Below are 70,481 nucleotides of genomic sequence, written 5' to 3'. Positions count from 1 at the left end.
TTCCAATGCAAACCCTGTGTGAAGGCTTCAGGACACAGTCTCCAACCAGACTCAGAGCTACCCAAGCCCCTACTCCGAAGCACAGACAGCCTTTCTCTTCTGACCTCCCACCTCCTCTACCCCATACCACAGCCTTAAACCTGCTGGAAATTTGCACAAACCACATCAAAGACATCTTCAGCTATGAGTATTCAGGTTCCCCTGGGAGAGTACACACACATATACACATGCCCACATGCAGATGCACACACACAAATGCTCACACTCATGCATATACACAGACACATACCCTTAAAATACACACATATACATACCCATACATCACAAACATTCTCATATGTATGTAACACAAAGACACACAATCACAAACTCATACATTTACATAGGCATGCACACACAAATGTATACACTGTTATACACTCATCACACTGCACACATACAAACCATTCTATTCCTTCTTCTAAGAATCCAGAGCCCAGCCCTCTAGATTCTAGAGATATAGAATGTCTAGGAAAAGCTTGGGGACCCACAGGAAACCTGTTTCCAGTTTCCTGGGCCACACTGGAACTCCTTTGCTATATTCCCATTCCTGCCACAGAGTTTCTAGGACTCTGGCCCATACCATGAATGGTGAACCTGCACAGATAATTCATTCGTTCATATAAGAAACATTTTAGAACACCTCCCACCTCATCTCCCACTCCCAGACAGGTCTGAACCTTAGGCAGACACATAAAAGAGTAAGACTCTCTGCCCAGTGCTGTGGTGGAAAGAAAAAGAGCTCAGGACCCAAGGACCTGAGTTCAAATCCTGTCTTTGCCTCTTAATATGATGTGTTATCTTGGACACTTGACATAGCCTCTCTGAACCTCAGTTTTCATCACCTGTAATGTGGTATTAATAAAATTTACCTAATAATTCCATGAGGATTAAAAGACAGTTAAACCTTCCATTAGCAATATGTCCACCTGTCGAAAGCAACCCCATTTCAGTCCCCAGTACCCATGGTGAGCATCTCCCCAATACCTTTGCAGTCCTGCTATCCCTGACACAGAAACCTAGTCTCCTTCAGCCTCAGACCTTCAGTTGAATACGCTTAGGGAAACTTGATCTCTGACTTGGCAGGCTGCCCCAACCCTGCCTTTCCTGCCTCTTCTGGTTCATCATGCCTCTCGCCCATTTGCAGGTTGATTCTTCCATATTAACCTTTAATACTGCTGACCATCGACCACATGTTCACAATGGAGCACTGATCTCATGCATCAAAAGGACACAAAATGCTTATCACCCCTAAGGGAGCTGTCCCAGGGAAAACTGACCTCCTAGTCTTTAAGATTTAGCAAGCACCCTGAGCCACATAATTCATCAACTAACCCTTCTTTGTATACCTATAGATCATGCATCCTTTCCAAGAAAAGAAACAGAGTCCCTTGCTGCACATCATTGAAACAGAAACCAGACCCCCTTGGTGGGCACAACCTCTTGCCACTGAGATGAGATAACATCTGTTTCTCTGGCACCACACCAAGTCTGCAGGTAATCAAGAAATATTAGGGACTACTATACTGCCTTTACTGATTGACTGCCCTCAGATCTTTCTATAAACCCTGGGCAGGCAGAGTCCTTACAGAGTTGGCCTTTGGACAAGAGTCCCCCTTTTCCCCAGTTGGCTGGTATCCTGAATAAAACTCATATTCCTTTTGAATCAAAATTCTTCTCTTAAATATTGGCTTTTGGAACAATGGACAGGTGAATTTGAGTTTTGGTAACAAATTTTGGCAAGTCAGCCAAAAACCAAATCCCTTGCAGCATCCAGTTCCCTCGGCATCCCAAAGTAGAGCAGTTGGCCAGTAGCTGGCCAGGGCTCCCTCCTTTGTTTCCAACGCTAGTAGGTTGGACTGCCTCAGTACATTAGCTGTTCCAAGTTAGTTGGTCTCGGGGATGGAATCTGATGGATCTGTCTTTGTAGCTGCCTAGGCTACTTTGTCTTCGGGAACCTCACTCCCGATTCCAGACCCAAGCTGGCTGCCAATAAAGATGAGAGTACTCCTTCTGTTCCCAAAGAAAGTCCAAGAGGACACCTTTATTTTTTTTTAATTTTATTTAAATCCAAGTTAGTTAACATGTAGTATAATAATAGTTTCATGACTAGAATTTAGTGATTCATAACTTACATATAACACCCAGTGCTCATCCCAACAGTGGTCCTCCTTCAGGACCATCACCTGTTTAGCCCATCCCTCCACCCAACACCCCTCTAGCAATGCTCAGTTTGTTCTCTGTATTTAAGAATCTCTTATAGTTTGCCTCCCTCTCTGTTCTTATTTTCTTTTTCTTTTCCTTCCCCTATATTCATGTGTTTTGTTTCTTGTTTTCCACATATGACTGAAATCATATGATATTTATCTTTCTCTGACTGAAATATTTCACTTACCATAATAAACTCTACTTCTATCCACATTTTTGGCAATGGTAAGATTTCATTCTTTTTGACTGATGAGTAGTATCCCTTTGTATATATACATATACCACATCTTCTTTATCCATTTATCAGTCGATGGACGCTTGGGCTCTTTCCATAATTTGGCTATTGTTGATAGTGCTGCTATAAACATTGGGGTTCATGTGCCCCTTAGAATCAGCATTTTTGTATCCTTTGGATAAATACCTGCTGTGCAATTGCTGGGTGGTAGGGTAGCTCTATTTTTAATTTCTCAAGGAACTCCCATGCTGTTTTCCAGAGTTGCTACACCAGTTTGCATTCCTACCAGCAGTGCGAAAGGGTTCCTGTTTCTCTACATCCTTACCAGCATCTGTTGTTTCCTGAGTTGTTAATTTTAGCCATTCTGACAGGTGTGAGGTGGTAACTCATTATGGTTTTGATTTGTATTTCCCTAACGATGAGTGATGTTGAACATCAGAGAATTTGCCACAGTGGCTCATGTATAGGCAATATTCATCCTTGTTATTGTGTGAAAATAAAAACAGGACCTTATAGACTTACTTAACTTAAACAACATAACAATAAGATATATTATATAACTCAATAATAGGATGAAATTATATAATTCAACTATCACCTTAAAGGAGTTCTATGTGGCTTGGATAACAAAATTTTTCCATAAAAGCCCAAACGTACCCCTCTCCATGGGGTTAACTGTGAACATGTGGAAGCAGTACATGGGCCCACTTTCCTTATTACTGGATAGAAGATACACTTTGGGATGCCCATATCTCCAGACAAATCTTCTCCCACTTCCAGTGATTCTTCATAATTATAATATTGTTAAGACTAGACATCAGGCAAAGAGGGCTTCTTGGCCCCTTAATCTAACTATTTTTTAAAGTCTCTGTCATGTGTACATAAGCCCCATTATCAGGGAAGATGGATCAGGAGGCACTTAGGCCACTTTGTCAGTGACTATCAGATTCTTCCTGATGTCTGACTACCATGCCTCTTGCTGTGTTCAAAGTCCACTCCCTCAGGGCACTTGGGTGACTCAGTTGAATAAGCTTCCAACTTTGGCTTAGGTCATGATCTCACAGTTTGTGGGTTTCAGCCCCGTGTCACACTTTTTGCTGACAGCTGAGAGACTGGAAGCATGCTTTGGATTCTGTGTATCTTTCTCTCTCTGCCCTTCTCCCACTCACGTTCTGTCTCTCTCTCCCTCTCTCAAAAATAAATAAACATTTTTTAAAAAGCCCACTCCCTCACGAATGGTGCCCTTAAAACTCATTTTCCCATCTCTTCAAAGTTGGAATCATAGATGAAGGTTGAGAGGAAACATAAGTGAAATGATCCAGAAAGAAGGCAGGAAGAACTGACCTGTCAGGGGGAGGAGAGTAGTGACAAGGATGGGAGGGGGGAGGGAGAGATTGCAGGGGGAGAATCAAAAGACTGAAGAAGCAAGAGTACAGGGAGTGAAATGTATAAGGCATTATCTCCAACTCTACCAAGGATGTCATGGCTTTTGTGAGAAGGGGAAAATTTACTCTTGAGCTACCAACCAAAGCATGTTATATCAACAGGAAACGGGGCTCAGTGAAAGTGTGAAAGCTCCAGGTACCAGTCTCAGATTTCTCTTATCCACTCTCAAGCCTTTCCTAATGTGACTACTGCCCTGCAAGAGACAGAAACTAATGCTACTAACCTGTGCTGGCAGGAAGGTGGCAGGCAAGTAGTCAAAAGAAGACCCTGGTGTTGAGGCTGCCGGGAGGTCAGCTGACTGTCTGCTCCACAGAGGCTTGGTTGTCTTCAACCTTGGACAGGAATCCAGGAATGACTGCAAGGGTGGAGGGAGTTATCTCTAAGACACTCAGGGGATGTCTTTCTCTTCCCCCAAAGCCCACAAGCCCTGACCAACTCCCCCAAGGAGTACAGAGCCCAGAACACACTGAGACTGAGGTGGGGGGTGAAAGGGAGTCTCTGTGACAGCGGTCTGCCTCTCTGTTTGTGTATCTCTGTCTCCATCTCTTCCCTAGATTCTCACATCCTTGGGCATTATTTCAGAGGTCTCTACCTTGATCTGTCTCCAGGTCTCTAGTAAGATCAGAGCTCTTAACACCTGTTTTGCTTGCCAACTCCTAGTCTAGAGAAGAGAGGGCAGGGTCCATCCTGAGGCAAGGGGAGGGTCCTGACTTCCCCTCTGCCAAAGGCAGGGGAAAGGTTGGGAAGATAGACCAAAGATGGAACTAATCCTAAGGTTAGTTTGACAAACACGCCCCCTCCGCCCCCCCCCCCCCATTAGCAAGGTCGTTCTTCTCATTCTGTTATTGGTTTTATTATTATTGCCCTTCAAATAGGAAATTGAATTAACTCATAATGATAGGATGATAAATATATGACCATGACCATAAAAGCCTTTTCTAACTTCCATATCTAATGAAAACTCCCTTTTATTCATTATCAATAGACTCAATTTATTTCCTTCAGGTGTTTATCACACTGCAATTATTTAAGTGTTTTCTTATTGTTTATTTCCCACTAAGAAAAGCTCTACATTTGAGTGAGAGAAAGAATGAATGGTGAATAAATATATGGGAGTAAATACACTGGTGGGGTAAAAATTTACTTATAATATGACCTATTCCTGAGTGTATCATGTCCACACCTATATTAACAATAATATCCTTAATGAATACTGATAATGCCCCTACTTCTACATCTCTACCCATGGCCTCTTCCTCTGCAACTGTATGCCACACATGAAAGTTATTTAACAATTCCTTAGGTCTATGTTAAGGACCATGGAGAGAATATAAAAATATATGGGGCACAGTGTCTCCACTCCAGAAGCTTACAGTTGAGTGAGAGAGAAAGGGAAGATACAGGGTAACTAGAACTGAAAATGGTGTGTGGAGAGACAGCTATGGTAAGACTGACAGAAAAGAGTAGAGGAAGTTAAAGGAAATAAATTGCTTCTGGTGCAGAAAATCCAGGAAGGCGTGGGCAGGAGGTACCAACTGGACTATGATGACTGTGTAGATTTTAACTAGTCAGAGATTGGGAGGACAGAATTCCAAGGAAAAGACATGGCTATCTGGAAAGATTTCCTGACTTTGGTCATCATTTGATTTTGAACTTCTGTTCATCATGAAAGAGTAAAATGCAAGGACCAGGATATTCAAGGTAAAACTGCAGAAGCTGGAGGCTTTGAATACAGAATACAGGAGCCAGTGCCTAGATTTCTGCTCCCAGCTTTCACTTATCTGCACTTCTCTTGCACCTGATCTTCTTGAAGGGGTGTAAGGTTCATATGGGACAGGGTACCCATTATGCCTCCATCTAATTGTCTCTCATCTCTTCTCTCCCCTTTCCACTGAGGTCTTTATTAACAATGATAGGATTTCTTAATCTCATTACTTAGAAGACCACAAAGCACAGAAAAACATATACTACACAAATTAAGTCAGGTCATTTGCATACCTGGGAAAGGAAGAACCCCCTTCTCTTTCCATCTCCCTAGTCAATTTTCCTCCATATTCTGACACTATATGTCAATAAATATCTGTAATCCCTCCTTCTCTGGACAAGGGGTGCTGTAAAATGTCAGATATAAAGTTTGTTATAAAAATCCCTCATAAAAAAGTCTCCCAAGTACTGGTGAGCTGGGAAAGGGTTACATTAGGAAGCAAGAAATAAGGGACCCTCAAAGAGGCAGGCTGCAGCTGAAAGTGGGACGGTGAAGAAGCTGTGGGGGTTGGGAAAAGAAAACAAAAACAAAAACAAAAAAGATGAACGTATTTCAGACTTGCCTGATCTAGGTGCCACGCGTGGAGTCTCAAAAACTTTCTGATAACGTCCCAATAAAAAGTGAGACACAAAAACCTAAGCGGCTATGCAGTCAGGACCCCTCTCACTCTTGAGAGTTTTATGCTTTCCCTCAATAAACTCTGTTGCTTTGCTCACTCTCTGTTGTCTTCGAGATTCATTCTTCAACTCCATGACACAAGGACCAGTGTCTCTCCCACGCTCCTGAAACAAATTATTTTGGTGCCAAAACTTGGTAATCATCAGAGGGTAACAGCAGACTCTTTCCTTTCCCTTTTTGAGCAGAGGATCTCCTTACCAAAACTCTCAAAACCAGACACGTGTGAGCCAGTTAAAAGCGGGTAGCACAGCTGCAGGTCTTAAGTTTCAGGTGACAAGTTGCAGGGTAAAGGTTTAGTCAATCCCCCCTTGTGAAAGGCGAACGTTGGCCTAATGCCAACCAGTTCCATTTTCTGCTGTTGCTTATTCTTTCTTCACCTATCCTTCTTAAATGGCTTTTAAAACCTTTCCAAGTCCTGATGATCAATATGCTCCAGCAATTAGGGACTTGTTTGGTGAGATATGTTTTTCGGTCAGACACAACTCAGGCTTAAATGTGGCCAGGATTCTAGGCTTCAAATATCAGCAGATTCATCCCTCTGTATCCCCTGGGTTTTGGACATTAAAAACGGGAACACAGATCTACCACCAGTGCCTTTGTGCACAATAGCAGTGGGAACCTTAATAATTGGGATCTGTTGGCTGATGGGACATCAGGCATCCAAGAAGGAAAGATGCTTGGGGGTGAGGTGAAGAAATAATTGAGTTATGGACTAGATTCCATGGGTTGGGGGTGTGAGCAAATTAGTACAACCAAGAAATGAGGGCTCGATCAAAGGAGCTCCAAAGAATGAGGTCATCAGGGGCCTCCTTGGTTACATGAAAGGTTCATCTGGGGGACGCATATAAGGACTGGCAATGCAAGTGTTCTGCACCTGCCCTATGGTTTCCACTGGACACCTGAGATGTAAAAGAATGAAGACCAGCCCTGGGGGCCATGGCCCAGGGAAGCCTCCTTCATAGTCACCCCAGGTTTGCTTGCACCCATAATCTTTATATATAAATAACAAACCTTGATTCACTAACCTTACCAAACTCCTTAAGATTTAAGAGATTTAGGGGCACCTGAGTGGCTTAGTTGGTTAAGCCTCTGAATTCAGCTCAGGTCATGATCTCACAGTTTGTGGGTTTGAGCCCCATGTCGGGCTTGGTGGTGACAGCTCAGAGCCTGGAGACTGCTTCTGATTCTGTCTTTCCCTGTCTCTCTGCTTGACCCCCTGCTTGCAGTCTGCCCCCCACCAAACATTAAAAAAAATTTTTTTTTAAAGATTTAAGAGATTTAGAAGGATCCAGAGGAGAGAAGAAGGGTTGTGTATGGGCTGAAGCAGTGGGTCACAATGGCTACTTCCACTGGCCCAATCCTTCTTCAACCCAAGGTGTCAGGCCATTCTCTCACCCTGGGGAAGGCAGATCAAGGGATGTCTTGATTCTAAAGGGGAGAGCTAATATGTTGGGATGCCTTCATAGTCACTTCTCTAATATAACAGGTACAGAGGTTCTTGAGGTTCTTGACTCCTACCTGCATCACAAGATGGGAAACAAACCATTCTCTGTGGGTACTCCTCTGAAACATGTTCTGAGAAATTGGAAATGATTTGATATACAAATGATCAAAAAGAAGTGCATGAAGGTTTTTTTTTTTTTTTTTTTTTTTTTTTGTTTTTGTCTCCCAGGCTTGGCCTCAGTATCTTCTGGAGGATGAAGAATCCTGGCCTCCAGAGAGGGAGACACAGAATCAGAAACAAGCTCCAGGATCTGAGTTGTCAGCACAGAGCCCGATGTGGGGCTCGAACTCACGGACGGCGAAATCATGACCTGAGCTGAAGTCGGACCCTTAACCGACTGAGCCACCCAGGTGCCCCGAGAATCCTGGCCTCTTGAGGGAAGTATTCAGTACAGTACTATCTTACAGTTAGATCTATATTGTAGAAGAGACGGTAAATGGTCAGAAGTTCCCTATGTACAGGTCTTCTTTGCTTTACAGGACCAGACAGACTTATGTAAGACTTATAAGACAGATGCCAACCTCCCAGCCTCTTCAAGAGATACAGAAGAGCGAGTACTTACAGTCTTGCCTCCTGAGGCCTCTCCTCAGGAAAGGCCACCTGTTAAACCCTCATGTCCTCCTTATCCAGGATTTCTAAGGGAGAAGAAATCTTTCCTCTGAAAGGAAGGCACATTCAATGTATCCATTGACTGAAATGTGAATTTGGCCCCACGAAGGTCCATGTTCCATTTTCCCTGCAAGATTCTAAGCAAATAAAAAGGACCTGGGCAAAGTTGCAGACAACCCTGATCAACACACAGAAATGTTCCAAAACCTAATCTAGGTTGCTGAAGAAAACACAGGCCATCCCTAATGAAGGGGACTCTAATACTCTCACTGTTTCTCCTAGTACACTCTGGTTAATCTAGTTGTATGTGGGGGCTTCTCCCTCATTCATCCCCTGGGTTAATGATTATGATGATTAGAGCCAACTGTCTCTGGTTAGTCTGCCTCAGGCCAGGGACTTTAAGGAATATTCCCAAGCAGACACGGAAACTCCTTTTGCTTCAGGGAACTTCCCTGTCTTCTCTGGCCTGACATGGACTGCCTAATTCCACTTGTTGGCTCATCTGTCCTAGCTGACAAGCTTTAAGACCAGGAGAACTCTTTCTCTTCCATCAGGACTTTTATCTGCCCCCGCTTCTTGATGGCACCTCACCTCTACTGCTTTCCCTTCCCTTCTCCTGTTTCTGCACCACCATGGGTGCAGCCTCCATAACTGACTCCTATACTATCTGGATGCCTCCAGCACCATGGGCTCCTCCTCCTCCCCTCACTGTCAAGGAGCAAAGAACACGACCTTAGTTTACACCTCCCACTTTAGATTTCTTCACTGGTGCCCTAGGTAAAAATTAACAATGGTGAGCAAGTTGATTGACTTTTCGTTGGACACAGGTGGAACGTATTCTGAATTTAGACTAATTAACATTTGTTGGTTTAATTAAGATAGACATGTCTTTAGAGTTATCAGCATTAAATATATAAAACTTTTTCTACCTAGGCTTATGAAGGTCAAATAAGCTCATGAATATCTCTGTTAACAATTTGTCAACAAAAAGTGACTCAAAATAATGGTAATTTTGTCTGTCTCAAAGTTTTCATGAGTAATTGTTAACATAGCTTTCAGGGTCTTTGGTAACCTGAAACTTTAACATTTTGCTTGGATGATAAACTGTATTGAATTTATTGGACATTTAGGCCTTTTCTAAATCAAATGGAATGCTGAAGCATTGCTTACTAAACACAGGTTTGTGGTTTTGGTTTATGGCAGAAAAAGTAAGGATACTTAAATCTGTTGAAAGATGTGCTTTATGCTTAATTGATTTATAAGTTTGCCATCTAAAAAATATATGATGTAACAGACAGTTCATAATTGGTTACTACTTAGTTTTCACTGGAGGCTAAGGTTTCTAAGTTAAAATTCTGCTAATTGTAATTAAGACTGATGGAAATTAGGAAAGTAACTGTATGTGGAAAAGTGGGAGATATGTAAGAAAAATAAAAGGAATGGGAATACATTTTTGTCAAAGGTTAAAAAAAAGTAATTTTGTCCTAAATTAGACTGGTTGTGTGTAGAAAAGGGGCTTAGGTCAAAATCTGAAAGTAAAGGAAAGTTATAGATGGTTTGTGAAGGGAAATCTTTGTAAAGGAATTTTATGTGTGATCAGAACTAAGGTTAAAATAAATGGATTTAAAAGACACTGCTATAAGATTAAAATTCTGCTTTACTCTTAAAAAGACAAAGTTTTCTTGGATTGTTGGCCTGTTTTTGATAAAAAAAAAAAAGAGGTAAACAAAGGTTTTTTTTTTCTCTTTTGTCTGTCCTAAAAGATGGAAAGAACTATGATTTTAACCAAAGGGGCAGGACAGCAAACCCTTTTGAGTTGTTTTGCTCAAGCCTTGGTTGAAATTGCCCCTCGTTTGATCTGAAGACTGGGAGATCATGGCAATGTCCTTGCTGCAGACCTCCAAATACTCCACATTTGTGGTGTTTTTGCTTAGCAAAGGAATGGGTGCCTGTGCCATATGAGGAATGGATAGCATATGAAGAAGGGCTTTTACTGGGATACATGGGAGCCATTTTGCTACACTTAGCCCAGGGTATGCCTATTTGTAACAAACTAGATATTCTAAAATGGATATCCACATGGGCTGGAACATATTTATGTGGGTATTGCTGAAAAAGGCAGAAGAATAAACCTCAATTTTGGCCCTTTTTGTACCCCTCAGTGGCAGATTTTTCCTTGCAAAACATGGTTTTTGCCAGCCTTTTGAAATATATTTGTGAAGAGAATTACTGTTGGGGCAAAATAAAATTAGTGCATCCTTCTACAAGTGGGGGAGTCTTGCTTGGTCACAGTGAATACCCTCAAAGTCCTGCAGGTGGGAAACAGAGGGGTAGGAGAAATTGGAAAAGACTGGTCAGCTCTTGAAGGTAGGATCAAGCCTGGGTAAGAGTGACTACTCCCAGCACCTCACAAGACTGACAGGGCTTTTGGCTGACAGTAACATAGCCAGCCAAAATGTGGGACCAGGAGATGAGGCTTCTCCTGGCCAGCTATAAGAGTTAAATATAAGACACCTTTTCCTCCTTTTTCCTATAGAAGGGCAAGTCCCCAACCAAGGCCAATACTCCTTTGGGGTACATTCTGAAAAACTGGGAAGATTTTGATCCACAAACCCTGAAGAAACAGCAACTCTTTTTCTTTTGCACTGAGGCTTGGCCCCAGTACAAACTGCCTGCTAGAGGGAAGTATCAATCATAATACTATCCTACAAATGGACTTGTTTTGTAAACATGAGGGGGAAATGGGGAAAAGTCCCCTACGTTCAGTGTTTTTGGACCTGAAGAAAAAAATCGAGGTAGGTATGAGCAATGTAAGGTCAATCCTGACTTAATGGCAACTCTCCAAAGTCCAGCAGTCAGGAGGGGAAACAATTAAGGGCCCTTTGCCTGTACCAAAGCAGACTTAGAGAAGAAGGAAGGTCATCTTTCACCTCCACCTCCTTCCCCTTGGGTCCTCGGTCTATATATCCAGACTTAAAAATGTGCACATCTGCTCCCTGCTGCCCACCTTATCCAGGCCCTTCCCATAATGTAACAGGCATGTTTCCCTTACAAGAAGATGGAATGCCCGAAGGAGGGACACAAAGAGGTACCACTATGATAAGATTACCAGTACCTTTTTCATTACACAATTTAAGACAGATAAAAGGAGATCTAGGCAAATTTTATGATGATCCCAATAAGTATATAGAGACTTTTCAAAATATTACATATGCTTTTGTGTTCACCTGGAAAGATATAATGTTTTTGTTAAAACAGACTCTTAATGAGATAGAGAAGCAAGGGGTTCTGGCAGCAGCTGGAAGATAGGGGGATGAGCAACTCATTAATTATCATGGGACTGGAGGTCCTATAGGGAATTTCCAGTTCCCTACTGGGGCCCAGGTAGTTCCATCTCAAGATCCTAATTGGGATTATGACCATCCCATTGAGGAATGGTATTGTCACCACTTCCAATTCGTGTTTTGGAGAAATTAAGGAGGTCTAAGGTTAAACCTTAAATTATGCCAAATTAGCCAGTATTTTACAAACAGAGAATGAGAGTCCAATGGCCTTCCTGGAGAAGTTGAAGGAGGTTCTCATTAAGGACAAAGGGTGTCTATCTCCCCTGACACCCCTGAGACTGAGACAATTTTAAAGGACAAATTTGTCACTCAATCAGCTCTAAATATTCAGAGGAAGATACAAAAATTGACATTTGCCTGGAAGGACTCTGGAATATTACAATTTAAGAATAAATCAGAGACCTTAGTCACAGCCTTATGTACTATGTCAGACGAGACTCCCTGAGGTCCTGACACCAAATGCCATTTATGTGGCCATTCAGGGTATTGGAAAGAAAAATGTCCTCAGAAGAGACAACGGAAGTCAAAGCCCCACAAGCAATGCCCCTATCTGTATACAGTCACTTTAAGTTTGCCCTTGGGGCCCTCTATCTTTGAGGCTTCAGATAACCAGTGTCCCTGAAAGGGGATGATGGGGTCTGGGGCTCTTCATGGTGGTTCCCCTAAACCAACTGTCCATTGGAAACCCAGAGCCTTGGGTAACTCTGGATGTAGAAGAAAAACCAGTTGATTTACTTCCTAATACTGGAGACACCTTTTCTGTCCTCCTTTCCACTCCAGGCCAACTATCCAAATGCAGCATAACAATTAGAGACATCTCCAGAAAACTTATGACTAAATTTTTCTCTCAGCCTCTGGGATGTATATGGGGAAACCTAACTTTTTCTCATTCTTTCTTGATAATGCCAGAGAGCCACACTCCCTTGCTAGGAAGGGACATTATAACTGAATTAGAGACTATAGCATTACTAGCCTGAGGACAGATGAACAATTGTGTGGAGTTTTAGAATTAAGGTATATTGTAGGCTGTGGATACCAGGGTTCAGGAAAATATCTCGCCCGCTATATCAATTAGAGGACTCAATCCCACCTACTCTCCTAAGGAAATGAACTGGGGTCTGACACATGGACACTGTCTTCAGCCCTCAGGATAGTTACAAACAGAGCAGGGTAATTATTATTACCTAGCTCACAGAGCTAGATGATCATTAAGCACTACATCCAGCCTTTCATTTAGGGAGGGATAAAACTTATCAAATGGCCCAAAGGATGTTTACTGGGAAAATTTTGTTAATTTTCAACAAGAAGTTTGTTAATGTTCAATAAGAAGTATCAGCCTGTGAAGTTTGTGTTAGAAACAATCCTCTCAACCACAAACTTGCTCTCCTAGGTAATCAAGGAATTGGAACCTATCCAGAGGAAGACTGACAATTAGATTTCACTCATATGCAAAGGTCAAAGGGGTTCCAACATCTGTTGGTATGAGTTGATATTTTTACTAATTGGGTACGGGTCTTCACCTGCAAAACAAAAAAGGCACAAAAAGTAATGAAAGCTCTGTTTTATAAAATAATACCCAGGTTTGTCTTACCTAAAAATTTGCAAAGTAATAATGGTAATCAACTGCGTTGGCTCTTTCTCTGGTATGACTCCTGGCCCTTGGAAATAAAGCAAACTGTCTGCTTACTCAGCAGAACTCTAAATGACACCTCACAAACATTAAATTGTTTAAATCAAAAAATTAAGTGAATTTAGGGAAAGACTCTTGGATAATTGAGCTCCATTGATTACTTACTGATCTTCCATCACCTGTGTTGTGAGAGATTCCCTCACATGTGTTGTTTCAATATAACCAATAATTCCCATAAAGTCTCACAACTGATAGATGACATTTGGGCACAACTGGACAAAGTCAGAGTCTCTCCTGGATTGTTTAACTGGTTTGGAAACTGAGGACAGTATCTTAAAGATGGCATCTTATTGGTCAATATAATCTTCTTGTCTTTCTCTTTGTGTCTGCCAATGTTTGTGCCACCTTATGCCTGCCAACCTTCCTGTGGAACCATCCTGTGGACCACTCGACCAACCCTTGGGTAGACTCTGACTACCATACCCCCACACAGTCCCTTGTCAGTTTGAAGAAGCCAGAGTGGTCATCATCCCTGTTCCTGACAGCAGTCAGGGGCCCTATTCCAGAGGGAGGAATGAGTGGGGAAAGGGTTAACATTAGGCAGGGAGAGATAAGGGATCCTCAGGGAGGCAGGCTGCAGCTGCAAGTGGGAAGCTGAAGAAGCCATGGGATTTGGACAAAAAAAAACCAAAAAACAAAAAAACAAAAACAAAAACAAAAAACAAAAAGGATAAACGTATTCCAGACCTGCCTGGGCTAGGTGCCATGTGTGGAGTCTCACAAACTTTCTGATAATGTCCCAATAAAAAGTCAGAGACAGAAATCCTTGGCGGCTACCCAGTCGGAACACTTCTCACTCTTGAGAACTTTATACTTTCCCTCAATAAACTCTATCACTTTACTCACTCTTTTTCAACCACGAGATGCATTCTTTGACTCCGTGAGACAAGGACCAGCATCTTTCCCACCCACTTGGGAGAGGGGGTTCCTGTGCTGTCTCTGCCTTCACACCATGTGTAGATCATCCTGCCTTCTGCTTCCAGGAGCTTTGCTGCAGGTTTTCTAAAGAAGTAAACAGAGACACTCAACTTCTCTTATCAACCTTGCTTTTGTCAAAGCTCATTGCTTTCTATGAAGTTAGTTCCACAAATAACCAGTTTCTCACAATCTCAACTCTAGAATCCTTAATTAGTATAATTTTTAATTCTGCTCTTTCTGGGATGGCTTAAATGGAAAGTCCCACTTGGTAACAAAGAAGTAAATAAAATGTCTTCTCTTAGTACTTTCCATGAGGGGTTCTAGGAGACAGGAGCTGGTTACATGAGTGGTGTACATACAAGGGCAGCTGTGTATTAGGCTAGAAAGTAAAAGACAGGAGGGGATTGCATTGTGGAGGCTGTTTCTCTTTTTCTTTTTTCTTTTTTCTTTTCTCTTCTTTCAAACCACTACTAATTATAGATTTATAGGGGCTCCAAAGCAGCCCACCATCTTTGCCATAAACTTCCCAGAATGAAAACTCATTGAGGTTCTCTTGAAAGGGGATGAAAAGTAAATATCGGGTTAGGTACAAACACACAAAGCAGGGCCAGGGAAAGAAGGCAGCTAGTTCTTTATAGCTGGATGAAGTCCTTCAGCATTTGTGTACACACAAACACACGTGCTTGCATGCATGAACATACTCATGCACATATCATACCCAAATATTCTAACAAATATGGTCATGTTTATAGACCTATCCCAGTCCTTGGTGAATATTTCCACTCAAATTCAATATCATATGTCCATATAAGCAGCATACACGACTTTCAATGTGGTGCTTTATGAGTATAATACACCCAACCTCTCCCCTTTTCCAACTCTTGACTACAGGATGGGGCACACTAAAGGTGAATGAGAGAATGTGTGACTATAAGCTTGCATGTGACATAAAGTGTCTCTCTAACTACAGGCCACAAAGAAAATAGAAATTGCTTTTTCATCATTCACTGTTTGGAACTATCCACTGTCTTTCAATTATCTCTATGCCATCAAGTTTCAGTGATCACGTATCTCTTTTTGAGCTGCTACTCAGTGCAGAGTATAGCTCAGGGACTAGTGGTATGAGGTTTCCTCCAACTTGGTGTAAATCCTAGTTACACTACTCACTTTCCAGAAATTGCTTCATTGCACTTTGCATTTCTCTCAGCGTTACTTTAAACTTTAAAAAAAAAAAATGAGCATAATGGGACTCAACTCATTTAACTTTTGTATTAAATAGGTGATTATGTAAAGTGTTTAGAACAAAGTATAGGGCATAGTAGTCAGGAAATGATAGCCATATTTTCATCATCACGTTGTGGGTATTGGATATGTAAAGAAGTAATACATAAAAGAGATTTTCTTTTCCCTGTGAGGTTTTTAAATCTCATCAATGAGACAAGATAAACACATGGGGAAGAGCATATGAAAACCTAATACTTTTATTTGAGCCATAACATGTAACTTATTATCCAAAATCCAAGCTCTGTTTTACAATTTTTAGCAGATTTCAATGCTCTAATAAGATTGCTTTTTTTTTCTTCTTTTATTATTCCCATGCTATACCACCTTACATAAACTACACAGTTACACCAGTCTTTCATTTAAGAAGTTGACTGGGGGGACACCTGAGTGGCTCAGTCGGTTGAGCGTCCAACTTCGGCTCAGGTCATGATCTCACAGTCTGTGTGTTTGAGCCCCACGTCAGGCTCTGTGCTGACACCTCAGAGCCTGGAGACTATTTCAGATTCTGTGTCTTCCCCTCTCTCTCTGCCCCTGCCCTGCTCATGCTCTGTCTCTCTTGATCTCAAAAATAAATAAAACATAAACAAAATTTTTAAAAAAGTTGACTGGAGAATTCTTGGGATAAAAAGATTTTGAGAATTCATTTTTCACACTTCCCTATTTCTGGGAAGGAGATCGAGACATCCCAAACCCAAGTGAGACAGCCATGTGCATGGCCAGAGAGCCTACTCCCTCCCATCTTCCCTGGTCACCCTGTAATCTCAGAAATTCTTCCTTATGTCCAATGTCAATCTGTTTTCCTTAAAATATTGGCCTCTCTTTATAACTGATTCTGATTGGGAATGAGGTACACAAACTCTCAAAAGCTTAAGACAATTCTGAAATGCACACCTGGGAACATTGTTGCATTGCCTATTGGTCTGGGTCTATGTAATTATAGCTCTCATATAGTTTGTTATTAACTGGTTAAAAATCATCGAAATATCCCTTAAAATCTTTAATTTAGTCCCTACCAGAGCATAACCCCTCATGGAGTCATTCATTGGTACTCTCTTAAAGTTTTAATAGAAGAAAGCACACTAATTACCAGGATAGTTAAGAACTTCTATTTCAATCCTCCAACCTCCATGGCCTCCTCAATTATAGTCATTAAGTTATCACTCATTTGATGAAGGCACAGTACAACCCTGAGGCGGATCATGACTACTATGATCTCCCCAGTCCTTTTCAGGCCATCATATGAAGTAGGGGAAACAGAATTGGCAGTGGTCCTGACCCACCAATTCTTGCCCCAGAGGAGCTCTGAGGGCCAGGCAGACTCCAGCATGGACACAGCAGGCATTTTCTCAAAGTGGGCAGAGTGCCAAACACTGGCACAATGATTAGTGTGGAAGGCCTGGGGACAGGAGGGCAGCCAAGGCCTGCACTTTTCCTTCTTCCCCAAATTCAATTTTCTCAGTCTAGGTCCCTCCTCTTGTACTCCCAATTCCAAAGTTTTCAGACTTTCCATAGTGCTCATCTGAGACCAGACATCTGTCATCAATCATCTAAGGCCAGTGCTTCTCAAACCTGAAAGAGCATAGACATCATCTGGGAGCCTGTTAAAAATGCAGATTCTGATTCAGTAGGTCTGGGTTAGGCCTGAGATTCTGCATTTATAACAAGCTCCCAGGTGACACACACATTATTCGTCCATGGACCATATTTTGAAGACCAGGATCTACATGAGTGTAGCAGTTGCTACAACTATCTTCCACAAAGAGTTTATCTGTCCACATCTGTCTGTCTTTTGTCCTCCAGATGGCAATGAGAATCATGCCTGATCCCTTCCTGATTAATCTCACTCCATGACACAATACACAGTGTAAACCTGGCTCATAAATTCCCCTCAAGTGTGGAAACACACATCCCTCACAAGAGTCTTATTCTTTCATGTCTTAAAGGTCCGTGTAGCTCAGAATACTGTCCCATTTATTTTATAACTTACTTATCCCTGTTTCCCAAATTCCTCCATGTGCATCCTCTTGACCAATACATCTTTTTCAGTTTCTACTTGTACTTTCCCTTCCAAAGTAATGATGCATGCCTCACTACCTATCTAATCACTAATGCCTCTTATTTCAGTTTGTTCTTCTCCCCAGTTTGGGGTGTACAATCTCTCTCCCCAAAGCATCTTAGATTCTCTCATGAGATTTTTGCACCAGTCTCTCAAAAAAATATCTAAAGTGGGACGCCTGGGTGGCGCAGTCGGTTAAGCGTCCGACTTCAGCCAGGTCACGATCTCGCGGTCCGTGAGTTTGAGCCCCGCGTCAGGCTCTGGGCTGATGGCTCAGAGCCTGGAGCCTGTTTACGATTCTGTGTCTCCCTCTCTCTCTGCCCCTCCCCCGTTCATGCTCTGTCTCTCTCTGTCCCAAAAATAAATAAACGTTGAAAAAAAAATTAAAAAAAAAATATCTAAAGCATTTAGTAAGTATATGGGTAATCCTGCCTCTAGCAGGCAGTCATCTACTCCCTGTTGGGAAGATGAGAAATTCTACAAGTAAGAAAGTAGCTTTCTATCCCTCCTGACCAGAGCAGGCCCCATACATAAATACAATAGAAAGCCACTGGCCCTTCTATGCCAACTGTAAAACTGCTTCAAGAAAGATGCCTTTTGTGCCCATGGCAGAACCAGTCTCATCTTCAGGGAGTCCTTGGAGTCAGGTAGAACTGGCTGAGACTTCTATTAGTTTTACATCCCCTCCCCACATCCCATGGGAATGAATGGAGCAGGAACGGGCAGGGTTATGTCAAGCATTCTCCTGTCCCAGGGCTGTATTTTCTCTGTTCCTCTTTGAATCAACAATCTTGTTCTTCACTATTGGGTCTACAGGAAGGGAAAAACCTACTCCTTACCCTGAGCAAGATTCTACTCTGATGGAACAGACAGGACAGTCATGAGAACTCAGACATAGTCACACAAAGGCAAAAGTAGACATGCCTGGGTACAGTTCTAGATGCTGGGTACAGATCTAGATACTGTTTTAAAATTCAGCATGGAGAGAAATACTTTAAGGAAGTCTTTCTGAAGATAGTTAAAGGAGTAGCACAGTGCTAGCCTGAAAGGAAGGAGAATTTTCTGTACCAAGGAAATGTGTAAGACTCGATTCAATTTAACATGAATTTATTAATGCTGCTTATGTGCCTGGTCCCAGCTGGATGCTCTGGGGGTGTGAACAAGAAACACTCCTTACCTGTCATCTAAAATCAGGAACAATATACAGAAAACAAAGATACACAGATACCTGTGGTATTTCTTTTTTTTTTTTTTAATTTCAGCGTTATTGATTTATAACTGATATAAAAAATTGTTAGGTATTTAACATGTACATTGTGGTGGTGATTTGATAACATAAACATTATGCAATTATTCACTATGATTTATCCATTGTGAAAGGATTATTGATGGTATTTTAATCTGATTATTTCATTAAATGAAGGTAAGTGTTCAAAGGGTGCCTTGGTTTCTCTCACTTCATCTTTATATGTGGAGGGGCTTCAGCTGGAGCTTTGGTTTTCTGTGCGTGGTCCCTGGACCAGCAGTATCAACAACATCTGGGAACTCCTTAGAAGTACAAGTTCTAGGTCCCACCTAGACCTACTGAATTCCAAAAGCTGGAGGCTGGGCCCAGCAATCTGTGTTTCCACAAGCCCTCCAGGTGAGGTGACACCCACTGAAGTTTGAGCACCACTAAGCAAAGGACTATTCCTTGCCTTTCTCCACCCCCTTCACTGTGACTTTAGTGAGTTAAAGAGACAGCACTGAGCATTCCCAGCTCAGTCCCTTTCACTTTTTTTCTTGGGTTTCTTCTTTTATCCAAAACCAAATTAGCCACAGGACACATGATATATCTAATAAGGGGTTAATATCTAAAATATATAAAGAACTTACACAACTCAAAACCAAAAGGCCAAATAATCCATTAAAAAGTAGACAGAGAACCTAAATAAATATTTTCCAAAGAAGAGATACTAGATGACAAACAGACACATGAAAATGCTCAGCATCACAAATCATCAGGGAGTATAAATTAGAACTACAATGAGATATCACTTTACACCTGTCAGAATGGTTAAAATAAAAATAAACAAGAAATAACATGTGTTAGTGTGGATGTGGAGAAAAAGGAACCCTCATGTACTGTTGGTGGGAATGTAAATTGTTGCTGTCATTATAGAAGTCAGTATGGAAATTCCTCAGAAAATTAAATGTAGAACTACCATATGATCCAGTATTTCTGCTATTGGATATTTACCCAAAGAAAACAAACACACTTTTTTCTAGTTTCTTGTAATAATAACTTGTTTAAAGTCAGTATGCAGTACAGACACAATTAAAAAGTACACAAGTAAAAAAAAGAAAAAAAAATAGGAGGAGAAGACACATTCTTCACAATACACACAGAGCTCTTTCCCCTACCACCATTCCATGGAGGTCCAGCTTTCCATGTGCTCAAGAGTACTCTCCATATTATGCAGGGGGACCTGACTGCACTCACATGTGATGATGCCAAGCCAAATCTGTACTGGCATTAATGAGTTCAAGGTGTACACTTCTGACCTTAATTGAAGTGGGATTAATTGACCAGGCTGTGCTGGATCCCATAGCTGAAGTAGATAGCAAACCCAATCAGCATCCAGACACCAAACAGGGCCCAGGTGTTAGCTGTCATCTGCATCATAAGGCAAACATTCACAAAGATGGTCAGTAGTGGGAGGAGAGGCAGAGCAGGGACCTTAAAGTGAAGGCGACTGGAGTTCTGTGGCTGTCTCCAGATGACCCCAGTGATCCCAATGATGAGCACCAGGAGCACCACAACCACTGAAATCCACACTGGGTCTCCAGAAAGCAGAACTGGCCACTGGGCCAGCACCAGGCAAAGAAGAGTGAGCAGCAGAACAAGCAGTGAGGAGCAAACATAGACAACCTGGCCAGAGAGTGGAGTGGGGGTGGAGCTGCCTGGAAAAAGTAGTGCCTGTAGAGTCAGCTTCTCTGCTGCAGGTCCATTCTCCTCCTGTACCTCTGCTTCATTTCCTCCAGTCCTCCTCTGAGGCTGATACCTGATGATGAGAACACAAGTAGCCAGCAAAGAGTAAGCTAGCAGGGCCCCAACTGACATGAGGTCCACAAGATCAGTGAGTCTAAAGAAGAAGGCCATGATGGCTGCAATAATGCTCAAGATCACAGTGGCCACGATGGGGGTGTCTGTGCCAGTTTGGATCCTGGCAAGGACAGGGAACAGGAGCCCATCCTGTGTCATCATGTATATAAGATTACGTATGGGGAACATAAAGCCAAAGATGCTGATGGAAAGACTACAGAGGAATCCAAAAGTTACAACATAGCAGGCATGGGCCCAGCCAACATGGAGAAGTGCCTCAGGCAAGGTGCTCCCAGGTTGGAGCTGGTAGTAAGGCACCATAAGTGTAAGTGCTGAAGAGACACCAAAATACATCAAAAAGCAGATGAACAGTGAAATAACAATGCCCATGGGGACAGAATACTGGGGATTTCGGGCTTCTTCGACTCTGGTAACAATAATAGTGAAACCTATAAATGCATAGAAACAGGTAGCTGCTCCACGGAGAATCCCCTTGAAGCCAAAAGGCACAAATCCTCCAGAGCCCAGAGGGCCTAAGCTTGAGGTGTCATTGAGTCCAGCCTTTACGTAGTCCTCTTCTGTGAGCTTCCAGTTGTGCAAGTCCCCCTTAATGAAGCCAGCAATGATGACAAAACTGAGGGTCAAAAGTTTCACCAATATGACCACTTTGGAAACCAGGAAAATCCAACTACTCCTCAGAATCAACAATTCCATGAGCAGCAACACAAGGCCCACAACAATGAATCCTAGAATTTCTCCAAGGACCTGGGGAACATTAGGTGAGATGCTCTCATGCAGGGTCTGAGATATCTGGTTCCCAAGCAGATTGTCGAAAGCTAAGGTCCAAGCCCGGGCCACAGTGGCTGTATGAGCAACAAAGAAGATGATGAGGTTCCAGCCAGTGATGAAAGCCCAGAGTTCACCTAGAGTGACGTAGCTGTAGAGATATGAAGAGCCAGAATAGGAAACCTGGACACCAAACTCTGCATAGCACAGCCCAGACAACACAGAAGATAGGCCGGCCACCAACAAGCAGATCACGATGGATGGTCCTGCTTTATCTCTAGCCACCTCACCAGCCAGGATATATATACCTACACCCACTGTGCAGCTCACACCCAGGGCCACTAAATCTAGGGTGGTCAGTCTTCTGTCAGGGCCCATATCGGCCGCATATTCCTCCAGCATATGTCTGCGTACCAGCTTTTGACCAAATCTGCGAAGTGCCAGACACAGCATTCTAGCTGGAATTGAAGAGGATTCTGGGATCAGAGAGCTGCAGCAAGTTCAGGTGCCATGAGTCTGGAATCAGGTTTGGTGAGGCTGAGTTAAACTGAGTTGGGTTGGGGCTGCCAGGTTCCATTGCTCAGGCTTCACAGTTACTGCTTCATATTTTTTCTTCTATGTGCTATCCCTCCTTAAAGCCTAGAAAAACAATAAATATTTACTGAACAAAGGTGTTCAACCAACCGACCAAAGCTCAGAAATCCCATGTCACTTGTTGCAGCACAAATATCACAGAAACTGACACAAAAGACATCATAGAAAAATCAACCCTGCTTTCTCCTCCCAGAAAAAAGGGTTGAATACCTCCCAACATTCTCCCTTTTTACACACCACATGATATATTCCCATTTGGGTTCCCCTAACTGATGTAGCTTCATGTACTAATTAAGCTGTAAGACACAAGAAGGAATGCATATAATGTGCAATAATCCACACGTGGGATGTTTGCATGGTGCTTGAGTTCGAGTTATAACACATTAATTATAGACTAGTGGACTTTGTTGCAATTACAGAACCATTTTTAAAAATATCATCTGAATTTAAAATACAAATTTGGCCTCCTGGTCTTTAAACTCTTAGCCCCGAAATCAGCTAGCAAGTTTGGATGTCACTTTGGTTCCCTTTCTCCTCATTCTGCATCAACTGTTTAGTTGTACTGATGGCAAAGAAAGTACAGTCCAACCCTTCCCTTTATACACTGAGGCCCTCAGGACACTGCAAAAAGGGAGGAAGAGGGAGAAAGAGGCAAGGCCTTCATAACTACCTGCAAGAAGAAGAAGAACAGGCTGTCTGATAAGAAAACACTGGAGAAATAGGTGCAGCATTCAATCAAAGGTCCATTACTAAGAAGGGAGAAGAGCCAGAAGAGCCTTTGTGTGTGTGTGTGTGTGTGTGTGTGTGTGTGTGTGTGTGTGTGCGTGCATGCATTCTGACCTTAAATAAACTTTACCCATAGCAACCAGGCAAAAGTTCACTACGGTTGTATGTCTACAATTGTGAAAGTGTGATGTGTAGAGAGGAAAGAAGTAGCTCACAATCAAAACAATTCCTTCTGTCTCCTCCTCTCTGACTTCTAGGAGAGAAGATGAACTCACTTCTGCAGACAGTCTCCTCACTGGCTACCCTGTGCTCAATAAACACCCTGTACCATCTGTGATGTCAGCTTCCAGGAGCCTGGAGACCGGGAGAGCAGCAAGCTGCCCTGCTTTATGAGCTTGTATTAAAATACTCACTTGGAACTCCATACTAATTTTTCACAAAGAGTTATTTTTAACTCATTCATACCATGGTCTGAATATAACAAATATACATTCTTAATGAATGAACCCTGCATGTGGTTCTTCTTTTCCCCTACTCCCTTGCTGCTGTTCAAATGATCAGCTCCACAAGGAAAACAAAGCTTTGGATGAACAATTGACAACAATGCCCTGAAAAAGGCTCTGGAGAACAGAGGGAAAAAAGTCACATAGCCCACGCTCTCCTCCATATTCGGGCTTTAGTTTTGAAAGAATTTTAAGAAATGTCAGAGGCTTCTAAAGAGAGAAAGGTCAAGTTAAAATTGAAAAGTCTTCTCTGTAGATGATCAAAAGGAACCCTTGGGTTACAGTTCAGACCTTCTGTTTACAAATCCATCTAGACTCCTTATTTGCCACCCACCAGTTCCAATGTTATGATTTACTAACCAGCATGCAAGATAGATAAGGAGAATAACTTCTTAACTGATGGAATATTTTCTGCTCTATGAATGTAATTGATGTACCAATCCCCCGCCCCCACCAACGCCAGGCTTCAGACCCTTCACTGATACCCCATTGCCCTTCCTTCCTTCCTAGTCCTTCCTTCCCTTCATCATCTGACCCGTGATTATTTCTCTAGCCTTATTCCTTGGTGCTAAATACTTGTGGGGCCTAGGGTTACTGAGTTAGACCACACATTGAAAATGCAAGGCTCAAATACAACAACAACAACAACAATCACAACTACAACAACAACAATGACAATAGTATCTTTACCTGCAGATGTCTCATCTTATTTCTGGAAGAGGTAGTGATGGGTACTACAGTGGTGTGAGCAATAAACATTATGTCAGAAATTTTGGATTTGAGCCCTGGTTCTTCCGCTTGACTACATAAACTAGGGTAATTTGCTTAATCTCTCTAAGCCTCAGTTTCTGCATCTACAAGGAAACTTACTTGACTTCTCTTACTGAACCAATGTGAGAATTGGATGAGAAGATACAAACTATCACACACTCCTGGTGGGAGTGTAACTGGGGTCACCATTCTGAATCACAGTCTTAGTGGAATTAAGAATGCACACACCCTCTCACCCCACAATCCCTCTACAAGGTGAACACTCCAAGGAAACTCCTGAATTCATAAGGAGGTCCTTATGAGCATATTCGTCACAGGATTATTTGTGGTAGCAGGAAGTTGGAAGCTATGCCAGAGTCTTTTACTAGAGGGATATAGAAGTAAAATGTGTCATATATGCACAATTAAATACTGCACAGCATTCAGAATAATAAAGTAGATTTACAGGAAGCCACATGGGTAGATCTAAGAAACAATGTTAAGTGGGAAAAGTAAAAGAACGATGAAGTGTATAGCACAATGCCATTTATGTTCATTTTAAAACCTGCCAAAATAAGTATATTTGTCAAGGATATACATATATCTATTAAGAATGTTATATCATTTGCTCAAAACATTCCACTGATTTCCTTTTTATTCAGGATTTGAGCCAAAGTCTGCATTTACAATGGCCTACAAAGTACCACAGTATTTATCACTGACCCAGCTACCTCTCAGCCTCTGTTTCTTTCTCTTCCCACTCATTTTTCTGTAGTCACTGGCCTCCTAACCATTCTGGTCTCCTAACCCTGCCTCAGAGGAAACCTAATGAGGCTGTTAAATAATTATTTTCAAGTTCTCAGAGTTTCAGAGAAATGGAATTTAAATGAAGCATCTCCAGGGATTATATCAATCCCTCTGTATCCAAGCACAGCTCCTTCCTGTTCCCAAAGTATATAAATTCTCTCAGCCTTCTTCAATATCAAGACAATGAAAACTCTGGAGCCAATCAAGCCAGTGGCACCCCAACAAGTATAAAGTTTTTTGGATAGTTGAGCTTCCCCAGAGTTTCCAAACTTCTAACTCAGCAGACCTGGAATGAAGTAGGGGGCAGTCAGGAATACAAGTGTAGGAGCTCTGAGTTCAGAGTGGGAGCTTTAAATAATAGTGAGTGTGGTGCATGTGTACACCAACACTTCCACAGTGGAAACAGGTCAGAATACATATGAAAAGGTAAACAGGACAAAACTACTATGACACTGGGTCTGAGTCTCATATCCAAAGGTAGAAGAAATTAGTTAACAAATCCGAATGAAAAATGGAATCTTCCCATTTTCCCTTTCTGTTTGTGCCTTCTCTAGAAGTTTGTGTTCAATCATAGTCCTTCTTTTATTCATTCAACAAATATACTGATCCCATTTATTGAGCAATGCACATAAAGCGAAGGAAAACACAAATATCCCTCCATTCATGTTGCATATATCTTGCAATAGGAAGCAAACAATAAACAAATAAGTAATATGAATATAAATTGTGTTGGATTTGCAATCAGTGCTATAGAGAAAAGGGAAGCAAGAAAAGGTTAGGATGTACTCAGAGGGGGTGTTGTGATTATAAAATGGGGATCCAAGACAGCTTCACCTTCACACTGTTGTGCAACCATCATCACCATCAGGTCTAGAACTCGTTCAACTTCCTCAGGTCAAACTCTGCACCCATTTAACAGTAACTCCCCATTCTCCCCTCTGAGCAGACCCTGCACACCACCATTCTACTTTTTGTCTCTATAAACTTGACTAGGCTAGGTACCTCATATAAGTGGAATTGTACTATACTGTCCTTTTGTTTCCTGGGTTGCCTTTAAGCCTTCAAACATATATAATTAAAATGGAACTAGGATATAGGAGAAGGCTGCTCTTCCTCCTCTCCTCAAGTAGCAAAGTGACAGTGAAAGTCTTAAATATTCATTCATTAAATAAATATTAAGCACCTTCTATTTTTTTTAAGAGTTTTGAGAGAGAAGGAGAGAGAGAGAGAGAGAGAGAGAGAGAGAGAGAACACAAGAGCAAGCTCATGAGAGTGAGTGGGGGAGGGCAGAGAGAATCCCAAGCAGGCTCCATGCTGTTAGCACAGAGCCTGAGGCAGGGCTCAAACTCATAAACCATGAGTTCATGACCTGAGTCAAAACCAAGAGTTGATGCTTACCTGACTGAGTGACCCAGACACTGCTCCAAACACCTTCTAAAAGCCAGTCCTAGTGCTTGGTGCTACAAAAAAACAATGGTGAGGAAAAAGACATGTTTTCCCTTCTTACATGGCACTCATTGTCTTTCACAATGTTCTTATGTCATATTCCTGCCCAAAATGTGTAACCTGAATCTAATGATAAAAGTGATCAGTCTATAGGGGCACCTGGGTGTCTCAATTAGTTAAGCATCCCACTTTTGATTTTGACTCAGGTCATTGCCTCATGATTTGTGACATTGAGCCCTACGTCAGGCTCTGCTGCTTATAGCGGGGAGCCTGCTTGGGATTCTATCTCCCCCCTCTCTCTGCCCCTCCCCCACTCATCCTCTCCCTCTCTCTCTCTGTCTGTCAATAAATAAAAAATATAAAAAAAAGATCAGTCTACAGAACAACTTTCTACAGGAAGTTGACTTTCTAGAAAATAAATGACCGGTGCTGTTTAAAACTGTCAATGTCAGGAATGACAGTCTGAGGAACTGTTGCAGATTAAAGGAGACTAAAGAGACATGACAATGAAATGCAATGTAGATCACTAGACTGCATATGGATCAGGGAGAAACATTTTAGTATAAAAAATTGGACAATTAGTAAATGTTGAATATGGATCATATTTCATACACACACACATACATTGGACAGAGCAAGCAAATGTGGGAAAATATTAATAATTGCTCAAATTTTGTGAAAGCTAAAAGAGTGTTAATTGTACTATCCTTGCAATTTTCTGTAGGTTGTATATTTTTCCAACTAAAAAATGTAGGAGGAAAAGTAGAGTGTTCCACTAATAAATGTTATGGATTCTCCTTCCCTGAGTGCCCTTTATAAACAAGCTTGCCATCACTTTTGGCTGGAACAAAACCCCACCGAGAATGACCTAGAACCAGATCAGGAACTTTAGATTAGAAGAGTGGGTGCAGGTAAAATTATTTATCTTTGATTTACACCAAAATTGTCAACAAGCAAAAATACCTGAAAAGAAACACAACCTTGGCTCATGTTAATACGGTTATAAAAATTCCATACTCTTATTATCATTTTGTGGGATCACTAGTAAACCAAGGCCATAGAATTCAACCATAGAGGCATTTGGGAACATGTGCAGAAGCTGAAGGCAGAGAAAAAATTGTATCTGGCAAATAGGGGTATGAGGTATATGCAAGACCTAGGGATACATAAAGAGTGTGGTGAAGGAGAACAAGATTTGTTAAGCTAAAAGTAATGTACATGTTATTTCATTTAACCCCCATAACAGTCCAATAAAAAAGAGATTTGTTAAGCTAAAGGTAATGTACATGTTATTTCATTTAACCCCCATAACAGTCCAATAAAAAAGTATTATTATTCCACTTTACTGACTGAGAGGGTAGACAACTGTCCCAAGCTCATTTAGCCAGTACAAAGAAAAGCTGGAATTTAAAATTGGGTTTTTGTTACTTCAGAAACCATGTTCTTTCTACTGCAGCACCCTACCTCCACAAAGAGTGAAGACTGTACAGCATAGCTATCCAAGCAGTATTTGAGCCGGTTCTTTTATTTGTGCCAAGGTCACCTTCTGCTAATGTCCTCCCTTTCCTCCCAAATATATACTGATGGGCCAGAAATGGAGGTACCGAGATCATTAAATCTGAAAGTGATATGTAGCCAGGTCTTGCTAAAATCCAAACCTAATATAGGGCCAAAATGTCTCCAGACTATCTTTTTAGCTGCCAAGAAAGATTCCAACGCATCACCATAGCTATTTCAATAGTTCCCAGATATGATTTTACAGCTAATTATAATTTCTGCTCACAACATTAACCCATCTCCTTTTGCTTGTCTTTTAGTAGAAATATAGGATAGTAGATTTCTAGATGCCAAATATAAAAGTCCCCTTCTGAGACTCCTTTCATCATTCCATTCCAAATATTTTTCTAGTCACTACCTCATTCTTTTTTTTTATTTTTTTAAGTTTATTAATTTATTTTGAGAGAAAGAGAGAGAAAGAGAGAGCAAGAGAATCCCAAGAAGGCTACTCAAGGTTGATACAGAGTCCAATGCAGGACTTGAACTCACAAACCATGAGATCATAATTACAGCCAAAACAAGACTCAGATGCTTAACCCACTGAACCACCCAGGCACCCCAGTCACTACCTAATTCTTGAGAAAAAGAACTATCTTCAGTGCAGGTACGGTGTGCTAAAGAAGAAAATGAAACCTTGATTCTCATTGTGTAAAGGAAGATGGGGATGGGGAGCAGACATTTTCTAAAATGGTAGCCTAAAGGCAGGAAGATGGTTGCAATTTCCCTGACAACATAAAAATCTCCAGTTTGGGCTTCCCAAACCTCAGTCTCACTCTAGGTTTCCAAATGCTGCTGGTACACACTGCCACAGAACATCTGCCACAAATGATGACAGCCCCGACTGGAACAGATGAGGGTAGGAAGGCAGATGGTGCCAGTTTAAGCAGGATGGTTTAACAAAACATCTTTTTAAGCTTCCTAGTTCACTTGGCCATTTGCTCCCCAGACTTGGCTTCCAATCATGAGCAGATTGAGAATGTTCACCAGAGAATGGCAAAACCCAGAAGAACCAGTACCATAAAAATGTCAGCTCACTATTCAATCCAAAATGTGGTTAATCCTTTCCAGAGCTAAAATGGCATAGAGATGCTGATAAAAGGATTTCAGCTATGTCAGAGTGATCATTCCGGCTTGATTGTGGTTGAAAACTAGAGACTGCCCTAGTATTATATATATATTATATATGGGCATGAGTGTTCCCCATTGTTACCCATATCTGTGAGCAGCTCAGAGCTCATGGCACCTAGAATATTGTTAGTATTTATTAATCATCCATGGAAATAAGAAAAAAGACCACTGCATATCAGGCATTACTACACACCTCTGTCTATTTTTGGATCTCCTCATTATTTTTTTAAACTTATAAATGAATATGGACTTGAAATAAGGAGTAGTAGACATTCTGAACATGCTATTAGTATGGGAAGATCAACACAGAAGATAAAGGATTGCCTTTCTATTTTAGTTTAAGAAGGAAGAAAACCCCAAATATGTCTGGAAACAAGAGGATTGACAAAGCATCTAAGGATCCTGACTTCTTTATTCAGGGAAATTCCATAAAAAATTGGAAGTGAGAAATTCCAGCTGAACTCATTGGTTTCATATATTTGGGGATCACAAACTTAGCCCTCAATTCAATTCAGTTGACATGAAGTCACAAGGTGCACTTAGCACCTTGTCCACACTAGACCTCGATCTAGTAGGTTTTTATGCTTTGCAAATAGTGTACATCCAGGGCCAGCCTCCTGCCATACTCCCTGGTCCACCCTCCTTGTCCATATTGGTAACTTGAATAACGAGATCCTCTCAGCTCTCACTCACATTCACCCAGCAGCCATCATAAAATATTGCCCTTGAAGCAGAATAAAGCCCCAAATCACCTTCTTACTGACCACTGCATTGCACCAGATTACTGAAGTATGAGTGCTCTCTACCCTCTTTATGGAAAGTGACACTTTCCTCATGTCTTAAAAAGACACACACACACACACACACACATGACACATACTCTCACTCTCTCTCCAGATGTATAGTTTTCTATTCTCTGTTAAGTCCAAACTTCTAAGATCGTACTTCTACGTCTTTCTTTTCACTGTTCTTCTATCACTTACTCCAATTAAACTTTTCTGTGGCTCCTGCTTCAACAGGACAATTCTTTCTTCATGCATGCACATCATGCTAGCATTAACATCAGCCCTCACACAGGCTGTCCCTCTGTGTCCAGAACACACTCTTTCCAAACCCTGTTCAACATGAGCTTCCTTCCAGAAGCTTCTCTTGGCAACCTACAGATAGGTATCTTATCTATCCAGTATGCTCTCCTTTCCCCCTGCTGTCCTCTCACTAATGTCCAGTGGCGTAACTCACTGGCCTAGAATTTTGCCCTTAGACAACACCCAGTTAAGGAATATGGTAGGAGTTGTAGATGGTAAGGTGGAGCACAGGGACAGAGTTTTTGGCTCATGATGCTTTCAGCTTGACTTTCCTTTCCCAGCTGATATCTGAGATACAAAGAGTTACTTGGCCACGGCCAAGGAAGTACCCCAGGCTCTATGGCCCAGTTTGGCGATGTCAGAGATCTGACACGAGAACTGAAGTCCAAGTAAAATATTAATAGGTGCAACCAAGATTTGAGCTTGAAGGCATGGAAGCTTTCGAATGGTCTGCTCATTAGATAAAGAGGAAACTCAGCCACCTCTTCTAACTCACCTACCTACCCTAACACTCCCAGCACTACATTTCTCAAATGACATCCCAGTCAGAAAAAGTATGAGTTTCAAGTCAGTGAAAACCCATCTTGATGCAGACTAAGACACTCCACACTAATTGTATGTAGACCAAATTCCTCGACCCAAATGTAGACTAAAATCTATTTAGATGTAGACCAAATAATCTTTGCTTCATTCCCACAATACCCATGGGGTCCCTGTTACATGCAGACACAACACTAGTATCAATGAATAATTATTTGGGTACACAATCAGATAGCCAGACCTTCTCTAAAGGCTGTATAGACTCTACATTCTCTAGTATCTTTCTGGGGTAGTTGTGAACAAGACACCCTTTCTTAGTCCCTGTGGGATAACTGCATTAAATGCAACATTAATCACTTATGTTTTCACTCATATAGGCTAGTTTCAGGCAGAATCCAGTTTTCAAAATTCTTTTTTTTATTTACCTATTTTCTTTGAGAGAGACAGAGACAGCACGAGCAGGTGAGGGGCAGAGAGAGACATCGGGAAAGAGAAAATAATGAGCAGACTCCACACTGCTAGCGCAGTGCCCAATGCAGGGCTCAAACTCACAAAACCATGAGATCAGGACCTGAATCGAAACCAAGAGTTGGATGCTTAACTGACTGAGACACCCAGGTGCCCCACAGTTTTGGAAATTCTTAACATTTCTCTATCCCACCAAAACAAGATGATCATCTTGACAAATTAGAAAATACTGAGCCTGTGCTTCTAGAGGTTTTCAGAAACTAGATGAGATACCAGGAAGAATCAGAATGAGATTTTCAAAACAAGAATCCTAAGGAGACCAGGGGAAATCCAAGAAGGGTGTGCAATAAGGGATTAGAAAATGTATGATATATTGATGTCGACAGTGAAAATCAATTTCTTCTCTACTTCTTGTGATTTTCTACTTCCTTTTCCTCAACCCTGAATCCTGTTGACACCTAACAAAAGTTCTCAGGAGAAAGTATTAGAAGGAAATCCATATTCCTGTCCACCTTATTTTCCAAACTACAATTGTAACATAGGATGGCCATTGTTTACAATGAGCCCTGATACACACTCATTTTTATCAAGAAGCTTTGTTAGATAGCTATATTTTTCCCCCACCCCCCAATCCTTGCTTTCCTTGTAAGAAGAGAATCTAGAAATCCATGCAGTGTCCAATCCATCACTACACTCTGGCTCCACTTTCAGACTAGCAGTTTCGAGTGGCCAGAGCCTATGGCTCCTTCTTCCATGTACCTCCTCCCAATATTCACCCTCAGTAATATACTGCACACAAGGTGGCTTTGGAAAGGCCGACTATCTCTCTGGTATCTTTCTTCATATCTCTAAATGTGTTCTCTCCTTTCATGTAAGGACTCAGCTGTCTTTCTCTCTGTCCTCTCTCACCAGAGTGTGCTTGGTTCTTCTTATAACCCTAGGTATCTTCTCCACACTACCACCAACTCCGTTGGAAAGTTGTTTTGTTTTGTTGAAGGGAAGACACCAGATCATCTGGGTCATATGTAAGTTGTATCATATCTCAGAGTCCTGAGTTCTTATCCAAATATAGATCAGTATGACTTCTCTGCCAAGATCCATCTGCCTCAGTCCAGGTCAGGAAACATAATGTACAACAGAGTGACAGCCACCAGCCTTAAGGGATAATCTTTATCCCTCTTCCCTAGTTTTTTCTAAACTCCAATCTGCTTTGTGATTTCTGTGATGAAAAAAGAAAAAAAAGGAAGAGGATAAACCAAAAACTATAATCCAAAAATAATAGTCATCAATTTGCAATATACTTAGTGAAGGATATTTGCCTCTACACATGATTTTGCCTAAACTAAGGTTAAAATGAATCTGCCTTCTGGAAGCACTTACCCCGTACCCATTGATAATGGAGAAAAGTTGCCCAATAAATTCTAGAAGGTAAAAGAAAGACAAACTAGGAATCAATATTTGCCACATTTAATCCATAAAACAGGCTTTATGCATAGATAAGTATTGTCTGGGATTCTGGTGTTGGAGTACTGCCCACAGTATACATGACATTGGGGAGTGGGGGAAGGTGGAGAACAGTTTAAGACTCCAAGGGCCTTGAGGAGTTGCAAATAGGTTTTGTGCTAAGAACAAACTGCCTCTTGGAGACCCAGTAAGTCGGACCTATTTTCAACTTCTCTTCCAATCCTTATTAATTAATATGCCTATCATGAATATAAAATTCATAGATTCCAAAAGAAAAAAAAAACAGAGCCTTCAGTTTTCAAGGTTTATTTAGCACTGGTTTATAACAATATGCTTGGGAACTCAGATGAGCCTTCATACAGTTTTAAAGATCACTAGGCAGCCACACCCCAGTGGAACTTGATAATCTAGTCTCCTACAGCCTGCCCTGGCCTATAATCAATCCCTACCACCTTTCTGACTTAGATAAGAGAGGCAGTGAGATATGCTCAGCAATTAAAAAAAAATAGATATTTAGCTCCTTAAGCATGGAGGAAGAAGTACTCCCTCTTGATGATAGACCACTTTATCAAACTAGACCTGCTATTCTACAAAGTCCATTCCAATGCCTTCCCTAAAAAGATATGATACAGAGACTTTCAGAATCTCCTGTGAGAAAGTGTGGCAAAGCATGAAGGAGGCAGCAGAGCCAGGTGGAAGAATCTTCATTCATTTAAAGAACATGTCTAAGGATACTATGTCCTTGGCTCAGTGGGAAAGACAAAACTGATAAAGCAAGCCCTGCACCAGGTCATAAAGGAAAGGCTAAGAAGGAGGGCAGGGCAAAGAAGTGGGAAGGACTCTGGAGAGGAAACACCAAAGAATAACCTTCCCTCATATTTTCCTCAACAGAGCTGAGAACATTTTTGGTCTGGAAGAGAACAGAGTGTAGGCTTCCAAATCACTCTGACCCCAACAAACCTGTTTGCCCTTCCCAAATTTGAAAGGCTTCTGGTCTGCCCCCTCAGTCCACAGTCCAGCCATGAAATACTTTCTGCTCAAACCCACAGGGCATAGACAGCCAGCAGTACTCCAAGGTCAGCTTTCTTCCTCTCTGGCTCCATCTCAGTTTTTTTTGCCAACTGTATAAACACAAAAAAGTCACTTACCAATGGAATTTTCCTACCTCAGAGGAGGAAGACCTGATGAGAAAGTGCAAGCCAAACCCAGGGAAAGGTAAGAACTTGGCCAAGTAGAGTCAGGCTTGGGAGTTAAGTGCAGCTGTGCCCACGGGGAGTCGGGGAGTCGTGGCCCTGGAGATGTCAGGCACTGGGGAGGTGGGGCCTCAGTGGAGGCAGGGCTCTAAGGAGGCTGGGCCCTTGGGGAGGTAAGGATTTGGAGAGGCCAGGGCCTGGGAAGGGTGGGAAAGGGTAAAGGAGATTCCTTAACTGCAATCTGGGAGGAAATCTGGAGGTGGGCAATGGAAGACTAGTGGGGCCCTGCACAGGTGAGGAGGTGGACTGAGGGCTTAAACGGGACTTTGTTGCAGACTGTGACAGCCAGATGTGAATTTAGAAATAAACAACCTTCACAGAGTCCTGCATATGGAGGAAGTGGTGGTTTGCAGGAGGAGATTGTGGAGAGCCAGTTGGAGCCAAGCCTGTGGTAATTGGGAAGCCAGTCCAAGATCCAGTTAGAGTCCACTCAGCAGTCCTTTAAACAGGATAGAAGCACCCCTCCTCCACCAGCCACCTCTCACAGGATCTCCTATTATGTTCGTCAAACACTCCTATCCATAGGTTCCTCAAACACTCCCATCCATGCCATCCATATCCACCCACTCACCCTAGTTTCCCATCATTCCAGAAATAAAACTAAAAGGGAACTGGCTTGAGCTTCACCACAAAGGATTTACTGATACAGTCATTCAGTGTTTATAGCACATTCTGAGTATGTATTGAGCATTGTGCTAGAGGAAGTAAGGACAAAGATATAGTCCCAGGGTACAGAGCTTCATGCTCTAGACATTCAAAACATAGGGTTCTAAGACCCTGAACAATGACCAAAGAAAGGTTCCTCCTTATTCCCAGAACATTAATCTTCAAACAGAGGCAAGACTCTCAGAGACAAAGAAGGTACTTAGAGACAGAGGGATGAATGCACTAGTGATAGACCCAAGAAGCCTTGTACCTCAAGGAAACAGGGCACCACTGCTGCTACTTGATAGTGCTGAGAGTCCTCTAAACCCTAAAGCAGGTTCCTTAAAGACTTGGGTGTAGTTTCAGGGAGGGGAGAGAAGGGCAGTGGCAGGTCCCTAAAGGGACAGAGTATTTACTACCTATACTAAGACAGCACATTGAAATTGGAACAGAAAGAATTGTTCCATTTGTAAGGAAGAACCTCCAACTGAGGAAAACCTACAAATTACATTGACCCTGCCCTAACACATCTCCAGTGGGTATGGGACAAGGGCACTAACTGAGCACCTCCTTTGTTCCAGGTACTATGCTGGGTAGTGGATGAGAGGCCCAGACAAGACTCTCTGGGACAAGAGAGCCAGAATTCCTAGAGGCAAAGGAGATAGGCAGGAACTGGAAGGATGGCTGTCATGACAGAACAGTAGGGGAGGGGCATCTATGTGTTTGATTTGTATCTATTCCAACAGTCCTAGGATGTCTTCCCCTGCTTCAAGCTGAAATTTTTCCCAGATGTGCATCTGCTTGAGGGAAAGAAGGGAAGGTGCAGGGGAAGAGTCTCCCTTTCCTTGCATCTAGTCCCAAAACAATCTTTTCCATTCTCCCTGTGCTATTCACTACCTGCTGGGTAGAGAGTAGGTGGCGGGGGGGGGGGGGGGGGGGAGGGGGTGGTGGTGTGGGGAATGCCAGGGCCTCCATACAATCAGCAGGTAATGAAAAAACTGGTCCAGGCACCCTCCTTCCCTCCCTCCCTCAGGCTACCAGGGGTCCTCAGCCTGGATCTGTATCCATGCATCACCTTTGGTGACCAAGCCCTTCCAGGTGGACTTGTTGCCATTTCTTGATGCTGCCAAGGAGTCTTCCACCATCACTCTTGCCTTTGCTGTGGTGCCCCGGCCTGACCACTGCCTCCACAGTGGACACAACAGCTCTGAAGCCCCCACTTGTGTCCATACCCACAACCCCAGGCTGCTGTCTCTGCACCCTTGGACTTGTAGACCCAACCTCAATGGTCGCCCAAGCCTGGATTGCATCTGTCTGGGAGAAGAAGACAAAGAGAAAGGGGCCCTACATGTGCACCCTTTCCACAAAGGAGTTCCAGATGGCTACAACCTCCAGAGGCAGGAGGGCATCCACAGTGAGAGCCAAGGCTGGCGGAGTCCCCTCAGGTGCTATGGAGATGCCCACTGTGGTTCCCTGAGCCACCTGAGAGTTGCCAATTGAGCAGAGTTGGCAGGGAAGGGGAGACATGGGTGAGGAGCAGCGGAGAGGCCATTGGTGGACAGTGACTAGGACTGCTTTAAGAAAGCACATCTGGGAGAAGCACACCTGTGAAATGACATGCTTGGCAAGGCTTTTCTGCACTCTCCTGATGCACTGCACTCTTTCCTTTCTCTGTCCTCTCTCCACAAAAACAGCTCCCTACTCCCCCAGGCTTCTCTCTCCCCCAGTTCACCTCTCCACACTTCATACTTGCCAAGTTTTGTGGCTCAAGTTATGCAGCTTTTTGTGTTAATCCTAAGATCCATTTCCTGAGTGTGCAAAAAATGGTTCAGTGCTGATCTAGCTGCGTTTCAGGGATGAGACAAGCTCAAGCTCTCCATGCTATTCCACCATCTTAACTTGGTCTCGCTAAGTTTTAATGATTTGTTTCTCCTTCTCCTCTCTCCTCCCTATCAGACCTGACCCCACCCACCTGTCTCCTCAGTTGTGTTAAAGCCCACAGGATTGTGGGCAGGGGTGGCAGAGGAAAGGAGTGGCTACTACCCTCACCCCTTTTCCTCCTTGTACTCTCCCCTGCCCTGCCTCCAGTGATGTGTGAGTCTCTCCTTGATTGTCCTTACTCTCCTCCTTCCACCCCCACTACTGTCTACTGCCTTTCCCTGGGAAGTTGGTGCTTTTCTTTTTTTGGGGGGTTGGAGGAGTGGAAGGAGGGGAATCAAAGATTCTGTCCCAGAGACCAGAATACGTGAGACTGGAGAAGGTGAAAGAAGCAGGTAAGGCAAAGGTTTTGCCTTCATATGGTAGGATTGTTTGGGGTCAGGCCCTGGACATATTCCTACTTGAAAATCTGTTACAGTAAAACAAGTCAAGAGGAGAAAAAGAAGGAGCAAATAGGGTGAGAGGCAGGAAAGGACATGGAATTTCAGTGTACAGGCTAAACTGGGGGGACCCAGGGACTACAGGTGCTTCCTAGAAGTGGGGGGGATGCAGCCACCTTGTCCCCATCCCTCTCCCAGCCCAATTGCAGCTCTGGACTGTTCTCATCTCCCTCCCCTGGGACAGAAGCTGTGGCCCCACAATGTCATTGCCTTCCTGTATCCCCTGCATGTTCCCATCCTTCACTGCCTTCTTTTGCTTTGACCCATTACAATCAATTTTAAACTAAAATAACAAAGAAAGGGACAGAACTGTCCCAAGGCTGGGGGTAGGGGTGGGGTGGGGGGTGAATGCAGAGGGTTCAGAGTTGGGGGCATAAGTCTCTCCTGGAGAAAGGAACAGAATGGGGGCCTGGCAGTTGGAGCCCACCCAGGTGATTTTACATGAAGTATCTGAATCTGAAGGTGTGGGAAGAGGGGAGAGGAGAGGAGGCAAAGGTGTGAGCCAGACACAGGGGGAAGAGTCTGAAAGACACAGAGATAAGAGAAGCAAGGAAGAGAGATGGAAGGGAGGATAAGAGGGGGAACATGGATCTGAGTCTGGGGGAGGGAAGCAGGGAGGGAGACAGTCAGAAGGAAGAGTTGATGGCAGACTCAGTCCTGGAAAATCTCAGATCAAAAACTGTTTGGAGTCAGAGACCCAGACAGATAGACAGACAGATCTGCCTGAAAGAGATGAAGGTGAAGGAGGCAAAGTAGGAAGGAAGAAGAGAGGGCTATGGGTTGGCGGTGGGGAGGGAAGAAGACAAAGAGAGAGAAGGAGACTGGTATGGAACAGGAGGAGAGAGCCAGGTCAGGGAGGGGGACATATATTGGCTTTATGATCCTCTTCCATCTCACCTGGCTCCATGCTGAGCTGGTCCCCTCTCAGGTGCTGCTAGGTGGTGGATGTGCCCAGAAAGCTGACAAGGTGAAGTTGCTGCCATCACTGCCCCAGGCTCCTTCCCAGTGTCAAACAGTGATCCCAGAGACCCCTATATGGATATGAAGACTACTTCCCCTACCATCTCCCCCCAAATGTCACAGTCAAAAGATTCCTGAAGCGCAGTGCTAAATGTTTCATGGTTAATGCAGCCTGGCACAGAGCGTGAATGAGGGAGTGGAGGCCAAGAAGAAAGCAAAGCAGAGGCAAGCAGGCAAGAGGGGCTGACAAGCTCTGGAGAAAGTGCTGGGGACAGATTGGTTTAGAATCACATGGGGAAGAGGGAGGAGAGGGTAAGAATCGGGACTATGCCTGCATTGAGAGCTAAATAAGCACCATGCAACGTATAAGCAAAATAACATACTAGTGACTGTCCATTAATTTGGGGTCAACAATATAGCCACCTTCTGAGGTGTCACCATCAATGCCTTCAAGCAGCTTTTCACTAAAGGGCCTCCCAAAATATACATATAAAACTCACAAAAGGAGAAACTGAGGCATAGATTAGAGACCTTGAAGCCAGTGTACATGCCTGAATCTAGGTTTCAAGGAAACAGTGATAAAGCGACCAGCCAAATTTGTAAAGACCTAAGAGTTTAATGGCAAGCTGGACTCTACCATTTCCCCAAGGCTTTCCTGCGGCTCTACAAAGACTAGCTCCCCAGCTCGTCTCAGGGCCATAGGAGACCCTAAGAACATTAACTCAAGCAATCTAAAGGGGAATTACTCTCTCTCCCCCCCTTCCCTGCCAGCCACCTTTGAGGGTCCCAGAGGCCGGAAGCCTGGTTATAGCTAGAGCCCTAGGAGTCTCTTTAGCAGCAATAGGGAGGGGAGACAGGGAACCTTCTAGAAAAGTCCTGCAGAGAAGACCAGGGAGCAAAAACCACCAGCTCCATCCCACCCCATGGGCATATAGAAGTTTAATAAATTTTATAATGTCCAGGGCTCCATGCATTTAAAGCCAGGAGTTGGGCAATTATATTTTTTCTCCAAGTTCTACCCTTTACCCTCTCCCTCCCCCATGAACATACATCTTTTATGAAACACACTGAACCAGATCCTGGACATTAGCATTTGTCTTCTCTAGAATGATGGGATTAATTTCAGCAAAAGAAATTTAGGATACACTTTAGAAAGAATATCCTTTGAGGTAGGGTTGGTAAATGCTAAACCCAGACACACACACACACACACACACACAGCACCTAAATAGAAAAGGAAAGACCTTCCTATACTGCCTGTGGGATGGACCTCCAGATGATGTGTCCCACATCAGGGAACCAAATATTGTCTCTCTAAATAGTAGGGAGTTAATTAGTGTTTAACCCTTAGCTCAAGGAGGGAGATGATTGTTTCCCTCCCTCAGTCATAGCAAATCTTCTGAAGAAGGATTACACAGCCTGTATGTAAAAGCCCACATGCAGAAGCCTAGTTTGCTGTCCTATCCCCTGAGGCCTCCCTCTCCTGTTGGATCTCAAACTCTCAGCCCGTCTCAGTGTCCATTCTTTAGACTCGCCCTGTGAGCCCAGCCCAGGGGGAGGGAAAGCAGCCCAAGGGAGGAGAAGACAGGGTCCTGTTCTCTCGGATGTGAGAAGAGAGACAGACAAGACAAGAAACGCTGGGGAGAGAAAAGCATATAAGTTAATAGAATGTAGCCAGATCTGTTGAGGACTGAGAGAACTCTGGAAAGGAGGATGGAAACAGAGATGGAGAGTACAAGGCAAGATCAGAGGGAAGGAAATGCCAGATTTAGAGGGTGGGTGTGTGAAGGACTTGGAAGACAGGAGACTGATCTGCTCAGCAGGAATGGAGAGAATCAGCTGAGAAGATATCGAAGATGAGCATGAGGATGGTTTAAAATGCCTAATGCATTTAGATATGTACATCTTTACAACTATACACAGTTCTTTGGCATAAATCTCATGTTATCCTCAATACCGGGCTACAGGAGCAGGTTTTAGTGTGGCTATTTTACACATAACGCAACTAAGGCAGAGAGGTTCAGGAACTTGCCTCAAGTCACACAGCTGGTAAGGGGCTGAGCAAAGAATCAAATGACTGCACTGTGGTGCCCCTACCTACAGTTTCTGCCCTGGGAAGCAGCCAAGCTTGGAACCTGTTGAGTGAGGGAGAAGTGACCCCCAGAGGGCAAAAGACCTGCCTCCTGGGGCCCTTCTCAGCATGTTCTGCCCAGGAGAGCTTGGCCAAGTTGAGGCCTCATCTGGGAAGTGGGGAAGTCATACCTTACCCTCTGAATATGAAAGGCTAAACCAGACCATTTACTGAAGTTCCTTTAGCTTTAAAATACAGAATTCAGTCCATGGAAGGGGTGGATGAGGGGATAACCAGGATAAAGGTCTCAAAGCCTCAGTCTTACCATTACCCCTCCACACCCCATTATGTCTCCCTTTCCTTCTTTCTGTCTCCTGACCCCCAGTGGCCTCTTCCCCACCTGTCAAAGCCCTGGCAGTTGTCTCCCCCCAGCCATGGCTCACTAGACTATACAGTCCAGGCTCAGCCAGCCTCACAGAACATGAGGACACATCAGGGCCAGCGACATCAGCCTAGCTTCTCAGCATCTTGTCCACCCAGCCCGGGGTCACGGTGGAGTTATAACCATGGTATATTTTACATTGCTACCCCACATAGAGCAGACCCTGTCTCCTCCATCCCTCTGCCTCCCTAACACACACATCACCACCCCCCCACACACACATGCACACCTGCATATTTCCTCCTCATCTGTCTCCAAGGTTCACATTCTGTACTAAAAGATCTTGCACTTACTGAGAGCTCTGACTCATCTGACCCTCTCCTCTCCATTTTCCTGCTCCTTGCTAACAAAATGAGTATCATTCTCCTTGTCTTCTAGTAAACCTTCTGCAGTTCTGTGTCTTCCTTCATCTTGCCTCTTTTGGTCATTGATAGTCATCTATCACCTAAGTCATAGGGCTTTGTTTAGTAGTCCTTGACCACTCAGTTCACAAATATTTGCTGAGGGAGTTCCCAGAGCTGTATGCCCTTATGTTTGGTTCTCGGCCTCATCTCCAGCTGCCAGGAGCTCCCCCAGGGCAGGGCACCTGCTCCTCCCTCTGGGTCTCCCCTCAGTGCCCAGCACACATATAGAGGGTAGAGTGTGTGACTCACTGATTCTGCTCCCTAGGAGAAAGGAGGGAACTGAGTAAGAAACCCAAGCAGGGACATCATCTAAGCCTACACTGCCCTGTGAGGTTTAGTATCAGGGAAGCAGGCAGCTGGAGGGAATCAATCTCTAGTGGGACAGTGCTTTCCTTTAGAAATCCCAGGACACCTTGCATTTGTGTGTGTGCATGTGCATGTGTGTGTGTGTGTGTGTGTTCGCGTGCGAGCACACCTGACATGCAGGGAGGGGAGAGGAATATGTGGATATGAGGTTCCAGGAGTCCAGATCCTGTCTGGAGATGAGAGTACATGGGGAGCTGACTTCCACATCCTCTGTAGCCCCAGTGGACACAGACCCACGACTGCAGGGATAGAGGGCAGCCAGCTCTGCCACCACAGGATGAATGTAGGATGGACTTTGGGCAGCTTCCATCCTCCCTGGGGTCCAGTGCAGAAATCACATGGTTTCCTGTGTTCTGGTTCAGTCCAGTCCCCACCTTCCCTTCTTGTCCACACTCACGGGCATTTCCTGTGTTCAGAATTTAGAGCACTCGTTAGGCTGAACCATATGAAATGCCTGATAGTCAGTTTTGGTTTATGCAGTCAATTACTTTGGTTCCTCTCTCTTTTAAAAATCCTTTTTACACCAGGCTAAGAAGACAGGGGAACAGTTTGATGAAGGGCAAAAAATAAGAGCTAATATTTATTGAACACATACTATGTGCTGAGTGTGTTGCATCTTTACCACAGCACTAATTCTCACCACAGTCCCATGAATTATTTTTTGCCCCTAGAAATAATTATGCCCCTGCAATTATTTCTCACCTTTTACAGGTGAGTGGGTCCAGGTGAAGAGACTACATGGGGAGTAACAGGGCTGAGATTCCAACTCAGCCCAAGACCTCCTGCTTCACCACTCCCCACCCACACACCCAGGGGAGTCCTGGAAGAGATGGGACCCAGAAGGCGATGCCTGCAGATTCACAACAAGAAGGGAGAGGAGGAAACAACCACACTGGAATTCTGGCAAGGCCAGAAGAGCCCCTGTAGAAGGGAGCTGAGGCAAAGACCAGTGACCACAGCTGAAAATAGCAGCTTGCTATTTTACTGTTTACCTCCTTGGCATGACCTTAGTGAAGGACAGATGAAGGAAGAGAAGAGATAATGATACTTGGACAGCCAGGGCTCCTGCCAGGTGCCACTACTCCTATAGACAGACAGACAGACACAGAGACACACATACACAACACACACCTTTGCACATATGCTGCCCTCTATTTCATGCATCCACACAGATGGAAAGACAAGAGCCTAGGTCACAAAGCCACTTGGCACAAAACTACCTGCATATACATCTTGCCCTCTAACACACACACACACACACACACACACACACACACACACACACACAAGACATGCAAAATACATCTCTGGGTACCCTCCAGTGGGCCACAATACCTCTCCTAGCAAATTCAGAACATCCAGCCTGGCTGTCAGAATCTGCCTGTCTCCATTCCCCTTCACTCTGGTTCCCCAATCCAACAGTTTATCCAGGCCAGCAAAGCTGTGTCCTGCCTGCTTTATGGTTTGTTCATCCTGCTTCCCAAGTAACAGAGAGAGGTTCTCTTCTTCTTTTCCTTCTCTGCCCCATGTTCTGTTGGGTTTCTCCTTCTACACCCACCCATGAGTCCCCTCCTCCAGGCAGCCTTCCCTGATGAACTGACTCTGATTCTTACACCCACCCATGAGTCCCCTCCTCCAGGCAGCCTTCCCTGATGAACTGACTCTGATTCTGAATGTGCCCTTGTCCTTCACACTTGTTGGTCTGTACTGGGTGCGTGTCACCACTCAAAGGTAACTTTGCATATTCGTTGCCAGGGCGGGGAACATAAGCTCCCCAAGGGCAGGACCATTTGAGCAAGTATTTCAGGCAAATGCAGGCCTCACCCTCCAGCCTCACCAGGCTGGGAAGGGAGCCCTACTACCTGATATCACAGACAGAAACATTAATCTGGGCTCCAGCAGCCACCAGGAATGTCTCCCTGTGTCACATGCTGCAAGTATCTCCTTTGAATGACCTTTCAGAGCCATTTTGGAGGAAGGCACATCATCCACTGTGTCTTCCCACATTAACCTGGTTTTTAACTGGAAATACTGCTTCCCAGCTGGGTCCTCACCTTATTTTCCAGCCTCTGAGAAAACTTTGCAATTCTCAAAAATTAGATCCACCCTAAAGGACAAACATGTGTCTCTGGTGAGGCACACAGCCTGGTGCTGCAGGCTGTGAAGGCGATCCCCACAGAGGATGTCAGGTGACCAGGCACCTGCAGCAGCAGTTGTAAGTGCTCCAGTGAAGAAGATGTTTGTATGGAATAAGTTCATTGTACCTAAATAAAAGAGAGAGACAAGGAGAGGCTTGAGGTCCACTGAAAGTGCTTTGCCTGAAGAGTGTGGGGTGTGCAGAACAGTAAGCCTGGGAGCTTTGCTCTGCATCCCTGACCAGAACTGCCCAGTGGCTCCTTACAAACCTCACACATGCACATGGGGCATCGGGTCCAGGGAGGGTATGCGGCATGTCTTTTACTACAGGAAGGGGAACAGAAAATATGTGTGTCTCTCTTTTATCCCCTCATGACCTGTAACCATTCTTGTACATAGGAAGCTCTCAATAAGGTCATTGGTTCTTATTATCTAGGTCTCCCAAAATAAGCACTCAAACCAGTGAAACTCAGTCCCTTTAAATATTTCTTCTCACAGTCCCCCCAACTATCTCACCCCTTGAACCTCAGTATCTATCCCCAGGACAATTTCCCTGTCAAACCTTCTAAGCACCCCAGTGATCATGGGACCCCAGCTCAATTCCCAGTCATTCCAACCCCCTCCTCCATCATTTACTCAGTGTCTCTCCCTCCTCCTCTCTCCCTTTCCAGGGGGCAACTTAGCCCCCTGGGTGTCTCCCCAAAGACAGGCAGTCACTAATGAGCACTGAGCACTAGAAGGGGAGGATCAAGGGCAGCCTAGTGGGTGGGAGGGGACTCCAGAACTAGCAGATAGGGAGTCCTGTTAGCATCTGTCAAATATTCCATCTCCCTCCAGCATCCCTGTCTCTTGACTCCTGGCTCCTGCCAATCCATCTCCCTGCTGAGTCTGATGGAGTGAGTTCAGGTGAAAACTCACAGAAGACTGGTCTGCTCCAGACCCATTTTCTCCAGGAAGGTCACTATCCCCACCACCTTTCTTTGAAAACTCCCAAAAACTCTGGGAAACTGAGGCTGTACATTGAACCAAAGGAGGAAGAGAAATTGTTCTCTCTGTTTAATATCTTGATTTCAGCCCATGTGTCCACTGCCCTTCAACAAAAGCAGAAGTGACTACTTCAGGCAATGGCACAGAGAGTGAAATCTCAGGAAGACTATCCCAGCCTTAAGGAGGTTCTGAGTGTCTCATGAAACCAGTGGAAGTGGGAGGAAAGATGTAGTTGGATGATCAAAGATACCCTTTTGTTATATAAGGAATTTCTACTGGGTGGGGGAGGGGGGGTTGCTGGGCAGGGGAGCAGCTCTAGGGACTTGGGACTATGGGAACCTTCTCAGAAGTGACCTGCAAGGGCTCATGGGCCACAAGAGGGCAGCAGAGAATGGCTTTCCCTGCAGAGCCAGCCCTGGGCCCTGGGTGCGGAGATAGGCTGGGGGAGTCTTCGGCTCCACCAAGAACCCATGAATTTCCATTTCAGGAAAACCCTCCTGCAGCCCTTTCCAGTGGCATCTCTTATTGTCTTTGGGCCCTGAAATGCCCACAACACTATGCTGTGCACACACTCACCCTCAGCACACACACCCCTCTGCCCCTCAGAGTCCCATAGCCCCTGCCCCTCTTCCTACTTTCTGAGCTGCAAGAGGAGCTTTCCTTCATTCATAATTTGCTCTTTTCCTGTGTTTCCAGAACTCCTCAAAGCTGCAAACAGCGAAATACTTTCCCCTGTTTGAATCTGGTCCCTCCTACCACAGCCTCTGTTTCCATTTCTCCTGGCATAGTTTGAAGTGACAGGGGAAAACTGGTGGTTTCAGAACTCCCTTCTCTGAATCTGCCCTGTTGATCATGGCCCTCCTGCCCAGGAAAGGACTGACCCATATGTGATCCACAGCTTTAGCCCCATATCCTTTCAGTGTCCCTACACTCTGGACCCACTTCCTTATCCAGAAGAAACTACTTCCAGGCTTGTGGATGCAGGTGCCAGAGCTCAATTTCACAAATGTGGCCTGGGCTTATGAGGCACTAATTGCAACAAGAGGATTTGAGTTAAACCCATTAAGAACTTCCCAGCACAAGGGGTCTGAAAGCTCAGCTTGTGTGAAATTCAGTAAGATTGCATACATGGACCTTCCCCAAAGACTCCAAGAGACAAGGACTTGGTTTGGACCTGTCTGGTAGTACTGACTAGAGACAACAGTTTTCTCTGTGACTGTGGTCATCCCAGCCTCAGAAGGTGGTACACAAAGACTTCTGGGGACTCTAAGGCCTCAGGCAGAATGGGTGGAGCCTAGAGGTAGGAATACCACCCTGGTTAGATCTTTCCCTAGAACTGGGGGTAGGGACAGGTAAAGAGAGTAGGCCTGAACCATCCACTGTCTGGCCACCTTCCCACCCTGGCCCAATATCTTCATGGTCCTCCCTCGTCAGAGCAGGACCTCTGAGCTCTTCCAATGCAAGCCCTGAGTGAAGGCCTCAGGACCCAGTCTCCACCCAGCCTCCGATCCGGGACCCTGATGCCATACCCCTGTGCCTGGCAGGGCAGAGACACCCACTATTTTGGCTACCCAATCTCCACACCCCAAGCACTAAGAGCTTTTCTGTTCTGCCCTCCCACCTCACCCTACCCCATAACACAGCCTGAAACATGCTGGAAGTTTGCACAAGTCAAAGGTATCTTCACCTCTGAGTTCAGGCTCCCCTGGGACCACACACACACACACACACACACACACACACACACACACACCCCTGCACATGCACACACACAGATGCTCATACTCATACATACACACAGACACATAACCTCAACTATACACATATACACCCTCATATGTCACAAACATACTCACATGTATGCAACACAAAGACACTTGTCTCACAAACTCATACATTTATAGACAGGCTTCACACATAAACATATACATACTCGAACACTCAAACAACACACCTGTGCATACATGCCACTGTATTCCTTCTTAGGATCCAAAGCCCAGTCCTTTAGATTCCAGAGGCCTAGAATGTTCAGGAAAAGGAGGGAAACCCACAGGAAACCCATTTCCAGTTTCCTGGTCCACACTGGAATTCCTTTGCTATATTCTTCTTCCTGCTGCAGAATCTCTAGGACCTGGGCCCAACCATGGAAGCAGAACCTGCAGAGATAATACATTCTTGCACACAACAAACACTTTTGGGCCTCTACCTTCCATTCCCCACCTCACCTGCTGCCCCCATCCCCCGGCCTGAAGCTGAGGCAGACACATTAAAGACAACTTCTGGCCATGGTAGAGTGGAAACAACAAAAGCTCAGGATTCAAGGACCTGAGTTCACATCCTGCTTTGCCTCTTAATATGCTGTATTACCTTGATCACTTGATACAATCTCTCTGAGCTTCAGTTTCATCACATGTAAGGTGGAATTAATAAAATTTACCTAATAATTCTGTGAAAATTAATAGACAGGTAAAGCTTCCATCAGCAAAGTGTCCACCCCCAGAAAGTGACCCCATTCCATCCCCCTATCTCTGCAGTGATCATCTCCCCAACACTCTTCCAGTCCTTCTGTCCCTGAAACAGAAACTCAGTCTGTTTCAGCCTCAGACCCTCAGTGGTGCACATCTCAGGAGACATGATCTCCAACGTGGCCAGCTCCATTCAACTCACCACCCCTACACTGGCCCCTGCCCCTCCTGGTCCATTTCATGTGGCACCCATTTGCAGGTTACAGTTTCCTTAATAACCATTAATGGGGCTGACCATGGCATAAATGTCTGCATGTAGCACTGGGCCAGCACATCACATGGACATGAAGGGTTAAAAATCCCCCAGGGAGCCATCCCAAGAAAAGTCATCGTTAATTTCTGTATTTTACTCCCATTCCAAGACATTCTTTATGGACATACAGTGCAGGAGAGTTATAGGACAGCACTTGCTGTGCTAAGCAGATGTGATGTGCTAAGCAGATGTCCCCTGGAACATAAAAATCCCTCAGATGAAACACCATTAGATTCTGAGCTCACAGTTGGGAAGCAGCCCAGCCCACCCCCACCCAGATGGGCACACCCAGCAGGTGCCTGGGCTAAGGGGAGTAGGAATCACACCCTGTCCCCTGCTGCTCAGGTGGCCTCTTCAGCTCTCCTCCAGAGTCAGGCCTCAGTTGAGTGGGAAGTGGCTCTGGAGGTTTTACCATCACCTTCCTGGGACCCTCCAAGGACCCACAAACACCCTTGCTATCCCAGCTACAGGCTTTATTCCTTATATTTCTCCCAGGCTCTGGCTTCTTCTGAACTGCTTGCTATCTGTCTTCCCCTTTTCCCAGTGGGATCCTCCTCCAGTCCTTGTGGACAACCTGCCACCCTGCTTATCTCTAAGTTTCTGTCTGGCTTGGAACCATCCTAGTTTCTCCACTGCCTTGCCAGCCCACCCGCATCTCTGTGACCCCCTCCACTGCCCACCTCCCACTCTGTCCCCTCCTGCCTTGACAACCCTTCACCCCAACCAGCCTGTGTCCCTCCTCTCCTCACACACCTCCACAGACAACCCCACCTCCCAGTGGACTCCACCTTCCTATTGTCTCCATCTCTCCAAACCCTGTCTGGGTAGACCCGGTCCACTTTTAAGTAGAGCTGAAGCGACATCTCCCCATCAATAAAGTGATGGGAGAGGTGCTCAGAGGAACAGAGTGACCAGGGGAAATCTGTGGAGGCAATTCTGTCCCACCTCAGGGAAGCCGGCTCACCACGGTGAGCCAGGCTCTCTCCTGAGTGGTCTGGGGGCGGGGCCAGCCTAGTGCTCATCCCTGCCTCAGGTCAGAATGGATCCTAGGAAGCCCTGGGACCTTGGAAAGGCCTGATTACCTCATCACCCAAAGCCACTCCATCTCAGGACAGGACAGAGACAAATGGTGCCTGTTCCCCATCAGGTCATCCCACCATCTCTGCCTTCACTCTGACTGGAGGGAAGCTACCCCTGATTTCCTAGCTCGGGTTTGCAGGAGAGAAAGGAACCTGCACAGCCTCTGAGTCTTTCCTCCCTCCAGATCATTGATGTCTGATGGCCCATCAGAGGGTATGGAATTTCACAATTATTGTGTGTGTGCAGGAGGGACTCGTGCCTCCACGTGGAATCTAAGGATTTCCCCAGAGTCTCACCTTGTTTCCTGCCTGTTTGCTCAGCTAGGTCTCCCCTTCCCATGCCACACCTTGCTGAATCCCAACACTCATGGGGACAGATTTTCCTCTATGGGTCTCTTTCCATCCTGCTCCCTCCCTGTATCAGGACCAAGATTTCTGCTTCAGAAAACAAGCCCACTGTCTGCTCCTGGGAAGTTCTTCCTCTCCTCTCACGTGAATCTTTCTTGCTGCTGTAAGTAAACATACTGTCAGGGGAAATTGTGGGACTCTTCCCCAACCTTCCCCTTCTCTCCATTTCTTCAGGGTCTCCATGGTATGTCCCAAATATCTAGCTTCCAGATCCCAGACTTCAGAAGTGGCTTCTGGCCTCTGAGATCAACATGCAGGTCTGAGGATCTGCATGGGCTGCAAGGGGAAGGCAGTGGTTCCTAGGGTGAGAATGGTCCAAGAACACTTTGGAGCTCTGTGCACAGAGTGGGTGTGTAATAAGTGTGACATGCCCCATTGAGAAGCTGGGCTTAGTGAGGTGAGGGAAAGTAGAGGGGAAGGAATGAGGCTGGACTGGTCTGATGTGTCTGTTCCCCATTCTCTTCCCTTCCCCTCTGGATCACTTGGAGAGAATATGACCTAAGACAGGCCCTGGGCCTAGAGTCTTCCCTAAGCTGAGGGAGTGTCCTCCCCTCCATCCACTTCTACCCATTCCAGCTCAGGAAACCAGAATACTCAACCCCAAGAGCACTGGTCATTTTCCCCCACTCCACCGATCACACGCATCATCTCTTTAACCAGGGCTCCCACATCTCTGATCCCACACCTTGCATACCAGACTGAATGCCCCCATTCTGGCAGAATCTAAAGTGACCTCTTGAAGCAGACTGGGCCCCTCCAGTCAACCTGATAGTCTTTAAGCTTTAGCCAAGACCTTTAGCCCACATGATGGATTAGCTAACCTTTCTTTTTATTTATTATTATTTTTTTAATTTAATTTTTTATTTTTTTAAATTTAAATCCAAATTAGTTGGCATATAGTGCAACAATGATTTCAGGAGTAGATTCCTTAGTGCCCCTTACCCATTTAGCCCATCCCCCCTCCCACAACCCCTCCAGTAACCCTCAGTTTGTTCTCCATATTTATGAGTCTCTTCTGTTTTGTCCCCCTCCCTGTTTTATATTATTTTTGTTTCCCTTTCCTTATGTTCATCTGTTTTGTCTCTTAAAGTCCTCATATGAGTGAAGTCATATGATTTTTGTCTTTCACTGAATGACTAATTTCACTTAGCATAATACCCTCTAGTTCCATCCACATAGTGGCAAATGGCAAGATTTCATTCTTTTTGATTGCTGAGTAATACTCCATTGTGTGTGTGTATACATATATATATATATATATATACCACCTCTTCTTTAGCCATTCATCCATCAATGGACATTTGGGCTCTTTCCATACTTTGGCTGTTGTTGATAGAGCTGCTATCAACATGGGGGTGCATGTGTCCCTTAGAAACAGCACACCTGTATCCCTTGGATAAATGCCTAGTAGTGCAATTCCTGGGTTGTAGGGTAGTTATATTTTTAGTTTTTTGAGGAACCTCCATACTGTTTTCCAGAGTGGCTGCACCAGCTTGCATTCCCACCAATGATGCAAAAGATATCATCTTTCTCCGCATCCTCGCCAACATCTGTTGTTGCCTGAGTTGTTAATGTTAGCCATTCTGACAGGTGTCAGGTGGTATCTCATTGTGGTTTTGCTTTGTATTTCTCTGAAGATGAGTGATGTTGAGCATTTTCTCATGTGTCGGTTGGCCATCTGGATATCTTCTTTGGAGAAGTGTCTATTCATGTCCTTTGCCCATTTCTTCACTGGATTATTTGCTTTTTGGGTGTTGAGTTTGATAAGTTCTTTATAGATTTTGGATACTAACCCTTTATCTGATATGTCATTTGCAAATATCTTCTCCCATTCTGTCAGTTGCCTTTTAGTTTTGCTGTTGTTTCCTTCGCTGGGCAGAAGGTTTTTATTTTGATGAGATCCCAGTAGTTCATTTTTGCTTTTGTTTCCCTTGCCTATGGAGACGTGTTGAGTAAGAAATTGCTGCGGGCAAGATCAAAGAGGTTTTTGCCTGCTTTCTCCTTGAGGATTTTGATGGCTTCCTGTCTTACATTGAGGTCTTTCATTCATTTTGAGTTTATTTTTGTGTATGGTGTAAGAAAGTGGTCCAGGTTCATTCTTTTGCATGTTGGTGTCTAGTTTTCCCAGCACCACGTGCTGAAGAGACTGTCTTTATTCCATTGGATATTCTTTCCTGCTTTGTCAAAGATCAGTTGGCCATACGTTTGTGGGTCCATTTCTGGGTTCTCTATTCCATTCCATTGATCTGAGTGTCTGTTCTTGTGCCAGTACCATACTGCCTTGATGATTACAGCTTTGTAGTATAGCTTGAAGTCTGGGATTGTGATGCCTCCTGCTTTGGTTTGCTTTTTCAAGATTGTTTTGGCTATTCAGGGTCTTTTCTGGTTCCATACAAATTTTAGGATTACTTGTTCTATCTCTGTGAAGAATGATGGTGTTACTTTGATAGGGATTGCATTGAATATGTAGATTGCGTTGGGTAGTATCGACATTTTAACAATATTTGTTCTTCCTATCCAGGAGTATGGAATCTGTTTCCATTTTTTTTTTGTGTGTCTTCTTCCGTTTCTTTCATAAGCTCTCTATAGTTTTCAGTGTATGGATTTTTCACCTCTTTGGTTAGATTAATTCCTAGGCATTTTATGGTTTTTGGTGCAACTGTAAATGGGATCGGTTCCTTGATTTCTTGTGGTGTTTTATTTTTTATTTCAGCTTTACCAAGGTATAATTGACATTTAAATTGTAAGATACTTAAAGTGTACATTGTGGTGGTTGGATAAGCATATATACTGTGATGTTATTCACTGTGATTTCCCCACTATGAAAGCATTAATGATGGTATTTTAATCTAAATGTTTCATGGAATGAAGTAAATGTTCAAAGCGTGCCATATTTAAATTGCTTCATCTTTATACATGAAGGGGTTTCAGCTGGAGCCTTGGCCTTCAGTGTGAGGTCCCTGGAGCAGTAGCATCAGCATCACCAGGGGTTCTGGGCCCACCCAGACCTACTGAATTCCAAATGCTGGGTAAGTGGCCCAGAAATGTGTGTTCTCACAAGCCCTCTAAGTGAAGTGACACTAGCTGAAGTTTGAGCACCACTGAGTAAAGTGCTATTCCTGGCTTCTCTCCACCCACCATCTCTGACTGTGACTTTGATTAGTGGGTTGAAGAGACAGCACTGAGCATGCCCAGCTCAGCCCCTTCCATCTCTTTGGTTTACATTTTTTTATCCAGAACCAATTTGCCAATAAAAGCTGGTTTTCTCTGTGGTGGGAGGCAGAGGGTGCTCAGCACTGCTTGTGATGAGGACTAAGTCTGCCTAATCTAGTGATGCAGGATTAGCAAGCCAATCAGGTTTCAGACCTAAAGCTGACAGTTTATTCACCTGTCTTGATCGTCAATTGGTTCCAGACATAGGAGAGGAAATGCTGTGGTTTTTTTTTGTTTGTTTGTTTTTTGTTTTTATTGGGCAGAATGCAGGTACTGAGTGGCTTGCTCAAGGTCACATTGCTAGTTAGTGGTGGAAACAAGACCAGAACCCAGGACACTTGGCTTTCAGCTGCCCATTTTATGAGCAGGTGGACCAAATCAGACAACTGTAGAGAAACTTTAAAGTCCAAGAATACAGATATGCCTAAGTAGAAGAACCAACCCCAGGGATTTTCAGCATGGTCAGTGGTTTCAAAGCCAAAGTGCTTTGTGTTCAGTGGAAAGCTCTGAGTCCAGTCCACCTGTGCATATTCTGTTATGCCCCACCTCCACTCCCTCACACACACAGCCAAGGATCAAGCTACACAGCCTGCTCAATGTGCTCTGAACACTGCTTCATTTTCCTAGTGTTGTTCTCTCTGCCTACAGTCTCTCTCTGACACCCACATGTGGCAAAATCCTATCTGTCCTTGGAGAGAGCTAACCCAAATACCATTCCTCTACTTTCACCACTGTGCCAGCCACAAATGATCATCCTCCACTCTGAATTCTTAAGACATTTAATTTTTATATTAAAAATTATAACTTTTTACTTTTGTTACAGCTATACTTTACCCCTTTTACTAGAATATAAGCTCCTGGGTCACCTGGGTGGCTCAGTAGGTTAAGCATCCGACTTTGGCTTAGGTCATGATCTCATGGCTTGTGGGTTTATGAGTTCAAGACCCACATCATGCTGTCTGCTGTTTGCACACAGCCTACTTCGGGTCCTCTGTCTCCCTCTCTCTCTGCCCCTTCCTTTCTGGTTTTCTCTCTATGTTTCAAAAAAAAATATATATATATATATAATATAAAATATAAAATGTAAATATATATATATATATGTGTATATATATATATATATATATATATATATATATATGTGTATATATATATATATAGGCTCCTTAAGGGCAGGAGCCATATTTCATCTTTATTTTTTCTTTTTCTAATTTCCTTAATTTTTTTATTGAAGTATAATTAACATAAAGTGTCATTATCTTACTCTCAGGTGTACAATATAATGATTCAATAATTCCATACATTTCTGAGTAATCATAAAGGTAAGTGTAATCTTAATTCCCTTTATATATATCGCCCACCCCCCCAACTAATCTCCCCTTTGCCAACCACCAGTTTGATTCTTGTATTTAAGAGACTGGTTTTATGTTTCTCTCTTTGTTTATTACTTAAATTCCACATATGAGTGAAATCATATGGTATTTGTCTTTTTCTGATAAATTCATTTCAGTTGGCATTCCACTCTCTAGATCCACCCTTGTTGTTATAAATGGCAACATTTCATTTTTTCAATGGCTGAGTAATATTCTACTATATATACATATATACCTCATCTTCTTAATTCATTTATCTATTGATGAATAATTGGGTTGCTTCCATAACCTGGCTACTGTATATAATGCTGCAATAAACATGAGGGTGCATATATCTTTTCAAAATTGTGTTAATAAAAAGCTTTTGCACAGCAAAGGAAACCATAAACAAAACAAAAAGGCTACTTACTGAATAGGGGAAGATATTTGCAAATGATATATCCAATAAGGGGTATATACAAAATATATAAAGAACTTATACAACTCAACATCAAAAAACTCCATTTATAAAATGGGAAGAGACCAACAGACACATGAAAAGATGCTCACCATCACTAATTATCTGGGAAACACAAATTGAAACTATAATGAGATATCAATCACATTGTCAAATTGGCTAAAAGAAAAAAGACAAGGAATAGTAAGTGTTGGCGAGAATGTGGAGAAAAAGAACCCATTGTGCACTATTGGTGGGAATCTAAATTGGTGCAGTCAGCAAGAAAATATTGTGCAGGTTCCTAAAAAAATTAAAAACAGAATTACCATATGGTCCAGTAATACTACTACTGGGTATTAACTCAAAGAAAACAAAAACACTTTGTCTAGGTTTTTTAAATAATCATTTTTTTTTAAAGCCAGTGAGCAGGTACAACTGAAAAGTAGACAAGGAAAAAAAAGGAGGAGGAGGAGGAGAAGAGGAGGGGGAGAAAGAGCAAAGACACATCCTTCACTCCACAATACACACAGAGCTCTATTAGTGTTCCTTCACTAACATCCCATGAAAGGTCCAGCTTTTCATGTGCTCCAGACTACTCTCAGCTATTGTTCAGGGGACCAGACTGCATTCAGGTGTGATGATGTCAAACTGAGTATGTACTGGCACTGCTGAGTTCAATATTTACAGTGTTGGTTTTAACTAAACTAAAGTTAAGCGACCTGGCTGTGCTGGATCCCATAGCTGAAGTAGATAGCAAACCCAATCATCATCCAGACACCAAATCAGGCCCAGGTGGCAGCTGTCATCTGCATCATAAGGTAAACATTCATGAAGATGCTCAGTAGTGGGAGGAGAGGCAGCGCAGGGACCTTAAACTGAAGGGGACTGGGGCTCCGAGGCTGTCTCCAGATGACCCCAGTGAGCCCAGTGGTGAGCACCAGGGGCAGCACAACCAATGAAATCCACACTAGGTTTCCAGAAAGCAGAACTGGCCACTGGGCCAGCACCAGGCAAAGAAGAGTGAGCAGCAGAACAAGCAGTGAGGAGCAAACATAGACAATCCGGCCAAAGAGTGGAGTGGGGGTGGAGCTGCCTGGAAAAAGTAGTCCCTGTAGAGTCAGCTTCTCTTCTGCAGGTCCATTCTCCTCCTGCACTTCTGCTTCATTTCCCCCTTTCTTCACCTCAGGCTGATACCTGAGGATGAGAACACAAAGAGCTACCAGGGAGTGAGCAAGCAGGGTCCCAACAGACACCAAATCCACAAGATGAGTTCAAAGAAGAATGTCATGATTGCTGCCATTATGCCCAAGACCACAGTGGCTACATTGGGGATATATCTGCTGGTGTGGGTCCTGGCAAGGACATGGAACAGGCCACCTTTTGCCATCATGGAGATCACCTGACGTGCAGAGAACATATCATTCAAGATTGTAGTAAAAAGAGTACAGAGAGCTCCAATAGCCACAACATAGCAGGCAGAGGCCCAGCCAATATGTAGAAATGCCTAAGGCAAGGTGCTGCCAGGTTGGAGCTGGTAGTAAGGCACCATAAGCATAAGTGCTGAAGAGACACCAAAATACACTAAAAAGCAGAAAAACGGTGAAAGTACAATGGTATAGGAATGGAACGGTGGGGATACTGGACTTCTGTGACATTGGTAACAATGCACTCAAAACCTATAAATGCATAGAAATAGGTAGCTGCTCAACGGAGAATCTCCTCAAAGCCAAAAGGCACAAATCCTCCAGAGCCCAGAGGGCCCAAGCTTGAGGTGTCATTGAGTCCAGCCTTTATGTACTCCACTTCTGTGAGCTTCCAGTTGTGCAGGTCCCCCTTAATGAAGTCAGAGATTATGACAAAACTGAGTACCAAAAGGCTCACCAATGTGATTACTTTGGTAAATAGTACTGACCTCCTAGCCATCAGAGCCAGCACTCCAGTGAGCAACAACACCAGGCCCATAGCAAAGAAGTTTAGTTATTGTGCAAGCACTTTTTGAACATGCAGTAAGATGCTCTCACGCAGGGCCTGAGAGATTTGGTTCCTAATCAGGTAGTCAAAAGCTATTGTCCATGTCCAAGCTACATTGGCTGTGCCAGCAACATAGGAGAGGATGAGGTTCCAGCCAGTGATGAAAGCCCAGAATTCACCTACACTGACATAGCTGTAGAGATATGCAGAGCCAGAATGGGGAACATGGGCAGCGAACTCTGCATAGAACAGCCCAGCCAATGCACAAGATAGGCCAGCCACCAAAAGCAGATCACAGTGGCTGGTTCTGCTTGATTTCTGGCCACCATGCCAGCCAGGAAATACACACCTGCACCCAGTGTGTGGTCTACACCCAAAACCACTAAATCCAGAGTGCTCAGCCATCTTTGAGGGGTAGGCTCATTCATCTTTTGCTCCAGTGTACGTCTTTGTACCAGCATTTGACCAAATCTACGAAGTTCCCAATGCAGCATTCTGGCTGGGACTGAAGAGGATTGTAGGGTCAGAGAGCTGTAGCAAGTCCAGGGAGTGGAGAGACTGGGGTTATCTTCAGTGAGGTTGAGTTAAGCTGATGGCTCAGGGCTGCTGAGTTCAGCTTCTCAGGCTTCAAAGCTGCTATATTGTATTTCTTCTGGTATGTGCTGTCCCTCCACAATGCCTAAGTAAACAATAAATATTTATTGAACCCATTTCCAACCAACCAACCAAAGCTCGAAGTCCCATAGCACCTGTTGCAGCAGATATTGCAGAAAGTGACACCAAAGGCCATCATAGACAAGTCAACCCTGCTTTCCCCCCAAAAGAAGTGCCAAATGCCTCTCAACATTCTGTTATTTTACACACCAAATGACACAATCCCTTTTGGGTTCATCTAACTCATGCAGCTTTGTGTAATAATTAAACCATAAGAGGGGCACATGGGTGATTTAGTCATTTAAGCATCTGACTCTTGATTTTGGTTTAAGTCATGATCTCATATTTGTGAGATCAAGCCCTGCATCGGGCTCCATGCTGGATGGGGAGTCTGCTTAAGATTCTCTCTCTCCCTCTGTCCCTTACTCACTCATGCTCTCTAAATAAATAAATAAAGCCACAAGACACAACAGAGCATGAATTTATTGTGCATAATTAACATGTGGGATGTCTGCACGTTGCTTGAGCATGAGTTATGACACATTAATTCACAGACAAGAGGGTGCATTGCAATTAAAGAACCATTTTTAAATATCACCTGAATTTAAAACACAAATATTGGTCCTCCACCAATATTAGCTTTTAAGCTAAGACTTAAAATCCTTAGCCCCGAAATCAGCTATCCAAGGTCAGATGGCACTTTGCCCCCCTTTCTCCTCATTCTGCATAATCCATTTAGCTGTTCTGATGGCAAAGAATGTACTGTCCAACATTCCCTTTACCCACCTACGCTCACAGGAGGGGCTGTTAGAAGAGAGGAAGAGGGAGAAAGAGACAGAGCCTTCATAACTCCCTGCAAGAACTAGAGAACAAGGCTGTCTGGTGAGGAAACACTGGAGAAATAGATGCAGCAGCCAATCAAGGGTCCACTACTAAGTACGGAGAAGAGCCAGAAAGGTGGTTTTATTAACGCTGACATTAATAAACCTCACCCAAAGCAACCAGGGAAAATTTACTACATTTTTTGTGTCCACATTTTATGAGAGTATGATGGGTAGGAAGAAAAGAAATAAGTCACCTAGCTCAGTACTCACAACCAAACAATTCCTCTGTCTCCTCCCTTTCTGGGTTCCAGGAGAGAAAGTGAGTTCACTTCTGCAGACATTCTCCTCATTGTCCACACTGCTCTATAAACACCCTGGGCCATCTGTGATATCAGCTACTGGAAGCCTGGAGACCCTTCTCTGCTCTATGAGCTTGTATTAAAGCACTCACTTAAAACTCCCTATTAAGTATTCACAAGGAATTTTTAACTCACTCAAACCATTGTCTGAATATGCCAAATATATTTTCTTAGTAAAGAACCTGGTATCCGTTTCCTCTTGTCCTTTCTTTTGCTACTGCTTTTCAAATGCCCTCCCCCCCCCCAAGCAGAAAGCAGAACAAGGCTTCAGGTGAACAATTCACAGCAATGACCCAGAAATGACTAGTGCAGAACAGAGAAAACAAAGTCATGTAACCCCCACTCTGCTCCCTACTCAGGCTTTGGTTTTGAGAGAATTTTGGCAAATGTTGTCAGAAGTTTCTAAAGATGGAAAAGATTAGATCAAAATGGAAAAGTATCCTCTACAGATTATCAAAAGGAACCCTTGACTTATGGGTCTGACCTTCTGTCTACAAATCCATCTAGACTTCTTCTTTGCCACCCACCAGCTCCAACATTATGATTTACCAACAAGCTCATGAGATAGACAAGGAGGGTCAGTTCTTAACTCATCAAACTTTCTACAGTATAAATGTGACTGATGTATATCCCACCTACCCCCAGGCTTCAACCCTTCAGTGATTCCCACTGCCCTTCCTTCATAATCCTTTCTCCCTTCATTATCTGACCTGTGCTGATCCCTCCAGCCTCGTCCCTTGCCAAGTTCCTGCACAGTTTCCCAGTTGCAAAATTCCACACTCACCCTGTTCCCTGCCTGTAATGCCCTCTTGTCCCTTCATGTAGCTAACCACCATTTCTCTTTCAGTTCCCAGCTTAGATGGGAACCTCCCCAGGAAGCTTCCCCAGATCCTTATGCTTCCCTTCCTGTGTGCTTTCATAGTGCCAAGGTTACTCCATGTGCCATTTTTCCTAATATGTCAAAATTCCAGCTGAGCTGCCTAACTCCATTAGACTGTGAGTTAGGTGCTCAATAAATATTTTGTTGAACAAATGTACAAACTAAGAAGAGAAACCTGAAAGAACACAAAATCTAGAATTGCTATCTACTTGACTTTGAGATACATACTTTGTAGCCAAGCAACCTTTAGAAACCTGGCTCAGGTAAAAATTTAAGTGGTATTATCTTCCTTGTAGAAGGCAAGCAAAATGAAAAGTGTGAAGGGAAAACCACCTGTGATAAAACCTTGGCCGCATATAATTCATGGCAAGTATAAGCCACATATAGGTCATTTGCCTTTGATGACACTTGTTTAAAAATATCAGGCTACCTTGGGTTACAGGCAATGAACAACCCATGCCCAGGTAGGTAATCCCTACTTTTCTGAAGGCGTCATGCTCAAGTCCTATAATCTAGGTGGCATGTCCTAAGGCAGAGGTTCTGACTTTGGGGGACAGAGGGAGGCATAATGAAGACACCTGGGGACATTTTCAAATGTCATATCCTCTCGCTCTGGAGATTCTTGTCCACTAGCCCTGTCCTTTCCATGACTGGTCTCAACCACCCAACTGAGAAGAAGTTGTCCTCAATTTGAAGGCGAAGAGATTCTAAAAGCTTTCTTCACAAAAAGGCAGCACAGTTTAGTAGTTAGGAGTAAGTCTCTGAATGTAAACTGCTCAGGTTCAAATCACAACTCAACCTCATACCAGGTGACTCTGGACAAATTAGTTCACCTCCAGGGGCTTTAGTTTCCACAACAGTCAATTGGGAACAAAAGTAAATACTGGGTAGGATAATTGTGAGGAGTAAATGAAATTATAATTATAAAATACTTAGTTCAGTGCATAGCAAACACTATGTACTTAATATAATTCACCAAATATTTAATATTAAAATCTGCTATAAAGTCTTCAAGCTTTGAAAATAAATTAGTCTTTATATATGTCTAGCTTCAAAATCATCCACTAAAACTCAATCCTGTTAGCTAGCCCTGGTGAGACAATGACATCATTTTATTCCATATATTTTACCTTGAAACTCTAAGGACACTAGTTAGACACCTCATACATGTTGGTGCTAATCATTGGGGGTACTAGGCTTACTGAGTTAGATCAGGCATTGAAAAATGTAAGGCTTGAATACAATAATAATAATAATAATAATAATAATAATAATAATAATATAATCTGTGAGCATGGATGCCTCATCTTATTTCTGAAAGAAGCAATGCTGGGTACTATAGAGAGAAGAGCAATGAACATTATGTTAGAAATTTTGGATGTGAGGCCTGAATCTTCTGCTTGACTATAGAAATAATTTGCTCTAGTCAATTTCTTTGACTATAGAATAATTTGCTTAATTTCTCTAAGCCTCAGTTTCCTCATCCATGAGGAAACTTGCTTCACTTCCCCTACTGGATCAACAAGAGAATTTGATGAGAAGACACAAACTATCACGCACCATTGGTAGGAGTGTCATTAGGGCCACCACATCCTGAAGCACAATCTTAGTGGAATTAAGAATGCATACACCCTCCCACCCAACAGTCCCTCTCTGAGATAAACAGCCCAAGGAAACTCTCTCCTGAGTCCATAAGGAGGCTCATATGAGCACGTTCATCATAGGACTATTTGTGGTAGCAGAAATTTAGAGCTATGCCAGCATCTTTTACTAGAGGAATATATAAGTAAAATGTGCTGTATGTGCACAATGAAATACTATACAGAAGTCAGAAATAATACAGTAGATTTACAATTGGCAACGTGGTTAAATCTCAGAAACAATGTTAGGTAGCAACAGTAAAAGCAAAATGAGGTGTATAGCACAATGCCATTTACATACATTTAGAAAACATCCAAGAAACTACTGTATATGTATATGATATATATGAATACACACATATCTTTTAAAAATGTCACGATCCTCTGCTCAACTGTCTACTGATTTCCATTTTCATTCAGATTACAAGCCAAAGTCTGCATTTACAGTGCCCTACAAAGTCCTACAGTATTTGTCACTGACCCAACTACTTTTCAGCCTTCTCCTTCTCTCACTTCCACTCATTTTTCTCTGGCCACTGGTCTCCTAATCTTTCTGCCTTCCTGATATTCCAGGCAAGACTCTACCTCCAGGCCTTTGTACTTGCTGTTCCCTATAACTTTACCACTTCTAGCCCAGATATCCATATGGTTGCTTCCCTTAACTGCATTGGTGAAATAGCATAATTATAGAACGACCTTACTTAATCACCCCATATAAAACTATAATCTACTCCTAAAAATCCACAATATACCTTACCCCTGCCATTCTTTCTCATTGCACTAACCACTACTGAAGGTACTATATGTTTTACTTATTTATGATTTGTCTCACTCCTGAAAAATATAAGTTTCATAAAAGCAGGATTTTTTAAATCAATTTATTCCTGGCTGTATCCCCCACATCTACAACCTGCATGACACATAGTTGACACTGTAAAGTTGCTGAGTGGATGAATGTATCTAAATACACATATAGACCATGGATTTGAAGAGCATTTGTTAAATACACTAAAGCAAGTGTCTCCAATGTGGAAGGGAAATGAGAATAGACATCAGTATGAAAGGGTAAAATAAAATACATTGAAAAGTGTCCTGACAGGGGCACCTGGGTGGCTCCGTCAGTTAAGCATCTGATTTGATTTTTGCTTGGGTCATGATCTCGCAGTTGGTGAGTTTGAACCCTGCATGGGTCTCTGCACTGACAGTGCTGGGCCTGCTTGGGATTCTCTTTCTATCTCCCTCTCTCTCTTCCTCTCCCCCACTTGTGCTCTCACTCCTCTCTCAAAATAAATAAATAAACCTAAAAAAAGAAAAAGAATAAGAAAAGTGGCCTGACAGGAAGAGATGGTCTAACAGTCCATGACTGAGGGAAGGGTTGATTCACTCTGCACTTCAAGAAGAAATTGCATAAGATGATGTTGTGAAATGACCTGGTTCAGAGCCTGATAAATGGCAGGCACTCAATAGATTTAATTGAATGAGAACCATCAGGACATGGAGAATACAGAGAAGGAATGCCTGCTAGAAAGAGGGTGGAAAACAAGGGAAGATGGGACACCTCTCCTATCAGTTCCCTCTGAACCCATTTCCCTTTTCCCAATTCCTCTTTCTCCTTCAGCTCCTTCAACTGTACCTCTGGAGGCTCCATACTTGGCACTAAGGATGCTTGTACCAAGTTTCTCTGTCTGGGGAACCATACCCAGTCGCCTCCCTCCCAACAAAGACACAACAGTAGTTCTTCACATTTGTTGGATCACAGAGCCTTCTGAAGTTGGTCACCTCAAAGAAATGTCCTACTCTCACCTGAAATCCACCCATGGACCCTGCACAGGGATCCCAGAGGAGGACCATCTGAATGGGAGGATCGGAGATGAGTAATTCTTTTGATAATTTCTGTTTCCCTCGACTGTATATTTCAGGGTGGTCCTTGTGCTCTTCCCAGTTTTGCTGAAGATGAGGGAGAGTGTACAGACAAAGTATGAAGATACCAGAGAAGCAACCCAAAGAACAAAACTTCTGGGAATTAAATAATCATGTTTTATGACTTCAAAAGAGGCAGGCAGAACAAACAAATGAACAAGCAAAGGTATAGAGGAGAAATAAAACCCATAATTGAGAATCCTGAGAGAGCCTACCACAAATCCAGCTTATAACAACACAGAGAGACACCGTCTTCAAATACCATATTTAGAAATGCCCTTTCTCTGTGCAATAATCTGTGATTATTCCAATAGTTTATATTCAGTCCAGACTCTTTTACCCAGCTGTCAGAGCCCCACCCTAATTTTCCCCTACCCTTAGGTCCAACACCTTCTTGCTTACTCAGGTCCTCACATCCTGATTTATCCTTCCTGGAATAAGCCTTCGGCCTGGGTAAGTTACCTGCCCTGCCAGGGATGTCCTCCTCACTCCTTTTGGTTGAGTCTTGGACCTCTAGCTCTTCTCAATCTTGTTCGACAATCTTTCCTCATGTCTAGGAAGCCTTTCTTAAGCCATCCTGACTGGTCTCCATCTTCAATCTTCCTCCCCTTCCCACCAGCACTTACAGCCCAACCTGATGTTCAGCTGGAACTAATTTTCCCTTTTCGTCTGGTGGTGTCCTGTGTGTGTCACTTAATTCCTATACAGTCTGTAAGCTTCCAGAGGTCAGGGTCAGCATCCATATACCTCCTTCTGATTTCACACTCCCACCCCCAACCTTCACTACTCAGGACATGGATCTGCACATACTTATACCAAGCCGTTATAAGAGGCATTTAGGACAGTGAAAATGAATATATAGGTGTATTGACTGACTAGTATATCTTAAGATTCCCAGAAGTAAGAATCTTTTTGTTCCTTTTTATTTGTGTTTATTTTTTGTTTTTGTTTTTGTTTTTTTTGAAAGACAGAAGATGCCAAACACAGGTGTAAACAGGAGAATAGAACATTCATCATCATCTATTTCAAGAAAATTTCCTAAGGATATTTCCCAATGAGGACCCTGGCTCTCTGAATCTCAGTTTATTTAGGAAACATTTCTCCCAAAGGAGGTGCTTGTTCAGGGGAGATGTGTAGTAAAGAAATGCAAAGAAGCACAAGAGAAAATGAATGAATTCCAAGATGCCCCAGGCTCCCTCTTCCCTCCCTCTTCCCTCTGTCACTGTCAGTCTCTGAGCTCCTTCCAAACTCCAAAATAAAATTCCATCCCAAGTCCACAAGAAGAGCTCTTGTCAAGTCCAACAACCCTCCTACTACACGGCAGTATCTCTTGCTTACCCAGCCAGCCCTACCTACTCTCCTTTGTCCTGGAGGTCATTGTGTTCACTACTCTGTCTCTAGAAGGTACTGACCCCATTCTGCACCTTTCCTTTTCAAAATATTTTTCCAAGGTAGTAAGTACCACTGGTTCCCATGGTTGGGTGTTAACACTCCTGACAAGCATGAAGTTGGCCTTGTGTTGAAGAGCCTCAAAGATAGTTTGATACCAGTTGTTTTGCTAGAAGTTTAAGAAAGACTTGAGAGGAAAAATAATGATGCCATTAAATAATTATTTTCAAGTTCTCAAAGTTTCAGAGAAGTGGATTTTAAATCCAACATCTCCAGAAATTATATCAATCCCTTTGTATTGATATAACTCCTTCTTGATCCCAAAGAATATAAATTCTCTCATCCTCCTTAAAATTTCTGGAGAATGAAAACTCTGGAGCCAATCAAACCAGTGGCTCCCAAACAGACAAATATAAAGATTTTTGGATTGCTGAGCTTCCCTAGAGCTTCTGAACATCTAACTCAGCAGCCCTGAAACTCTGGTAGGGAGCAGTTGGGAATACAAGAGTAGAGTTCATGGCAAGAGCTTTAAATAATAGTAAATGTGGTGCATATGTACACTAACACCTCCAAAGTGGAAACAGGTCAGAATCCATACAAAAAGGTAAACAGAACAAAACACCCTGAACACTGGGATGGAGTCTCACATCCAAGGGTAGAATAAATTAGTTAAAACCAAATGAAAAAAAGGATTCTTCCAATTTTCTCTTTCTGTTTGTGCCTTCTCTAGAAGTCTGTGTCCAATCGTGGTCAGTCATTTATTTATTCAACAAATATACTGCTTTCCATTTATTCATTACTATGGATAAAGCAGGCAAAAATCTAAACAACCCTCCACTCAAGTTGCTTACATTCCTGCAGTAAGAAACAAACAATAAATAAGTCATATGAATATATACTGTGTAGGATTTGCAAACAATGCTGCAGACAAAAAGAAGAAAATGGATGTTGTGACTTTAAAATGGGTGACCCAAGATAGCCTCACACTCACACTGTTGTGCAACTGTCATCACCATCCATTTCCAGACTTGTTCATCTTCCTCAGCTGAAACTGTTTTCATTAACAGTAACTGCTTGTTCTTCCCTCCCCACAGCCCCTGGAAACCACCATTCTACTTTCTGTCTCTATGAATTTGACTACTCTGGATAACTCATATAAGTGGAATCATACAATATTGTCCTTTGACCATATTATTTCATCTAGCATAATGTCAAGGTTCATCCATGTTGTAGCACATGTCAGAATGTCCTTCCTCTTTAAGGCTGAATAATATTCCATTGTGTGTATATCTCACATCTTGTTTACCCATTCATCCACTGATGGGCATGTGGGTTGTTTCACCTTTTAGCTGTTGTGAATGATGCTATTATCAGTATTGGTGTACAAATATCTTTTGGAGTCCCTGCTTTCAATTCCTTGAGATATATACCCAGAAGTGGGGAATGCTGGATCATATTGTAATTGTATATGTAATTTTTTTACTGTTTATCTTATTTTATATTTTAAATATGAAATTTATTGTCAAACTGGTTTCCATACAACACCCAGTGCTCATCCCAACAGGTGTCCTCCTCAATGCCCATCACCCACCCTCTCCTCCCTCCCACCCCCCATCAACTCTCAGTTTGTTCTCAGTTTTTAAGAGTCTCTTATGTTTTGGCTCCCTTCCTCTCTAACCTCTTTTTTTCTTCTTCCCCTCCTCCATGGTCTTCTGTTAAGTTTCTCAAGATCCACATAAGTGTGAAAACATATGGTATCTGTCTTTCTTTGTATGACTTATTTCACTTAGCATAACACTCTCCAGCTCCATCCACATTGCTACAAAACGCCATATTTCATTCTTTCTCATTGCCAACTAGTATTCCTTTGTGTATACAAACCACAATTTCTTTATCCATTCATCAGTTGATGGACATTTAGGCTCTTTCCATAATTTGGCTAATGGTGAATATTGTTGTATATGTAATTTTTTGAGAAATCACCATACTGTTTCCCACAGTGACTGCTCTATTTTACTTTCTCACCAATAATGCACAAGTGTCCCAATTTCTCCACATCCTCCCCAACATTCGTTATCCTTTAGGCTAGTAGCCTCACTAATGGGAATGAAGTGGTGCTAAGTGGCTAGTTTTGAGAAATAACAAGGAGGCCTGTGGGGCCAGGACAGAGTTAAGTGAGGGGGAAGCAGTAGGGGATGAGGTCAGAGAGAAAGCAGGAAGCCAGATCCTTCATGTAAGTTCTGAGAGCCACTGTGAGGACTTTGGCTGTTATTCTGGGTGTGATGAGAACTATAGTTTCACATGCTGCCTACTGATTTTCATTTTCTGTGAGATAAGAATTGGGTTTTAAAACCAAGGAAAAACCTCCTCCAGAGTTTGAAGACAAGACGTGGAGAGAAGTTTTGCAGAGTTCTCAATAGATCTTTGGTGCTTCTGACAACCCATTGAGGGCTGAACAATCTGCGTTCTTGAATCTGCTTCCCTCTTAGATACCAAAGCAGAGATGCCATACAGCCACCCATGGGGGAGTAACATGATGGATTGCATTCATTGAAGCTGTTCACTTTCTGGCTTATCTCTAGGCAAGACTCCATCACTTACAAATTAAACAACAGCCATTTTAGTATCATTCACTATTTTAGGTTAGTCCCACCATTATTGTGGATAATAAAAAGCTGACATGGAGATAAAGGACGCTTTTCTGGAACCTGATTAAATTAAGGACTGCAAAGACAGGGGTAGGGAGACTCTCACAAAGGGAGAAGGAACCATGTAAATCAGGCACTCACCAGCCTTGCATAATTAAATAGGTAAATTCATTACCAAGCCCCAGATGCCTTAGGAAGGACTGTCAGAAATGTCTGAGATCCTCAGAGCTGGAGAGAGAGAGGGGGCCCCAAAGGGAAGACTGAAACCACATTTCTAAGAGGTAAAGAGTTCCTCTCATAAATTCACTTTCCCCATGCAACAGGGATGAAAGCTCTACATCCAAATGATAAGGCTGAGTAGTCATAGATCAATAATCTGGAAAGAATGGCCACTGGACCATTATTTATAAATATTAGAAAATATACACTTGTGTGTGGGTGGAGGGGAGACAGAGGATAGAGAAGGAGAGAATTATGGGGTTGTCCCTGCTGGGAAAGGAAGAGAGACAGAAATCAATTTTCACTATGACATTCATAGTGAATGGTGGCAGGGGAATGAAGTATAGTAAAATCTGGAAAGGTAAATAACTAAATTTCTTTCATCAAGGAAATAGGCCAGGTGCACCTGGTCCTGTGTGCCGTGTTTCTTTTAGCTGACGACCTTCTTATTCACCATCCACTCTTAACACAGTATGATCACTGCCCTGCCCAGGGTAAAGAGACTCCACAGTTTGCCTCATGTCATAATCCCATCTCATTTCCCTTCTTTGTGGGTGTATACAGAGGTCTTGAATTACCTTTAAGTCTTCAAACATGTATAATCAAAATGAGACAAAGATACAGGAGAAGCCTATTCTTCCTGCTATCTTCAAGTAGAAAAACAATAGACCTAAGTGGCAGTGAAAATCTTAGGTCCTTCATTAACTCATTCATTCATTAAGTAAATATTAAGCACCTTCTAAATTTCAGTCCTAGGCTTGATGCCTAGGAACACAATGGGGATGAAAAAGATGCGTTCCCTGCCTACATGGCACTCATTATCTTTAAGAATGTTTTTGCCATCACTTTTGATTGGATCTAAATCCCACCCAGAATGATCTAGCCCCAAATCAGGAACTATTGATGAGAGGAATGGGTGGGAAGGTAGACTTCCCTTTCTTTGATTTATAACCAAAATTGTCAGGAAGCAAAAGTGCCTGGAAACAAAACAAAAGCTTGGCTCATGTTAGTGCAGTTCAAAAAACTCCATACTTTTATTATAATTTTGTGGGACTAACACAAACTAATAAACCAGAGCCCTCAGCTTGAACTCTAGAGGCATTGGGGAATGTTCAGAGACTGGAGGCAGAGAAAAATCCTATTTGACAGAGATGGGTACCAGGTATATGTTCAAGATTTAGGGATGCATAGACAGAGGGGCAAAAGAGAACCAGACTTTGTTGAGCTGCAAGTAATGCACAGATGTTATTTCATTTGATCTCCATAAAAACCCAGTGAAATAAGTATTATTATTCCATGTTACAGACTTAGAGGTTAGAAAACTACCCAAGCTAATATATTCAGTAAAAAGAAGAGCTAGAAATTGAATTTGGTTCTTTGTTACTTCAAAGACCATGTTCTTTCTCCTGAAGGACCCTACCTCCACAAAGAGTCAAGACTCTAGGGCATGGCTAGTAAAGGAGTATCTGGAACAGTTCTGACCTTTGTGCCCAGGCCATCCTCTGTGAGTCTCTTCCCTTTACTCCCAAATACATATTTATGGGCCTGAAGTAGAAGTACTGGGACCATTAAATTGAAAGCTCCATCTAAGCCAAGTCCTGCTAAATTCCAAATCTAGGGCTAAAATGTCTCCAGGCTATCCTTTTAGATGCCAAGAAAGATCCAAAGTATCCCAGTAACTATTCAAACAGTTCACAGATATGATTTTATTGTATTGTAGCTAATTGTATATGTGCCCTCAAATTTAGCCCATTTCCTTTTGCTTGGCCTTTAGTGAAAATGTAGGATAACAGATATCTGGATGCCAAATATAAGTCACCCTCCTGAGACTTCCTTCCTAATCTTATTCTTTCAATATTCTATTCTAAATATTTTCTTGTTACTGGATTATTCTTAATGGGGGAAAAAACCCCTTCAGTGCAGTTAGAGAGTGCTGCAGGAGAAAAAGAAACCTTGATTCTCATTATATAAAGGAAGATGGGGTGGGGGAACCATCATTTTCTAAAATCAGAGCCCATTGTCAGGAAGATGGTTGTGTTTTTCCTGACAACCTAAATATTTCCAATTTGGACTTCCCAAAGTAATCCAAAACCCATGATTTCCGGATGCTGCCAGCACACACCATTAGGAAACATCTGTCACAAAGGACAACTCCAACTGGCACAGAAGAGGGTAGGAAGGCAGATGGTGCCAGTTTAATAAGTATGGTGTAACAAAACATCTTTTTAAGCTTTCTAATTTACTTGGACATTTGTTTCCCAGACTTGGCTGCCAATAAGTAGCAGACTGAGAATGGTTGCCAGAGAATGGAAACTTCCTCTTCATCCTTAATCCAAAAGACCCAGTACCAGAAAAATGTCAGTGTACTAGTCACTCCAAAATATGATTTACCCCATTCCAGAGCTAAAATATCAGGGTAAAAAGAGGAAAAATAACTTCAGCTATATCATATTGATATTCTGGGTTGGTTGTTGTTGAAAATCAGAGACCTGACCTAGTAGAATATAAAAATGAGCATTAATTTTCCCCACTGTGACCCATGTCTGTGACCAGCTCTGAGCTCACCACACCTAGAGCATTATTAAGTATCCATGGAAATAAGCATGAAGACCACTGGACATCAGGCATTACTATAGAACTCTTAGTCTATTTTTGGATCTCCTCATTATTAAAGAAAATAATGTTTATTTTTGAGAGACAGAGACAGAGAGTGAGTGGGGAGGAACAGAGAGAGAAAGGGAAACACAGAATATGAAGCAGGCTCTGGGCTCTGTGCTGTCAGCACGGAGCCCAATGCAGAGATAAAAACCCATGAATCATGAGATCATGACCTGAGCTGAAGTCAGACTCTTAACCCACTGAGCCACCTAGGTGCCCCTCTCCTTATTATTTTTTAAAGTTATTAATGACTATGGATGTAAGATAAGGAATAATAGGTATTCTGAACATTCTATTAGTATGGTAAGATCAACAGAGAAAATAAAGGATTGCCTTTCTATTTTAGTTTCAAAAGGAAGAGAACCATGAACATGTCCCCAAACAAGGGGATTGACAAGGTATTCTCTAAGGAGCCTGACTTTAATCAGCAAAATTGCACAAAAGTTTGGAACAAATCTAAGAAATTCCAATGGAATTCATTGGTTTAAGATATTTTGGGAACATAAACCTAGCCCTCAATTCAATTCAGCTGACATGAAGTCACTTAAGACACTTAGCACCCTGTAGGTTCCTATGGTTTTGCAAGCACTACAGCCTCCTGGTATACTCCCTGGTTCACCCTACCAGGCCATAAAATTGGTAACTCTAGACAATGAAATCCTCTCAGCTCTCACTGATTTACCTAGCAGCCATCAGAGAGTGCTGCCTTGAAGCAGGTGAAGCCCTAAATCGCAGTCTTCCTGACTACTACACTGCACCAGATAACTGAAGTGTAAGGGGTTTCTACCCTCCTTCTAAAAATGACACTTTCCTCACATCTTAAAAAGATACACAAGCACACTAACAGACTGCAGTTTCTTTTTCTCTATTAAGTCCAAAATTCTAAAATTTTATTTCCAAGGCTTTCTTTTTACTGTTCTTCTGCTACGTACCACTACTATTTGCTTTTTCTGTGGCTCCCAGTTGAACAGGACAAATTTTTCCCCACACATGTACGTCTTGTTGGCATTAACATCAGCCCTCATACATACTGTTCCTCCCTGCGTAGAACACTCTTCCAAACACTTCAACATGACCCTTCTTCTGGAAGCTTCTCTGGCCGCATTTACAGATAGATATTTAATGTCTCCAGTATGTTCTCCTTGCCCCCTACTGTCTCCTCATTAATGTCCAGTGGCATAACTCACAGGCATAGAATTTTGCACAAGGAGAACACCCAGTTAGGGAAGATGGTAGGAGTAGTAGGTGGTGAAGTGTTGCTGATGAGCAGAGCTCCTGCCTTATAACACTTTCATCTTGTCTTTCCCTCCCCAGCTGTAGCCCGAGGTACAAAGAGTTAATTGGTCACAGCCAAGGAAGTACCCCAGGCTCTACAGCCCAGTTTGGTGATGTCAGAGATATGACACAAGAACTGAGATCCAAGTTTTTTCCACCACAACAAAGTGAAAGTACAAAAGAAGTAACCCAAGTCAGGTCGGACAAAGTACATTATCTGTGACATTTATGATTTGCTCCAGTGTCATCTCTTTGATGTACAACAACTGACCAGACAGACAACAGAGAATTTACTTCCACTGTTTCACATTATTTTGAAAATAAGTCACCTAATTCTTTGGCATTAGACAACATAACATGATACTCAAACTGAAATAACTACATTTAAGGCCAGTCTACA

At 43.1% G+C, this 70,481-nt stretch overlaps 1 protein-coding gene and 1 pseudogene across 2 annotated transcripts; both read right to left on the bottom strand.

Annotated features, from left to right (window-relative positions):
- Nucleotides 1-19,958: 19,958 nt before the first annotated feature.
- Nucleotides 19,959-33,988, bottom strand: LOC123590099 (cationic amino acid transporter 3-like). Of its 2 annotated transcripts, none has more exons than XM_045462949.1 (2): nt 33,881-33,988; nt 19,959-22,286 (listed from the first exon to the last, which is right to left on the bottom strand). In XM_045462949.1, the coding sequence occupies exon 2, from the start codon at nt 22,098-22,100 to the stop codon at nt 20,337-20,339; it is 1,764 nt and encodes a 587-aa protein (XP_045318905.1). In that variant the 5' UTR covers nt 22,101-22,286; nt 33,881-33,988; the 3' UTR covers nt 19,959-20,336. The 2 variants fall into 2 exon arrangements, with proteins under 2 accessions (XP_045318905.1, XP_045318904.1); XM_045462948.1 differs by having other exon boundaries at nt 33,864-33,984.
- A 20,236-nt stretch (nt 33,989-54,224) lies between these two features.
- Nucleotides 54,225-56,109, bottom strand: LOC123591187 (annotated as a pseudogene).
- Nucleotides 56,110-70,481: the final 14,372 nt, after the last annotated feature.

Source organism: Leopardus geoffroyi, chromosome B4 (assembly GCF_018350155.1).
Source record: "Leopardus geoffroyi isolate Oge1 chromosome B4, O.geoffroyi_Oge1_pat1.0, whole genome shotgun sequence".
Classification (NCBI taxonomy): Eukaryota; Metazoa; Chordata; class Mammalia; order Carnivora; family Felidae; genus Leopardus; species Leopardus geoffroyi.
This window is presented reverse-complemented; position numbering and strand designations above follow the sequence as displayed.

Coding starts and splice junctions, on each gene's coding strand:
- LOC123590099 (XM_045462949.1), bottom strand. CDS start 22,100: ATGCTGTGTCTGGCACTTCGCAGATTTGGTCAAAAGCTGGTACGCAGA.